The 72,089-nt window shown below is 44.4% G+C and overlaps 3 long non-coding RNA genes across 3 annotated transcripts; 2 read left to right on the top strand and 1 right to left on the bottom strand.

Annotated features, from left to right (window-relative positions):
- The first annotated feature begins 24,073 nt into the window (after positions 1-24,073).
- LOC122462137 lies at positions 24,074-48,507 on the top strand. Its single transcript, XR_006284512.1, has 3 exons — positions 24,074-24,270; positions 38,177-38,279; positions 48,362-48,507. It is a non-coding gene; the product is annotated as an uncharacterized LOC122462137 (long non-coding RNA).
- Positions 47,784-58,006, bottom strand: LOC122462139. The gene is made up of 3 exons (XR_006284514.1): positions 57,775-58,006; positions 56,263-56,267; positions 47,784-47,821 (listed from the first exon to the last, which is right to left on the bottom strand). It is a non-coding gene; the product is annotated as an uncharacterized LOC122462139 (long non-coding RNA).
- A 2,300-nt stretch (positions 58,007-60,306) lies between these two features.
- On the top strand, positions 60,307-62,484 carry LOC122462134. The gene is made up of 3 exons (XR_006284510.1): positions 60,307-60,355; positions 60,621-60,867; positions 61,465-62,484. It is a non-coding gene; the product is annotated as an uncharacterized LOC122462134 (long non-coding RNA).
- Positions 62,485-72,089: the final 9,605 nt, after the last annotated feature.

Genomic DNA, 72,089 nt, shown 5'->3' with positions numbered 1-72,089 from the left:
TGGACAGGAGAGGAGCGAAGAAGAGATGCTGTATGGTATATGCTCCATTGATGGAGTTGAGATAGTGGTCTTTTCAGGCCCATAAACAAGGCCTGGGGGGGAGGTGATAAATGGACTATGTTTGGGGATTTTTGATATGGACTACTATGTCATTGTAATAAACTAGGCCCCCTTGGGGCGGGGGGGGAAGAGATTGTATTAAGGCTCGGAGTCCTTAGGAGCACGAAAAGGGAAGGGGGATGTTAATCCCAGCATTAGAGCACCAAGCTGCAAGGGAGCTTTTGGGAATAAAGAGGACATGTGCACAGTGATTAAGAAAAAACATGTCTATGACTAATGTGATCGTACTTAGGACCCTCCCCTGCTTCACTCATTTGGGCTAAACAAACACTCCCTACCAAACGAGTTACTTTGAAGCCCCCCCCCCAGTGTAAGCGAGATCACAATGTGCCTCTAGGTAGTAAGATTCATCTGAATGTCTCAGTCCACTGGCTCCACTGCCTCACAGTGGCCAAAAAGGGACCTGCTTAATCCGGCTGAGTTCAATAAAAAGGAAGCTGGCTTCCTCTTTGTGCCAAGTGAGGGTGCTGGTCGCACTGGAGGTGCCACTGTTGGTTTTACCAACTTAGGCTTTGATGCTGTAAGGTTCTTTGCCTCCATAAGGTGCATTGCCTAACTTAAGCATGTGAGTCATCCTATTGCACTACCTTGCTGAATTGGAGCCTTAAAGAAAGGTAGACGAGACATGTCACTATTGACTAACATGATATACCTTCTCCTGAGGACTGCTCACCACTTTTGTCAGAATTTGGTCCAAACATTCAGAAGAATTCAAGTGCAAACCCTGGTAAGAGAACCCATTTTTGAAATGTGCTGTCAATCACACCTCACATGCACCAAAAGCAAACCGTGCATAATGTGGTTGGCACCACTTAGATGAACACCTGCTATAAGAGTAATGTTTATAGTAAGAGGTTTAAAGACTTTGCCAGAAGTTTTCAGTGAAATTTTTTTCTGGTTATAAGAACTGAGTCCCAATCTCCTCCCTCCAAAAAAACCCATAGTCCCTTTACCCTTTAAAGAACATCCATTCTGCCCCCCCTGTTTTTTAGCTTTTACAATCAGTTTAATCTCAATCTGTTGAGAAGTGGCCTACCAGATGCACCATGGGTTTCCTCGGTTTTCAGTGCGGTATTTGCATTGAGTATCATGTGCCTTACTGGATACAGGAACAGAGTGCTCTTGGTAATGATGCTCGACTGTACTAACTACTGTGGCAATTTAACAACAACCTTCCAAACTGCCATCCACTAATCTAGCTGGCCTGAGATAGCTCCTGCTCCACCAGTGACTTTTCCAGTCTGCTTCTAGGGAACCAGGCAATAAAATGCAAGCTTGCTCTTAGGACCTTACAGACCAGCTCTAGTCATAAACGCAATAGAAAAATTCATTTTTCTAAGGGTATGTCTCATAACTTTAAACAGCAGCTTCAGTGACTCTTTGTAGGTATAATGAAGGCGGAGTAAACTGCTTCAGATTGGCAAATGCAGCTAAACATTATATTAAACTAGATAATGATGCACGAAACCATGTATAATGCAAAATAGTTTAGCTGTATAGAAACCTATAGAGAAACTTGTTTCAGATCCAGGCAATAATTATTTGACTTTGTACTGGTATAATTATTACAGCATGTTTTAAAAGCTGGTCTTGCTTACTAATTTTCTAAATAGTACATGCTGATATATTATCTGTATTAAGACTGAAAACTTGTCTAGCCATGCAGTTGATGAAAAATGCGCTTCCTGTAAATGCCTTAGAATTGCATAGACAGAAAATAAACAGCACATTAGAAGAAATCTAGCATTCCTTCTAAGTTGTCTATATGAGGAATTTCAAACTCTTTCACAGAGTTGGTGGCATCTTACTAGAAAGATTGCCTCATGGATCCACCTCCTCGTCCACTCATGATTGACCAGTATCCCTGTGATGACTTCAGCAATTGTAAACGTGAACAAGTGATATTAGAAGAGTATTTAATGTATTTTCAGCTGCTTTGAATACAATTTAGCAGCTGGAAACAAGAGGAGGAGCAGACATCATGGGAACAGCCAGTTCTCAGCAGACACCTGTAAGTGCTCCATGGCCCACAGCTTGGGACATGTGCTCAAGAAGGAGAATTAAAGAGACAAAGAAATCAGTAACCTATGTCATTTGTCCTAACAGATCAAAATTAAAATTAAATTCACTATGAAAAAGCCAAGCTGTTACTGAAAATCTACAACAGATAGTTATCGGGCATTCCAGACTGTTCTACTCTGTTGGTCTTATCACCCCCTCCAGGCAGAAGCGAACAAATAGAGCAAAAAGGTATCGCCCAACAATGGGTGAAATCCTGGCGTCACTGAAGTTGATGGGCATTTTATGACTGACTTCAGTGGAGCCAGGATTTCACCCACTGTATCTAATCATCAGCTGTTCCCAATCCCCAATTTTCTTGTCTCCTTATATCTTGAAGTACTGTAACTACTCAGCCCTGTGCTTAACCCCTGTCTCTCCTTTTTCAGAGTGCTAGAATGAAGGAGAAAGGAGAGAGAAGAATGTAAGCACATGGGTGAGAAGATGAAGGAGGAAGGAAAGAAACTGCCAAAGAAGAAAGAAAATAAGAAACACCCCACTGGTGAGCATCCAGCCTTGGTGCAGTATCTGAGGTAGACACTTTGCTTGAGGTCTCTTATTGCCCTGACCCCTTAGCCTGACCCTAATTGGCTGGTCCCTTCCAGATGCAGGCTGGCTTCTTCAGGTGATCTTCTCCTGAATACAAGTCCTTCCTCTCTATCTCTATCCTGGGAAGCAGTGACTCTGAAAAAGATTTGGGAGTCATGGTGAATAAGCAGCTGAACCTGAGCTCCCAGTACGATGCTCTGTATCAAGTTACCTGCCCTCTTCTCTATTTACCACTCCCCTCCTTCCTTTTGCCACAAGTGATTGTTGGAGGATGAAGTTCCCTCATCCTCTCTTTGTACTCCTTCCAGACATGTACGCCTGGATAGAGAAAAGCCTTCTCATTGCGCCAATAGTGCTGTGTAAATAGCCTCTATGAGGCCTGCCAACCCCATATCATCCTGTGCCCGGGTCTTTTTTGCTTGGCAGGAATATGGGGCCCTCATCTCCCAGGATCCTTGGCTTCAGGAGACAGCAGCATGAGAGTATCCTATCAATTTCCTCAAGGGCCCAAACCCCAGTTCCTTTCAGGGACTTGCCTTCCTCTCTCTCATCTTTCCAGAGGCAAACATTGTTTTAGGAAATATGTCCAATCGCATTCCGGGGAGGATGGGAGAAAGGCTGATCTCCCTAATCCCAACTGTGGAGCAGACCAAGGGATATTTTTCTTCCTACTTCCTGGTCTCCAAGAGGCCTGAATGGTTTGGGTCCACCCTGCATCTCCACCTTTTAAACTGCTGCATTTGGAGATTCCATTTCTGCATGATGACCCATTCACTCCATTCTCCCTTTTCTATATCTGGGCAGCCCCCAGGATATGTGGTTCCACATCTCTGTCCAGCAGGAGTGGCAGTGGGTCACAGTCTTCCAGTTCATTGCTTGCCCTTTAGCATTTCCTAGGGCCCTTTGCTTTTTACATAGATCTCTTTAGTCCTGATGGTTCATCTTCAACAAATATATTTCTATCCCTATTGAGACACTCCTTTGATTTGAGCTTCGACACTAGAAAAGCTATGCAGGAAACAGAGATATAGTCCCATGTTGCCTGACTCAACATGGTTTCATCATAAAAGTAAGGAAGGATCATCTTAGATAAATCCCTGTAGAAGGCCGTCATTTCCCAGGACTGTCAAGTCTCTCTGCAGGTTTTGCTGGATGTCACTCTGTCCATCTCCCTTATCCCAGGATATGCTAAGCACTTTTTCAAACTGTGTGGAGACACTGCCCTGGATTTCATGTTAAGAAACTAGTTAGTATTTTATTACCCAGATCCAGCTTTTTCCTCACCAAAACAACGTTCCATTCTTTGGATGCTAAATGTGCTATTGCTTATTTTCAGCCTCAGTCATTCTGCGAATCCAGGTACCCACTTGGCTGTTCTGTAGTTCCAATAAAGGTCAGAGGGCTTCAAAACCTTCCCTCTCCTCTTGGATCAGGAACTGGAAAAGCTGACCAAGCTGCAACTTAGCAAGTTTATTTTTCTTAACATAACAGGACATTCTGGAAAGAGGCCTGGCCAGGAAAGGCTTTCAGCATGCCTAAGTCACTTGGGCATTTTTGAAAATCCCATCTGTTGTCAACCTTAGAAATGCATAGAGCAGTGACCTTGTCATCTCCTCATACCTGCATTATTCACTATTGAGTGGACCTGGTTTCCTCAGCTGATGTGGCCTTGGGCTAGAATGTGCTCCAGAAAGTGTCTTAATTCCTTTAAGTGTGTGAATAAAGGCTTGTCTACACTGGCAATTTACAGCACTGCAACTTTCTGGCTCAGGGGTGTGAAAAAACACCCCCCTGAGTGCAGCAAGTTTCAGCGCTGTAAAGCACCAGGGTAGACAGTGCCCCAGTGGTGGGAGCTACGCCCCTTGTGGAGGTGGGTTTTTTAGCAAGCTGGGACCACACAAGGCACGTTAAAGCGCTGCCACGGCTGAGCTTTAGCATTGCCAGCGCAGACTAGCCTCTAGCCTGGAATCTTTCAGGATGAGAGAAAAACAGGATGTGGGATGTCTGAGAAGGACGAATTCTCCCTAACTCTTCTTCGACGGTCCTTTAACTAAGGGCTAGTGTACACTGGAAACGCTGCAGCGCTTTAACGTGCCTTGTGTGGTCACAGCGCAGAGCTGGGAGAGAGAGTATGTGCAAAGTGCGTGTAAAATGATACCGTTTTGAAACCAGTTTGTATTCCCTTTGTCTGGTACGAATGACCAGACAGGATGCAAGGCAGGGGAGAGTCAGGGCCACAAAGTTCACAATGGCTCATCTCTATCAAAAATACTCCAATAAACACAAGTTCACTCCAGAGGAACAAATTTCACATGGGACATAGCTGAGGTTTGGATAACTGCAGACAAATCCTCATCCCCATCCTGCTCCTTTATGTACCTCTTAGGAGGTTCAAAGGGAGCAGACACTGCCTATAACTTCCTTGCTAGGGACAACCTACCATGCAGAACTGGCATAGCTGGCTCCTACACTTCCTTCCCCACAGCCTCCAACCACTGAGTGAGTCAGGGATGGGGAGTGGTCATGGCCAGAGTTCAATGCCCTCCAGCAATCCCCTGCTGAGATAGGGCTAGAGCCCACCTGTGCAGTGCAGACCAAGGGCTGCTTTAACATATGCCCAGCACAGAGGAATCTCTGAGCAGAGAATCAGGGAGCTCCCTGACAACCTCCTCTCTGCTGCACCTACCAGAAGCTGGGCACAGCAGGAACCTGGCTCTAGCGGTTCAAGTCAACTGGATTCTATGTTAGCTACAAATGCAGAAGAAATCAGCTTTCCAGCAGAATAGGCAGACTACTCTTCCTAGCTCTTCCAAAGCCTCCCTGTATAACTGGAAAACAATCTAAAGACGTTGGGCCAATTCCTCAGCCTGTGTAAATCAACATCTCCAGGTTAATTTGATTAGGCAATTTATGACTAATGGTGGTTTTACTTTTATTCAGAAAATGCTTTCCTCCTCTTTCATGTGTTCCTCAAACACAGCAGCTGAGAACCCCCAAGCTCAACTGACTGACCTTCTCCATTCTGCCTCCTGCTTTATTTTGTCGAATATCTTTCGCACCAACTGTATCCTGTCTTACCGAGTTAAATAATACAGCCAGAGAGCTAAGAAACAATAGCAGAGGGGGAGAGAAATTAAGAGGGTGAGGTGCTGGAGAAAAGATTATGCTTTCAGACACGAGCAGAAAAGAGGCAGAGTTGATGAGGTGGAGAAAGAGGAAGCATTGCAACAGCCTAAACATGTCAGTTTCCTTCTTTTATGGATATTCCTGCTATTGCACATCCAACTCCAGAGTTTGGAGAGGCCCGCTCACGCAGAAACCCCCTCAGCTGCTCTGCAGATTGCTGTGTTGAGTACATTCTTCTCCCAGCACCCACAGGCACTTGCTTGCAATCTTTTCCCAAATAATGTTGAACTTTTTAATCTGTGCGCTTAGATGGCCCCAACATCAGAGCACCTCACAAACAAAAATGAATTTACCCTCATAAGAGCCCTGGGAGGTGGGAGAAGTATTATTGAATGTCATTTTAAGACGAGGAACTGAGATTGTGTGAGCTTGGGGAAATGACCTAAGCAGAGCCAGGGATGGATCCATGATATCCTGAGTGCCAGTCTAGTGCCTTAACCAAAAGCCCATCCTTCCTCATACCGTAACAAAATACCATCCCTGTTAGGTTCACACCACTGAGTACCAAAACCTTGTGTATGTACACAAGTGTGGGTGTGTGTGTGAGAGAGAGAGAGAGATGCTTTTTCAGACTTTGCCAGTGTTCAAATCAGTTAAATGACTTAGATACAGTACTTTAAGAATTTTTTTCTTTTGTGGGGGAAGAGGTAAGGAAGGACAGGGTTCTAGGCCACAAACCTAAGTCTACTCCCATTGCCATCAAACAGACCAAGATCAGGCCTCATCTAATTTGTGTGCTCCAGTAAGTGGGCTGTTCTGTCAACCTGCACTACTGTGGACAGCACTAAAAAATTTACCTCAACAGAGAGACTCAACTCTCAGTTGACTAAATCCAACAACTAGAGGTAAATCAGTTTAAATCAGGTAGAAAAAGCAGCTGTTACACTGCATCCCCCACTCTTCATTTGCACAAGCCTAAGCGTGCGTGTTTAAGAACAACTTTCCCAGATACCTCCGCCTCCACTCCCAAACCCTCCTTTGCCAAGTCATTTCACTTCAAAGCAAGCATGTAGATACATATCGCAGGTGCCATGCTGTGAGCAAGAAGAGCAGTTTACACTAAATAAAAACAGGACTATAACAACTGTGCATGTGGTCCCCGTAAGCTGATAAACAACGCTGTTTGGGAAAGTGATAACGACACCATATATTTAACAGCATGGAGCTGCATATAATGTGGTAAAAATGATCGATAGCCTGTGTTTAAAAGGGGAGTGATTTGAAGAAATCCTGTAGGTACACAGTGAAGTCTAGTCATTACACATGTATTCTGAGTCACTGTTTCTGCATATTAGGAATTCTTTTATAATAAGTCTGAAATCCTTACTGCTTGCAGACCTCATGCTTGCTTTTGTCAGTCACCTTGGTTACCGAGAGGTGTAGGGAACTTCAAGACTTATCTTTATCTTACTCTTAACATACATGTATAATTTATTTAATCTACTGTTCCATGACACCAAGCATATTTTTACCATCTGAAGCCTAAGCAAATGCTCCCCAGATGCTGAACGTTAAAATCCATTGCTGATGGGAATTGCCCTTCCCCCAGTGAAAAATAAATACTGCCCCTTGTGGATACCAAATGAGAAAATGGTGAATACCGTGTTTCCCAACATGAGCATCTCTAGACGAGAGTAGTACCAGCAGTAATATCCTATCTCCAGTAACATCTACTCAAAGGTCCATGAAAAACACACCTGGTGCTAAGGCTGTGACTCGGGTATCAGTAACTCAGCCAGCCTAACTACCTGGTTCTCTGAGTGCCCAAATTCCTCCACACCTGCTCTGTTCATCACTAGTGTTTGCAGATGTACATTCAAGTGCCACACAGCAAAATACAACTTTGTATCTATAGCAGCAGTTCTCAACAAGGAGTCCGGGGCCCCCTAGGGGGCCGTGAGAAGATTTTAGGGCATCTGCCAAGTAGGTCCAGCATTAGACTCATGGGGGCCCAGGGCAGAAAGTGAAAGTTCCACTGTGTAGGGCTGAAGCCCGGGGCCCTGCGCCCTGCCATCTGGGGCTGAAGCCCAAGCCTGAGCAATGTAGCTTGGGAGAGGTTGGGCACTGTGGCAATTGCCCTGCTTGCTACCCCCTAACACCAGCCCTGGCTTTTATATGAAGAAAACCAGTTACTGGGGCACAGGTGGGCCATGGAGTTTTTATAGCATGTTGGAAGGGGGTGGGTGCTGAGAAAGAAAAAGATGAGAACCCTTGATGTATAGCATCTTTCATACAAACAGCATCTCCAGAGATTTGAGAGCTGATAGTGTGGTAAAATCAAAATAAAGATTCATGAAAAGGAAGGAGCACAATTAAGCAGTATGAGCATGTGAGGAAAGAAAGGTGTTTTCAGCATTTGAAAATGGGCAGACAGATGAATGGGAGAAATACGGGAAGGCTGGTTCCAGATACAGGAGGTGCTGGGAAGAAGGCTCACAACCTAAGAGCGGCAAGATACCGGGAAGGCAGAATGGAGTGACTAGTGCTGGACAACGAGAAAGCAGTAGGGAAGGGAAAAAGCATTGTTTATGGAAATGTAAAGCTGGGAGACATAGAAAGAGGTTAATAGGCATATTTTTACACTAAACATGTGATAAGCATAGTGTAAAGTAGACTCTTTTCAGGAATAGTATTAGTATGTCCCACCAGAAGATAAACAGTCAGACCTCTAAAGTACAACAGTTGTTATTGCACTCAGGATATAAAGATGGCCTTGTTCATGATCTATGGTATGTCTAATAAATAATCAAACATCATAAGTGGGTTTTAGTTCTACCATAGGATGAATTTTAGCTGTGCCTCATTCAGCAGACAAATGGTTCTAGTCTCTTGTTGATGTATGGGACATATTTTGTACAGAAGATTAATGGGAGTTACCCACATAACTCCCCAATGCATTCACAGGAGAATAAACTTCAAAGTCTGAATCCTCTATCAACCAGCTGCAAGCAATAAGAAATGAAAAGGTTTTCCCCAAATACAGAAAGAAACTTAGGCAGATTCCTGGTCATGACAAAAATGAAGCAAGTGTTAGAATAAATGCTAGACACACACATGCAAAAAATTAATCATACCACCACCACCTCATACATAGTTACCATTAGTGTTCTGCTCTGCTGAATTCTATTAAGCATTAAGTAAAAGGAAGTAGAAATTTTGATGTCTAGGAAAATGGGGCCTTGGCAATTTATTGGGCTTTGTTCTAAATTATAGTAGACCACCTTTACAACCATCAGTTTCAACAATTTATTCAGCAGTTAAGTTTCTTCAAGAATTTAGACTCCCAAGGAAAAGTACCTCAGGCACAGTGGCCCTGCTATAATGTCTATTTGTTTTTACTTTTTATCACTGAAACAGCTGGCAGGGACTAGCATTGTGAGACATTAGAGAATATTCGAATTCTAAAATTAACAATTTTTTCTTCAAAAGCAAACTATAAATAGCCTTTAGAAAGACTGTGCAGGAAGAAAATACTACGAAATTTTTGAGTGATTTATTATGCACGTGTTTTATTCCACCCGTCTTTCCACCTTTCCAGTCAACTCTTTCACTTTGAGCAAAAAAGAATCATAATGGCCAAAATTTTCAAACATGGTGCAGAAGTTTAGGCACCTTGTAACAGGGCTTGCTGATCCTCTTAAGAGCAGGAACAGCCAGCCCACCCTGTCATCGGGGCTTGGTCCTGTTAGGCCAGGTTGCTGTTGTTCAGGTGGTGGTTGAGGTAGGGGGAATCACATGACCAAGAGGGACCCACGATCACCCTATATGCCAAACCTTACAGGCCTGAGCCCCTGGACCAAGAAGGCTGGTGGTGCTTGTTGGTAAAGGGTCCCATATACTATGCTATGCTGCTAAAGCCATCTTTAGACACCGAGATAAAAGCAACTTGATTTTTGAAAATTCTGAATCCCTGCAGCTTCTAATGCTTTCAATGAGCTTTGTGGATAACCAAAGTCAGGCCTCTGATATTTAGATTGTTAGCTATGGCTCTAGGAGCCTAATTTTAAGCACCCGGGTTAGAAACAATCATTTTTCCTCTTATTTTGATCTCTCATTCCCCCGCCCTACCCCCAAGCATCAAGAGAGTTAGAAATCTTGTGATCTTTGGACAGGCAAACACCACTGTGAGAAGCACAGCTGGATAAATGTCAGCATTAGCAGTATTCCCTTGCTCTGGGAGAATGGCTAACATAGTGGTCGTTGCTATGGGTACCAGAGCAGCAAATGATAATAATAGCAAGACAGACTAGTGGAAAGGGGAACTCCATTTCAGGTTCAAATATGGCTTTAAATTAACTGTGATGAATAATTTAGGAACACAGATGACTTTTAAATGCCTCAACCAGGGAAATCCCTTTAATAGATGGCAATCACTGACAACTTATACCTGGTTTGCAGTCAAACAATGTAAGGTATTTTTGCACAAAAAGACAGACCCAGCATGAAATAGTTCCCATTAGTTATCTCTGAATCTGCTGCTTCACTGCAATTTGCTCTGTTTTTCCATGATGTTAGTTGATTTTTTGTTTTCACAGTTTTTTTCCCCCTTGACAGAAGTTCTCCATTTCCCTGGGTAACAGAACATTTATTTAGCTCAAACATACAGAGGGGAAAGAGTGGAGTTTTTTCCCAACTGGAGTCTTCGGATGACACGGTGTCCACCCTGGCATCTGAAGCTGGGAAAAACCACTTAGTTGAACCAGCCATCCAATGGATATAAAGCATTTGACCTGTTTTGCCTTCAGCTCCTCACAAAAAAGAAAACTGGTGCAAAGAGATAGATAAGTGACTGCCTTGGCTAGGATAAGTATGCCGTGTAGTTGTAACTGTGTCAGTCCCAGGATAATAGAGAGACAAGAGGGGGTGAGGTGATATCTTTAACTGGATCAATTTCTGCTGCTGAAAGAGACAAGCTTTTGAGCCACACAGAGCTCTTCTTAAGGACTAGCAAAGGTCCTCCCAGGCCTGAAGAAGAGCTCTCAGTTCCTCGAAAGCCTGTCTCTCTCACCAAGAGAAGTTGATCCAATAAAATACATTACCTCACCTGCCTTGTCCCTGGAGATAATGCTATTATTTTTTGACTATACTAGACCCCTGCAGTGAGCGTGTGCTGTGGACCTGTGGGATCAGTCGACGCTACACACAGCTCATGTGGCGCCTCATGGTCTCGGACACCATCCAATGGTCCAGGGACATCTACATCGAACACATCACCGGCCACCGACAGTACCAGGAGGTGTGAGCCGGTACGACATCGTGCATCAACTATGAGAAAGGGACCAAGAGACTTTTTCCCTTCGACCATATGAACTGGAACCATAAACTCACTGAACATTAAATCTCACCAAATGCGGGTAAATCCATCCTCATCATCATATCCACTTATTATACTCCACACCTGAACATAGCCATTATATGAACAACATACCCCCATATCTCAATGTCTGTACTTTGACCTGTAAACCTTTTGCCCCCAATCGGGGATATTGCAGATTATGTATTCCTTACACTACCCATTTCTAAACCGAACTTCGCACCCCTTGATAATCTGTACCTTATTCCCTGATAACCAGAAACTTCTATGCTTAAACTCTGTACCGTTTTCTTTTTATTTTATCATTTTAATAAAATTATTAAGATTACATGTTTAAGCATTGCTAAGATCAACAAATGCTAAAGTTAAAGTAGTACTCACCACCTCAGCTCTGCCCCCTTGTGTATATGCATTATAATACTCTTTAATTACATGATCATATCCTATATACTAGATAATACAATTTCATACAGTCGCTTTTCTACAATCCAGTTACAGCTGTGTAGCATCTTCTATTGCTGAATTCCATCTGCACAGAGTGTTCATGGAAGTGAGCAAGGAGCCTGATTCACAGACTCCAAGGCCAGACGAAACCATTATGATCATCTAGTCTGACTTCTTGCATAACACAGGGCCATAGAACTTCACCAAAATAATTCCTAGAACATAGCTTTTAGAAAAAAATCCAGTCTTTATTTAAAAATTGCCAGTGCTGAAGAATCCCAATTATTCCAATGGTTAATTAACCTCCCTGTTAAAAATTTACACCTAGAATTAGTCTAGCCTCAACTTCCAGCCGTTATATCATGTTACACCTTGGTCTGCTAGATTGAAGAGACCATTTTAAAATATTTTTCCCCCATGCAGGAACTTATATATTGTAATCAAGTCACCCCCTTAAACTTTGCTTGCTATGCTAAACAGATTACGCCCTGAGTCTATCACTATACTACATGTTTTTAATCATTTGCACAGCTTTTCTCTGAATGCCCTCACATTTTTCAACATCCTTCTTATATTGTGGGCACCAAAACTAGACACAGTATTCCAGCAGCAGTCACACCAGTGCCAAATATAGAGGTAAAATAGCCTCTCTAATCCTACTCACAATTCCCGTTTATACATCCCATTAGCCCTTTTGGCCATAGCATCACAGTGAAAGCTTATGTTCAGCTGATTATCCACCATGACCCCCAAAGCTTTTTCACTACTATGTTACTCTAGCTATACACTAGCGTAAGTCCATTCAGAAGCAATATTGAATGGAGATGTACTGATGTAAAAAATGGAGTAATACAGGAGCGAATGAGGAAAGTGCTCATGCAGCATCCTGGTCTAATTCACTGTACACCATAAGTATTCACTGGGAACAGAGCTTTTGCTCCAGCTCATTCAGTCACCATGAGCCAAGATGTTCCTTGTAAGAATGTACAAAAAAAAATTACAATATTCAGTTGTTTGGGATATAATTAATTCAAGACTTATTTTAATGCACTCTAAAAATGAAGGGGCAGATTTGGCATTTCCTGATTGTGAGTACTTAAAGTGAACATAAAAATGGCCATAGTGGGTCAGAGCAATGCTCCATTTAGCCCAGTATCCTGTTTTCTGACCGTGGCCAATGCCAAGTGCTTCAGAGGGAATGAACAGAACAGGGGAATTCTCAAGCGATCCATCCTGTTATCCATTTCCAGCTTCTGATGGTCAGAGACGTAGGGACACCCAGAGCATAGGGTTGCATTCATGACCATGTTGGCTAATACCCACTGCTGGACCTATCCTCTATGAACTTAGCTAATTCTTTTTTGAACCTATTTATAGTTTTGGCCTTCACAACATCCGCTGGCAACAAGTGCCACAGGTTGACTAAGTGTTGTGTGAAGAAATACTTCCTTTTGTTTGTTTTAAACCTGCTGCCTATTAATTTCATTGGGTGACCCCTAGTTCTTGTGTTATGTGACAGAGTAAATAACATTCACTTTCTCCACACCATTCATGACTTTATAGACTGCTATCATAGTCCCCGCTTTGTCTCTTTTCCAAGCTGAAAAGTCCCAGTCTTTTAAATCTCAACACATATGGAAGCTGTTCCATACCCTTAATCATTTTTGTTGCCCTTCTCTGCACCACTGCTAATTCTAATATATCTTTTTTGAGATGGGTTGACAAATGTGTGGGTATGCCATGGATTTATAGAGTGGTGTTAAGATATTTATAGTCTTAGCTATCCCTTTCCTAATGGTTCCTAACATTCTGTTAGCTTTTTTGACTGCCATTGAAGACTCAGGAATAACCCCATTCTATAGGAGTGACCTGAAATCCTTGCTCCTAGCAGTATTACTTGCATTTGGCTGTATTAAAATGCAATTTGTTTGAATGGGCCCAATGTATCAAGCCAATCGAAAACTCTGTATGAATACCCTGTCCTCATCAATATTTACTGCTCTGCCAATCTTTGTGTCATCTGCAAATTTTATCAGCAGTGATTTTATATTTACTTCTAGATTATTGATTAAAATGTTGAATAGGGTTAGGTCTAGTATTGATCCCTGCTGAACCCCACGAGAGACACCCCTAGTCTATGATGAGCTCCATTGGCAACTACCTTATGAGATCTGTCAGCTAACCAGTTCTCAATCCAGTTAACATGTGCTTTATTGATTCTGTATAGTGCTAATTTTTTAATCAGAATGTCATGCAGTACTAAGTCAAACACCTTATAAATGTCTAAGTATATTACATCTACGGAATTCTCTTTATTAACCAAACTTCTACTCTCATTAAGGAATGCAATCAGGTTTGTTTGATAAGATCAGTTTTCTATAACACCCTGTTGACTGGCATTAATTATATTCCCATCCTTTAATTCTTTATTAGTTTACTCCCATATCATCTTTTCCATTATTTTCTCTGGGACTGATGTCAAGTTATATGGTCCATGGGTACTTAGATCATCCTGCTTAACTATTTTGAATAGTGACACATCTTTAGCACTCTGCCAGTCTTCTGAAACTTCCCTGGTATCCTTAAATTAAAATTTGCACCTCCACACAGTTTGTACTCAGGCAGTGGTCCACTCATTTCTGGGATGATTGCTCATTTGTCAGAGCGATTTCTGCACTTTCTCCCTGGCTCACCTATTAGGTGCTGATCCTGCCTGGCCCTTGGGTGGCACAGGAGCACCCTTCCTACTGCACACAAAGGCACAGCAGGTGTGCACCAATAACCAATGGCCTGCACCTTTAGAGGAAATATCCCAGTGTCTCCATCACTCTCTTTCTCTTTTTCAGTCTCCTATATATCCCAATCTTGTGCCTTCAACTGCAAGAGGGAAGAGGGGTTGGAATTTGGGAAGACAGTAAGGATCACCAGGGCAGGCTGACTTTCTACCAACTCTGGCACTGCTAATCAGGTACAGAGCAGTCATGGAGCAGGAAATAAGTTTCTTCAGCCCCGCAGCAGGAGTAAGTGAAGCCCCTCACCTGAGGAAGCTGGCAATCCATAAGATAGAGAGGATTGTTGCCAGTTCTTCAGAAGAGTAAGTCTCCCCACCCCCCAGACCTACACACTAGGCTCAAGCGTAAAACTGGAATCTTAATAAATTCATCCTCACAACATGTGGCGTAAGTGGAGGAGTGATCACTATAAATATGGGAAACAATGCAGAGGAGAGAGAACTGGTTAGACTGATGTTATAATGGGTGATAAAGGATAGATTTTGTTTACCCATCAGCCCAAACATTTTGGAGGATATTTTCAAAGTCATTCAGACAGTAGAATGGTTTGTTTAGCAATGTTGTTGTGGTGAAAATCATGAGGCACCTTTAAGGAAAAGAATAGCTTAATTTCTGAAAGAAGTCAGGTGGGGTATATTTCTAGCCGACGTATGAACATGCACCAGATGATGTGTTCCAAGCCAGTAATCCATTATTCTGTGATTTCCTGATCCTTCGCTCAACTCCATACCCCTCTGCCAAGCTTTGATGCACGGAATTTAAAAAAATATATATTTTGGAAGCACAAACTAACATTTTAATATTAATCAGTTGACTGAGCCATGTATTGCGCTTCAGTTATTCAATATACTGACTGCAGAAGTCCAATGTATGCACTGCACAAAGGTGACAACAAGAAACAGCAATACAAGTAGCACAAATATTTGGCAGTTGCAATTTCTGTGCACTTTTTTTTAAAAAAAAGTGTATTAGCTACTAAAATAACCATGTATGTCATGCACACTCAGAAGGTATTTACCATAATGGCCTGTCATGTGAATTAATAACTGTTCATGTTAAACAGAGCCCAGTGTAAAAACTAAAAGGTCAGCCCTACAACGGTGTGATATTCTTTTTTCCCCATTAGTCAGGGATAGGCAAATAATTTACATCCAAACCCCTGCCTCTCATTACAGAGCCACTAAGCTATGCAAAAAACAGGCCCAATTCATATACCACTGCTTGATGTTTCTGATGCAGTCCATTTCAGGGGCGGGGGAGGCGGCTGTTTTCAAAATACAACTTTACATTTAATAATAAATTTCTGTGAACCTCAAGACCAATGGTATAACTGGTCAAACTACTGATTATAAATAATATTAATTACCAATATTGCCTCCTCTTGATTAAGAAATCATTTGCAAACTGATCCTGGTTTTCTTCATGACGTGCAAGGGCTCAACGGCAGCTTTTCAACAAGCCCCAAGCAAGGGGAAGCTGGTTGTGCTGCCCCAGGATTTACAATCTGCCTCTTGGATTCCCCCATGCTCCACAGGGGATGTATCCTGAGATAGCTCAGTACCTGGTGCAGCTTCATTCCCTAGGGCGGCAGGGCAACTACGCTAGCCCGAGCTCTGGACAGCTGCTGTTCTTCCCGGACAGCTGCTGTTCTTCCCACACAGCTATCCTTGGCATGGGAGCACCTTACACCTCCTTATCCCTCAGTGCAGCCACACAAGCTGGGACTCAGTTTAGCCCTGGATAATTGTCCGCATTAGGACCCGGTCCTGCTCCAACGGAGATCAAACGGTAAAGTTTCCATTGGCTTCAGAGTGCCATTAACTTGACTCTTCATGATGAGCCCAATCCTGTGAGGTGCTGAGCAGTGGAAGTGGAGGACACTCAGCACCTTGTGGTCTGGGGCCCTGGTTCCTAGTGTTATAAAATGATTGTTCACCTAAGATGGAGTCTATTGCTTCTGCTCCCTGATGGTGTGAATCAGGGTGCTCTTCTTAACAGTGAAACATTTTTAAACAGGAAAGTCATGAATAACTCCAAACCAGTGTGACTTTTGAGAGTATTACCCACTTATCCCAAAAATTCATAAAACCCTCAGAGTTCCAAAACTTTTCGCAAATAGCTGGTGGTGGTTTGAATGGTGTAATGAATTATGTGATCCCGGGAATCATAGCCAGCTGAACTCAGTGCTTTTAGTCACAAATATATTTGCAAATCAGTTATCTTTTTACTATTCGATCTGTTTTATCTAACGCAGCACTTTGGACTGCTCCCTGCGAGAGCTAGAACTTTCTGTACCTGGTTTATGTATCTATAGAGAGTAAGGTTTTACTGTTAATTTTTCTAATTATTCTCATATTAATTATGGAAAGTTAACAGATAAAGGGTTGCATACTTCATAGCTTATTCACACACCAGCGGTGCCATTCCCGACCTCACAAACTCCCTGTGCCACCATCCCATCCCCCTCTATTTCAGATCTATTTCAGCCCCATCCCCCATGCCAGAAGCTCTACACGTCCCCTGCATTCCGTCCTTCCCCAATTCCAGAAGTTGTGTCTTTTCTCCACCACCCTTCAAAGTACCTTTCTTTCCCCCACCCGCAGACTGGAAGAGATGGTTTGGGAGTTGTCCTCCCTCTTTTTCTTTCTTTCCCTCACCATGATGCAGACTTTGCAGAACTAGCACATCAGGAGGAAGGAAGGACGAAAGCTGCCTTTGCTATCCTCACTTTCTGGCTCCCTTTGCTGTCTGAGCAACCTCTCCCTATCTATTAAGGAAAGCAAGGAGCACTTTGTAAGTGTCACAGATGGTGCAGCAGGGGTTAATCTTTCTCTTTGGGCCAAGGAGGCCATGTCCGTTCCCCCATCCCCCCAACGGCTCTGCTGGGCATGCTCCAGCTGGAACTAGGATAGAAAAGTAAGCATCTCAGCTCAGTCTGGGCTGAAAACTGGAGAGGAAGGAGGTGAGTCCCAGGTTCTTGCAGAAGGACCACTGGCACTTCAGGACCCAGAAACAAGCCAGACAGTGATGACCTATGACCCCCAGGCTATGGACACCACAGAGGGAGGAGAGACCGTGGGAATGCTGAGACTGCAATCCATGGACGAATGGGTAGGAAGTGGCCCAGGGAAACTTTGCAGGGAATCGGCTGTAGAAACAGAGACTAGCTCAGCATGTTTCAGCAGGATCCTGGCCAAGCTGGTGGCAGGACCCAGTGGAGCAGGGAGGGCCCGGGGCCCCCTACTCTGGCCGCTGCCCTCCCTACCGGGGCACCTTTCCAACCTTATTGACCCTGGCTGCTAGGCCACACAGCCCTGCCAGCAAGGGTCGTTATATTGACTCCAGCCATCAGGCTGCATGGCCCCCATTTGAGAGAGCCACTTTATGGATGCTGGTCATTACGCTATATGCCCCGAGGCTGGGGCAGTCATCAAAACCCAGCTGCAGGGCCATAACACCCCTTCACCTCCTGCAAAGAGTGATGGGGTTACCAGCCCCATGACAGTAAGAGAAAATGGTTTTTGATGGTGTGAAATTCACCCAAATCAACAGAGTTCTTCCTACCGATATCTAGATCATTTCTTGAAATTTTGGAACTGATCAAGTAACAAAACAGATAGCTAAACTGGCATTAGAGATTTTCCCGATAACCCAGCTCTCAAGTGAAATAAAAAAAATTCACTCACAACTGACCATGAGATAATAAAAGAAATGATGAACCCTTTAGTCTTGCCTGGAAAGAGGTGTCTGATAATATACAATGACTCACATTTTTAACTCAGGTGTGTTGGCTCAAGCAGGAGCAGAGGGAAATATCTATGCTGAAAAATGTCCTCTTGGACACAACTCCAGGGCTCTACTCATCCTCTCTGCTCTTTTGACACAGTTTATGTTCCCTTCCTTGATAACTTCTCCTCTTCCCCAAGCTTTCACTGTATTGTCCTCTCCGGTTTGCCCTTCTACATCTCTGTCTGTTCCTTCAGCATCTCTTCCGGTAGTTCCCTCCTTCTCTCTCTCATTGCAATAAGGGGCCAAAGGAGCTCTGTCCCCATTGCTCTCCCTATAACTCCTTGACACCCTTTCCTCGCATCATCATATCTATTAAACACAGTCCGGTGCCAATAGTTATAGCTGAAATACAAGTTTGCCTGTCAACTCCTGACACATTAAAGCATTTTTCTCGGGGTACGTTTACACAGCAAAACAGTCTATCCGAGCGAGTTTGACTCCAGCAGGGCTTCAGAGTGGGCTAGAGAGCCGAATACATACCCAGGGTCTATGCCAGGAGTGTCATCTGTACTGAAGCCCACACTGCGCGCTCTTTGCTGCTACTGTTATTTGCACTAGCTGAGTTCAAGCTCGCCCCTGCACAGCTAATGCTGTGTAGACAAACCTTCAGACAAATCATGCTTTCAACCTGATACTAAGCCAGATTCTGTCCTGCTTTACACCTTAGTGGGGGTAATTTGGCCCAGTGACTCTTGCTAACATACGCAGGCTTGAACAAACTGATCACAAAGTCTGGAGTTGAAAAGGAATTTTCCCCAGTGAAATACTGGCAGAAACTTTAGACTTTGCTTTCCTTGGGAACACAGAACAAGACTGTCTGTAAGGATCAGATGGATATATCAAACATGAATGATTTTCTATTACAGCAGGGCAATGGTAGGCACAGGTGACTCCATGTCCAACCCCATCATCTCTGTTTCTCTGTGTTCCTGGAAGAGAGGCTCCAAATAGTTCCACACTATCAGTGCCTATCTGTAGCAGGTGGACATTTTTAAAATATATTAATAGCACATATTCAATAGCGGAATTATGGTCTAGCATATCATCCAATTTTCAAATTTAAATAAGTAAGCCATTTTAATGAAAACGAATACCAATGTGGCATAAACTGATCTCCAAACAGATGTAGCAGTGACCACCGGTCATGACTGAATATAATCAGTCTCTGTGTTTTTCTGGCCACCACCCTGCAACATGAGGGTCAAATTATGGTATAGACTATGGGCTAGAGTGGGGAGCGGGCACCCGCTTACCTCCCCTGTGCTCACATCACCAGCCAGCCTTCATTTGGCTCCCTGTGCTGGCAGCACTTACCAGACCTCAGTGGGAATACCTGGAGAGGGCCCTAGCCTTGTCACCTGCCTGCCCAACAGAGAGCACCAGCACAGGAACGTTAGGGGAAGCACGCCTGTTTAATGTATAACAGGACCTATACTTCATTTCACCCCACCCCAAAAGCAGCCACCTGGGGCATTCTGACTTACACAGCCATTATGAGCTGCAATCCTTACACTAGCTCTCGCAGCGGCTCATTTTGTTTTCCACCTCTGAACTTATAAGCATCTATGACTCAATTTATAAGGCTGTAAATGGCTAATTCATTAAGAACATAAGAATAGCCATACTGGGTCAGACCAATGGTCCATCTAGCCAAGCATCCTGTATCCCGACACTAGCCAATGCCAGATGTTTCAGAGGGAATGAACAGAACAGGGCTATTATCAAGCGATCCATCCCCTGTCATCAAGTCCCAACTTCTGGCAGTCAGAGATTTAGGACACCCAGATCATAAGGTAGCATCCCTGATGGTCTTGGCTACTAGCCATTGATGGACCTATCCTCCACTAAACTATCTAATTCTTTTTTGAACCCACTTATAGTTTTGGCCTTCATGACATCCCCTGGCAATGAGTTCCACAGGTTGATTGTTTGTTTTCTGAAGAAGTACTTCCTTTTGTTTGTTTTAAACCTGCTGCCTATTAATTTTGTTGTGATCCCTGGTTCTTGTGTTATGTGAGGGGGTAAATAACACTTCCTTATTCACTTCACACCAGTCATGATTTTTATCCCCACTTAGTCATCTCTTTTCCAAGCTGAAGAGTCCCAGTCTTTTTAATCTCTCCTCATAGGGAAGACATTCCATACCCCTCATCATTTTTGTTGCCCTTCTCTGTACCTTTTCCAATTCTAACATATCCTTTTTGAGATGGGGTGACCAGAACTGCATGTAGTATTCAACGTGTGGGCATACCAGGGGTTTATATTGTGGTGTTATGATATTTTCTGTCTTATTATCCACCCCTTTCCTAGTGGTTCCTAACATTCTGTTCGCTTTTTTGACTGCCACTGCACATCGAGTGGATGTTTTCAGAGAACTATCCACAATGACTCCATGATCTCTTTCTTGAGTGGTAAAAGCTAAATTAGACCCCATCATTTTGTACGTATACTTGGGATTATGTTTTCCAGTGTGCATTACTTTGCATTTATCAACATTGATTTTCATCCCCCATTTTGTTGCCCAGTTTTGTGAGATCCCTTTGCAGTGTGCTTTGGATTTAACTATCTGGAGTAATTTGTATCATCTGCAAATTTTGCCACCTCCCTGTTCACCCCTTTTTCCGGATCACTTATCACTATGTTGAACAGCACTGGTCCCAGTACAGATCCCTGGGGGATGTCGCTATTTCCCTCTCTCCATTCTGAAAACTATCTAGTCCTACCCTTTGTTTCTTGTCTTTTAATCAGTTACTGATGCATGAGAAGAAGCAACTTCCTTCTTATCCCATGACTGCTTATTTGCTTAAGTGTCTTCGGTGAGGGACCTTGTCAAAGGCTTTCTGAAAAGCTGACTGCGGGCATAGTAAAATACAGCATGAGAAGCTTTTCCCTTCTTGATGGTGATTATCGGGGCAGAGAAATAGCAAGAGGTCTCTGTCCCACTGTGTGTGTACAGTGTGGGGTTGGCCAAATGATGCTTTTAAGTGGAAACCCATTCAGTTGCCCTAGGGTAAGGAAAAACCAAATTGTTCCCTTCCCTGCATTGACTTTATAGGATTGCTAAAGGAAGGTCTATTACAATCTTAACAGCTTATACCAGCTTATAGTAAAAACAAGGAAATGTTTGTGATGTGTTGGCCTATTTCTGAAATTGTATAGGACCAGACTGAGAGCCCCTTACGCATCTCTTATTGAAATCAGTAGAGATAGTTATATAATTGTTTACCCATTGAGTCTGAACCAGAGGAAGTAGATCTGACACTATGAAAATCAGCTAAAAAAATATAGAACACTCCTGAACTCGTATCAACTTCCTGGACACCAAGATCAGCTTCAACAATAGAACCCTACAGACAACTGTATACAAGAAACCAACAGATCACTACACCTACCTGCACAGATCCAGTAACCTCCGCATACACACCAATGAATTTGTTATCTATAGGCAAGCTCTCAGATACCACAGAAAATGATCCAAGGAAAAAAGTCAGGATACACACTTTAACACACTTAAAATCACATTCACCAAACAAGGATACCCCACTAGAGAAGTAGATTGCATTATGGACTGGACTACCCAAAAACCCCAAGAAAGCCTGCTTCGATATGGTTTTAAAAAAACATCTCTCAGACCATACACTCCTAGTTGTCATCTACCACACCACACTGGAATCGAAACAAGGTATTATTAAACAATTACAACCCATATTCAATGGGGACCACATCCTGAAGATTAAGGAAATCTTTTCTTAACCCAGAGGTCGGCAACCTATGGCACGCGTGCCAAAGATGGCACGCGAGCCGATTTTTAATGGCATGCTGCTGCCTGCCGGGTCCCAGCCGCCGGCCCCGCTTAGCACCCGCTGCTAAACCCAGGCCAAGACTCTGGCAGGGAGCAGTGTGCCATTAAAAATCCTGCCCGCTCCGGCCCACTCTTCTCCACCCCCGGCGGGGGCAGGGTGAAGAAGCTTGGTCCTACCAGCTGCTGCTGCAGGGCAGATAAGCTCCCCCCCCCCCCCCCCGCCTCTTCCCCCAGCGTGCTGGGTTCCTGCCCCTCCTCCTTTCCCTCCCTGCCGCCGATCCGCTGATGGCCCTTGAGAGGGAGGGGGAGAAGCGGAGCCACAGAGCGCTCGCTGCTCCAGGGAGGAGGCGGAGAAGAGGTGGGGACGGGGCCTTGGGGAAGAGGGGTGGAACTGGCATATCCCCTCCAGCCCCCTGCCATGAGCCGCTCTGGGCAGGGGGCTGGGAGCACCCCCAGGACCCTAGCCCACACCCCAGTCCTCTGCCCTGACCCCTGCACCCCTCCACACACCCCCACCCCCCTGCCCTGACCCCTGCACCCTCCCATGACCCCAGCCCTCTGCCCTGACTCCTGCACCCCCCACACATACCCAGCCCCCCCAACACCCCATGCCCTGACTCCTGCACCCCCCTCACACACCCCCAGCCCTCTGCCCTGATCCTGGCACCCCTCACACACCCCCAGCCCTCTGCCCTGACCCCTGCACCCCCCCATGACCCCAGACTTAACTCCTGCACCCCCCACACATACCCAGCCCCCCCACACCCCATGCCCTGACTCTTGCACCCCCCACATTCTCACCCCCACCCTGAGCACCAAACGGGAGCTCCTGCACCCCCCCCCCCACATTCCTATCTGCACCCCTCGCACCAAATGGGAGCTGCCCAGGCAGGCACTCCACACCCAAACCTCCTGCCCCAACCCTGAGCCCCCTCCCTCATTCTAGCTCCTGGCCAGACCCTGCACACAAACCTCCAGCCTGCTCCTTCACCCCCAGCCCTGTGCTCAGTGCAGAGAGAGAGGAAGAGGATGAGCTAGAACCAGGGAGAAGGTAGGTACCCACTCTATGTGGGCAGGGCCAGGATCCCAGACTGGCAGCGGGCTGAACAGAGCCAGCAGCTGGGACCCTGGCTGGCAGGAGCTGGCGGACGGAACCCCAGACCGGTAGCGGGCTGAGCCGCTGAGCCCACTGCCGGTCTGGGGTTCCGGCCGCCTTGCCCTGCTCAGCCCGCAGCCAGTCTGGGGTTCTGGCTGCCAGCCCCTTGCCAGCCGGGGTCCCGGCCGCAGGCCCCGCTCAGCCTGCTGCCGGCCTAGGTGAATGGAACCCCAGGCTGGCAGGGGGCTGAGGGGGCCGGCGGCGTAAGATCAGCATTTTAATTTAATTTTAAATGAAGCTCCTTAAACATTTTGAAAACCTTGTTTACTTTACATACGACAATAGTTTAGTTATAAAATATATAGACATCTAGAGAGAGACCTTCTAAAAAACGTTAAAATGCATTACTGGCACGCGAAACCTTAAATTAAAGTGAATAAATGAAGACTCGGCACACCACTTCTGAAAGGTTGCTGACCACGTCTTAACCCCTTCTTCTGGCCTTCAAAAAAACCCCACCCCCACCTCTCCAAGCTCATTATCAGAAGCAAGCTCCCCACAGACCAAGACTCACCAATTCTAAGTGGCACCAGACCTGCCAGAACAACAGCTGCAAAACCTGCTGACATATCTCCACTGCTATGATGAAATATACACCACACAACACACTTTTCAAGAGCCATGGGCCTTACACATACTTATCGCAACATGTGGTGTAACTCATCCCAGGCACTAAATGCCCAACTAATGACTCTGTAGGTGAAACCAGACACCCACTAAGCTCCCTGTGACAAGGTAAACTGACCACGCACAGGACAGGAAAGGGTTAACTCCTCCTTGTGAGCTAAGTCCCACCCCCATGTCCCTACTGGGCATTCCCCAAGTGCAGTACCATCATAAGAGTGAGCAGCTCATTCTGGGCTGACTGCTGGAGAGGAAGGATGTCCATTGCAGGCTCCAGCCTAGGAGCCATGGCAGCCCCTGACCGTGGAAGCCGAAGGTGCCGAGATCCCAGCAGGTGCCCCGGTACCTGCGGACACCACAGGGACTTTGTAGCCACTGTGAACAGCCCTGGCAGAGGAACCCTGAAGCTGCCCAGACTATGGACGCAGGAGTCATGGTAGGAAGTAGCGCAGGGGAGGGACTACCCATAGTCCTGAATGTAGTTGGCGTGTTGTGGCTGGATCCCCACTGACTCAGTGGCAAATGCACTTGCTGCTGTCAGGGCCCTGGGCTGGGACCCAGTGGAGAAGGGAGAGCCCCAGGTCCCCCTACTGGAGCTGCCACCCACCTCCAGGTAGTGGCCCACCACCCTATTGACTCTGGCCATTAGGCCTTACTGCCCTGTGAATCAGGGGGATCCCATTGACTCCACTCAATAGGCCTCACTGCTCTGCGAATCAGGGTAACTCTATTGACCCCGGCCATGAGGCCGTACTGCCCTACAGACCAGGGTAACCTATTGACTTTAGTCCTTGGCTTTCACTGCCTTGAGGTAAAGGACAGCTTGAGGGATGGGGTGAACTCACCCACACTGGATGGGGACCCCACCCCGTCACACTCCCGAATGAACTCACACAGCAAAATGATAAAAGACAAAAACACCATAAACCTGTGGGCAAACACTTTTCACAAAATGATCACTCCATATTTGACATCTCAGTCCCCAATCTCAAAGGAAACCTACACAACACCTTCAAAAGATGAGCATGGGAGCTTAAATTCATAATTTTGCTAGACACTAAAAATCATGGATGCAATAGAGACTCTGGATTTATGGCTTATTACAACAATCTATAACCCATTAACTGCCCTTTTTTTGTCCTAGGACTGCAGAAATGTTAACAGCCCACTTCGCCTTGAATGGTCTCTAGCATTAGTAGTTGACACATTGTTAAACTATCTGCTCCAGGTCTTTGTATTGTCTGTAACACTCAGAGTACCTTTCCCAGACCTGAAGAAGAGCTCTGTGTAGCTTGAAATTTTGTCTCTCACTAACAGAGTTGGTCTAGTAAAAGATATTACCTCACCCACCTTGTCTCCGTGACAAAATCAGACTGCCTGAAGGAAAAAGGCAAAAGAGCCAGCTTGTCAGCTGGTGTAAATGGGCCCAGTTCTGTGGATGACAATGGTGATCTGCCAGTCCACACTAGCTGATGAACCAGGCTTCCCAATCACATTCTTGCACAGTGCTTTGCAGAGATGAAGTGTTATGTAAGTGCTGAATACTATTCTGCCTCATGAAGAGGTTCAAAAGGTCACATTTTAACCCTGCCCCCCAACAGAAAACTATTCTCCTCCCACTCCTGTCCCCCTCCCCATACTTCACATTGAAAACAAAACCATTTTTAATGGAAAACAGAATCCTGGAGATGAGCCAGTTTGGTGGTGGAGGCATCGCACTGCATGTAAAAAAGAGACTGCTTTATGAGTAACCTGAAGGGTTTTTAACTTTTGGCTAGCAGTAGCCACACAGGGGATGTCTTCCCCACACTCAGAGGTGTGCTGATTGCAGCATGTACTGGCATACCCATGCTAGCTTTAATCTAGCTAGCGCATCTCAAAATAGCAGTGCAGGTGTGGTGGCACACCCGCAGAGGAAGCTTAGCTCGCAACCTGTGTGCACAGCTAGGGTCCCCGGCGTGGTTGTACAGCCCATGCCGCAGCCCACCCACCACTTCTTCACTGCTGTTTTTAGCTGTGCTAACTAGACAAACACTAGTGTGGGCATGCCAGTCTCTGTTGCAATCAGACCTCCTCTTGCAGCATAGACATCCCCATAGTGGTAAAATTCTGAAGACCTTGGGAAAGCTGTCAGTTTGCATTTTACCAAGGGCTACCTCTCAGTAGCCTGTACAGTTCACAACCTTCATGGGGGAAGTGTGCAGAGTTCACTGAGAGTGTGTGAGGATGCTTCATAAAATGCCTCCGGGGATAAAGTGAGAGCGCAGACTGAAGTGATGAATGGCCAAAAGATTTCTCATATATTATCTGTGCCGATGAAAAGGAGAAGCCGCTTTGCTTAAACTGGACCTGATTTTGATCTCTCTATCAGGAGTAGCTCTGCTGAAGTCAGTGCAGTTACACTAGTATAAAATTGATGTGAGCTCCGAATCGGGCTTATTGTATCTGGAATATTTTGAAATGTAGGAAAGTCCGTCAGAGGCTAGGGGGTTGGCTTGGGCTCCTTCACAAAATAGATTTTCTTGGGGGGCTGGGGGGAAGGGAAACAACAAAGAAAGAGACCAGTGCACAAAACTGCTCAACATCTGTAATTTTTCAGATAATATTACCCATCTAGATCAGCGGGTGTTTGGCCCTGCATTGCTGACATGAGTCAGAGTATTAGATGTTGTGGTCCAGCCAAGATTAGCTGTTTTGTTTCACATTACACTGCCTCACAACTACTGTTTTCACTGCAGTAGAAATGATAGATTGTTTTTATAGAAAAAAAAGATAACCCAGTGGTATTTAAAACAGGAGATGAGCTCCACCTACTGGCTAGTAACAACAAAAGAAGAAAGTTAACCTTTTTATTTATTTAATCATTATAATGACCAAAAAGTAGTGTGTGAAATGGGCTGCTGCCTCCTTCTGCACTTTTGGAACAGAAAAGGACATAGAAAGAGATGCACAGGGGGAGAGGATGAGAACAGAATAAAATGGGAGAAAAAGGCAGCATGAGATGAGGGGTTAAAGGCGGAGACAGAACCATTGTAAATGCATGAATTTGTTCTGATTTTTAATACAGAAGCTTCAGACTGATGGAGACTTGCAAAGCTTTGGCAATGTGTTGTGCCATATGGACTTATTTCAGAAATCATGGAGGACCAGGCTGTGAGCCCCTGGCCTCTTATTGAAGTCAATGTGTTACATTTAACACAGCTGGTCACATTCTCCTGACTGGCTTATTGTTCTCCCTTATTGTTCATGGCATTTCTTCTGGTGGGTCCTCCTCACTGTCACTTAGACCCACAATCCAGGAATCATTTTTGACTCCCCCCTCTTTTCCCCACTCATCCAGGCAGTGTTCACATTTTACTGCTTCTTTCTCCATAACATTGCTTAGGTTCAACCTTTCCTGCCTGCCCAGACAGCTAAAACTCTTATCACTCATCACAATTATTGTAACCTCCTCTCTGATGTTCATGTTTCTCTCTCTCATCTATATATTTAGCCACTAAAATCATGTTCTTCACCCATTGTGCTGACTATGTCACACAGGCACACACCCCGATGGGTGCCTATGGAGGGATTCACACTCTCCTACTGTATTCAAGCTTCTCTTCACCTTCAAGGCAATTCACAACTGTCTTTCGCTACTTATCTGCTCTGGTCTCTTATCTCACTGGCCTATCCTCACTGCCAGTAACACTAGCCTTGCCTTCTCTTCCCACCATCATTTTCTTGCACAGTGTCCCTTAGGCATGAAATCCGTAAGTCTACTAAGCTGTCCCTTTTCAAATCCTTCCTCTAGACCCACTTCTACTCCAATGCCTACAACAAACAGTCCAGCTGAGAATGGATAGCTTGATAGACAGTTATGTATAGGTATATCTATATAATTTCATTGGATTTGTGCACCTACACCATTTAGGCACCTTTGAAAAATCCCTCCCACCCATGAGTATATACCTAATGCATATATGTATTATAAATATGGTACACATGTGATGGCATCTCTTTAGGGCCTCATCCCATCAGGTGTTGAGCATCTCTGTTTCCAATAAAATCAATGGAAATTGAGAACATTATCTATGGTACCCATATGGCCTTTATCACCATAGTATCTGAGGCCCTCACAGTAATGTAATGTAGTTATCCTCAAAACATCCCTGTGAAGTAGTAAAGTGCTAATACCCCTATTTGACAGATGGGGAACTGTTGCACAGAGATCAAGGGTAATCTTTTCCAAAGTGCCTAAATGCCTTAGTGGCCTAAGTCCCATGTAGGTGTGTAGCGAGGGGGTGTGGCCTCCCTGTGAGATTGACAGGGCTTTAGGGATTATTGCTTAGAGGGCCAGAGCCATAAAGACTGTTAATCCTGCCCAGAGGGGACCCAAGAGCTGGGGAGTGACCTCCCTCTGAGATTGACAGGACAGCCACACACTCCTACAAGGTGTTTAGGGGCTTATAGTCTCATTGAAATTCAAGCTCCTGAGTGTCTACTGCTGAAAATAGGACTGAAACTCCTTTAGAAAATCTCATCCTCATTGACTTCCCCAAAATCAACACTGGATGTCTATGGCAGAGCAGGAATTAAACCTAGGTCTCCCACTGCCCTGGCTATCTCTCTAATCAGTGGGACATCCTCTCTCTCACTCAGTACCTCTCAGGACTTATTAATACACAGTACTGCAACTATAACTTCATCTAGTTTATTCCCAAAGGGCTTTTCATTTGTGTATCTCTCTGCCCACAGCCATTACTTTCTACTATTCTAAGCACGTACTATCAAAGTCCACTTGTCCTAGGGAACTGCTGAAGGCTCAGTAAATGCTACACCCTCAAGTTTTCTTATTTGTTTCTATTTAGTAGGGAAAAAATATTTTTTCATCCCCATACTAGTCTACATACTACAGAGAGGATTATTTCTCTTTGACTGTATGAAAATGTGTGATGGCGACATATTAAAAGCATTTTATCTGTTGCTCCCTGTGGAGGTTTACAAATTATGGGCCAGAGCCTCAGCTGCTGACTTCAGTGGCCTATGCTGTTTTGCACCAGCTGAGGATCTGGCCATACATATATACAAACACACACACAATATGTAGAGAGAGAATAACAAAATGGCTGTTCCTAGATCTTACTTTCATCTTCATGCACTAGCGCACACAGGACACAAGGGAAGATTGTTGCTTCAGGAGACACTATTTCCAGTCAAGCCACTTTGGTGCTGTATGTCAGTGTGTTAGGACACCAGGACAGGTAGAAAGAAGAAAGCGATGACAAGGGGAGGCAGGGGAATGAGAGAAGAGCTAGCCAGGACTGGGGAATATAGATGACATAAGAGTAACAAAGAAGATTGGGGGATGGTAGACAATGACAGGAGGAGAGGAGGTGAAAAACAATGGGGGAAAAGGGTGAGACCAGAAATATGAAGAGACAGAAGAAAGCAGAAAAGGAGACTCATTAGAGAGGAAAAGAGTGTCAGGGAAAATCCATCCTGACAGAAAGTAACAGCATCTTAATCAATAACAGACAGGACATGCTGTCCACAGGAAGCAGCAGGAATAAAGAGCACCAAATCCAATGGAAATGGGGAAGAAAAAGAGAGGGAAAGGCCACCCAATTACTTAGGGCATTTAAATAGTTCTGTCATGTAGCTATGTTTTTAAATTATTCCCAGTAGAACGATGACCCATTTATCTTGCTCTCTTGCCCTTGGTAGGAAGGTTTGGAATTCCAAACCTACAGCAAATTCAGAATCTCCGTTTAGGACAGCCTTGCAGACTACTCCACCCCACCCTAACTAGGAGCTAGGGAGGGATTTTTTAAAATGAATAAAAAGCATTAATTTTTTTCCTCATCATCCACCCAGGAATGGTGGGCAAGCAGACTGCAGTAGTACATTGCATGCCAGCTTACTGTGGCTGCCTTAGCTTGTTTTTTCTCCCTCTGATTTCCCTCTATTGGCAATACCGGCCAACAGCTCTGTGGGTGTGAAAGGCCTGTTTACACATGCGTTAGCATGTTGAACACCAAGTAATTTTATACTAAAATTATAATCTGGCAAAACCACGATCAGGTAAAATAAGTTATTTTTTCTCATGATGTTAGTTCAGGGATGTGACCTTACTATTTGTAATATAAAGGTTATTACCCTGGCCTAGGGGCTGCCAAGACTTAAATGAGAAAAAGAACTCAGTTATTAATTATGAATAAATGTATTACTTTATTTGTAGAATGAAGTATGCAACACCCAGCAATAGGTGTGTTCATTCAGTTACCAATTCTTCCATTTTTGTCTCTCTCTTGTCTAGCGTTGCCAATTTTCTACTCTCACAAAACCGAACATCCTTGCCCCGCCCCTTCTCTGAGGCCCCACCCCTGGCTCACTCCATCTCCCCTCCCTCTGTCACTCTCTCTCCCCACCCTCACTCATTCATTTTCACCAGGCTGGCTGAGGAGGTTGGGGTCCAGGAAGGGATGAGAGCTCTGGCTGGGGGTGCAAGCTCCGGGGGAGGGGAGGGGGGCAGGGCAGGGCAGAAATGAAGAGTTCAGCATATGGCGGGGGGCTCCAGGCTGAGGCAGGGAGTTGGGGTGTAGGAGGGGGTACAGGCTCTGGGCTGGGGGTGCAGGAGGGGGCTCCAGGCTGGGGCAGGGGGTCAGGGTGCGAGGCGGTGAGGACTCCAGCTGCAGGTACAGGCTCTGGGATGGGGATGAGGGATTTGGGGTGCAGGAGGGGACTCTGGGCTGGGGCAGGGGATTGGGGTGTAAGAATTCCGACTGGGGGTGCAGACTCTGCGGTTTGGGGTGTTGGAGGGTGCTCCGGGCTCAGACTGAGGAGTTTGGGGGCCGGGAGGGGGGCCGGGAGGGGGATCAGGGCTGGGGTAGGATGGTGGGTTACAGGAGGGTGTCAGGGGTGCAGGCTCCAGAGAGTGCTTACCTCAAGCAGCTCTCAGAAGCAGCATGTCCCCCCCTCTGGCTGCTATGCGGAGGTGCAGCCAGGCAGCTCTGTGCACTGCCCCGTCTGCAGGTGCTGCCCCCGCAGTTCCCATTGGCCACAGTTCCCGGCCCATGCGAACTGCAGAGCCGGCACTTGGGGAGGGGGCAGCGTGCTGAACCTCCTGGCTGTCCCTACTCATAGGAGCCAGAGGACATGCCGCTGCTTCCAGGAGTGGTGCAGAGCCATGGCAGGCAGGGAACCTGCCTTAACCCCACTGCACCGCTGACTAAACTTTTAATGGCCAGGTCAGCGGTGCTGACTGGAGCCATCAGGGTTCCCTCTAAGCTGTGCGCGTGTGCGTGCGCACACAGATCCTAAACCCAGCACACATAGCGAAACACCGCACGCACAAAAATTTGCACAGAAGCACAACAATTTGCACAGAAGAAATTTTTTGCACACATGGCCTGTCAAAAATTAGAGGGAACATTGGCAGGGTCCCTTTTCGACTGGGCATTTCAGTCAAAAACCAGACACCTGGCAACTCTAGTCAAGAGCTTTCAACAGGAGATGATAGTTTCTGTAAGAGTGAGGCCCAGTTCCCTGTATGGGACACTGTTCTCCAGGTGAGATAAAACAGGATTTCTCTGAAATTTGATTGTCTACAACAAAGTATTTTACTTTTCAGATATAACAGGTTGGATTTCCCAAAGTATTTAGCACTGGCCTAACGCTGCTCCTGTTGAATCAAGGGGACTTTTACCATGGACTTCCAGGAGCACAGAATTAGGCTGGTGCCAAGCACTTTTGAAACACCCACCCAGTACATTTGAAGTTTATGTTAAATTTGGAAAAGTTATAAGCAACTGAAAATAGGCTCTTACAATTGGAAGTGTTGTGCAGCCTTTACTATAGGCATTACCTGCATCACCTATAATGGACTCGCTCTCTCGCACTCTCTCTCTCTATATAATAAATATATGTAGAATCAGATATGCACATGCATGCAAACGAACACACAGGAAGGAAAGCAGATTTCCATTTAAAAAAAGAGAGGATGAGAGACTTGGAGCAGGCAAGAATATGAGTGGAAGATGTATCAAAATAGAATAGGGAAGTAAGATATAGAGTGGCCCCTATATCTTCCTCTTGATGATCGAGAGAGAGAATAGAAGAAGAGGCACAGGGAGAGTTGAGAAAGAATAAAGGAATCAAAACAAGTATGCATGAAGCAGATATACAGAGAAGTCTATAGGCTGAAACAAATATATGAAAATGGAAACAGCGAGGGAGAAAAAGGAAAAGACGTAAGGATCTAAAGAAAACAAATCACATGAGAAAATACAATAGACTGGAGATGAGAACTATTGAGCACACCACAATAAGTTTTTAAAAAATACAGAGGAAAATATATAGACAATTAAAAGAAGAGATTATTAGTGAAAAGTGTGGTATTATTTTTATTTATCTGGTTTGTGAAATAAGGAGAAGCCATTTTACACACACTGGGGAAACAAATGGAGCCATGTATATTTCGGAGATTTTCCCCCAGGCAGAAGACAGGTCTATACTACTGCCAGGAATGTGAATGGCAGCTCATGTAGGCTTTCCTGTGTTAGCTGTACTGAAGCCAGTTTGCTAAAAATAGCAGGCTTCAGCACCTGCTGCACAAGTGAGTATGTACCTGGGGTAGTCAGGAAGGCTTGCACAACCAGTGCTGAAACCTGCACCTCAGTGTCCTTGGATAGTCAGTGCATTAAAGGCTTTCTCTGTACCAGACTGGGCAGTCAGAGGTAGATTATCTCCTTTATCTAGATTTTGTTTCATGATTCCTTAATAGGCATGTCCCTTTTTGGACTGGGGTTCATTGCTTCAGTTTGAGGCTGGAGGATTTCTTTGGTGCCTCACAGCAGCTGGGAAGTTTCCCAGTGTTTGATACTTGCTCACTCGTGCTGGCTTTGGCATAAGGACAGTTTGTTCTCTCTTTGCACTGGAGGATCTCATTAGTTCTTCTGTAGCAAAATTATTGGAAAAAAGTCTTCAGAGCCACACCACTTCACTGCTCTTTTGCAGATTTCTTTGGGAGTTTTTTTATAAGTTCTTAGGCGCACATACTCATTTTGTATCAAGGAGTCCTCTGAAGTAGGTCTATAGCTTTTAAAAATTAGTTTCAAGGTCAGAGATATTATGGTCAAATACAAGTGGAGGCCACTAACCACACAGTAGAGACTAAAGAGGTGTTAGGATATCAGGAGGGATACAGTAGCTCAGGAAAGTTGTAGAAGAGTAAGGTTTGGAATTAAAGTGGCGAAACTGGATAAGTATTTGGAGGAAAAATTATACAGGAGGAAAAGACAGAGCTTACTGGAGAAGATTTCTGAGAAGAAGTTATAGCAGGAGGGTAAATAGGATAGACTGAAGGGTAAAATAATGAAACTAAATTGTGTAGAAAAGCTATTTCAGTGATTGAAAGAGTTAGAGGATTGCCCTTGCATTGACAAGTCAGCCTAATAAATGAGGTAACACCTGAGTATGGCTCTGTGGTACTAGGATCTTAGACATGATTTGATGGTGGTTGCCTGATGGTTTCTAAAACATTCTGGTGATTGCTTGAACCACCATAGAAATTATAGTGATTAAAAAATAACCCACAAACTCCTTTTAACGTACTCTATAAACAGACCAACTGATAAGTGCTTCAGATCACATGGGGCCTGATTCTGTCACTTTTGTTTGCACTCGGTGGCACCAGTACAAGCAATTATAGATGGCAACGAATTGTTGCCAGACAAAAAGTCTCAAACAGTCCAGACTAGCTGTCTGTACAGATTACTCAAACCAGCAACATGAGTAAGCTGACAGAGGGGAGGTTTGTTCAGGAGGGAATGGATCTGAGAAGCATGCACCAACTACCTTGAGCTCTAAGCTTCTGACCCTGGAAACTCAGGAGTCATGAGGAGGACATATCAACTCTTGACTTTTTTTGAGAAAGTACTGTGTTCCTAGCAATTTCCTGACATTCCTAGGAAAAAAATGAGTAAAATTCACACCTGCTTATACCTTACGGGCGTACATGTACATAAGAGAAGCTGCTACCATGAAGGAAACTAATGTGCTCAATTGTTATGCCCAGGGGTCTCCCCCTCCCAAAACTCCTGGCATTCCCCATTGCTGGGAAAATTAGATGGAGGGGGGCCAGACACATAGAATGAGTAGATGCACCTTAGTCCATATTAGAAAAAGGAAATAAACATTTAGAGAAAAATGTCTGGGGGAAAGTAAACTAAAGCCAGTGTTAAATAAAAATACTTTTAACTTGTTTATCCTCAGAGTAGATTTTCATCTGATGTAGCTATGAAAAGGATACGTGAGGGTTAGAGCCTGTATATCACCCTAGAGCTCTGACAAACCTCCAGCTAATTATATTAGAAACTGTGGAGTTTGAGGAAAATACACTTCATTTTTGTTATATATATTTTAAAATTTGGTTTGAATGTAATTATTTTCATCTTATTTACCTTCTCCCTCCCCGCCCCCCACAGATTTGGGTCATGTTTTTTTATCTCACAAATAAATAGTACAATGCATAGCTTAACACTAGCAGTACCCAAAAAGCACTAGCCCTGCCTGAATAGGATTGTTGATTGCCATCTTTTTATACTGGGACCTGGGCATCACATAGACAAGTCAATGAAAACCTCTGCTCATAGTGCAGCTGCTAGTTAACGAGACTTTCAGATGCATAAGGAATGGAATGGTGAATATTGACCAACATTCATGGGTGGTGCAACACCTTTGAGTATTTGGCTCATTACTTTTCCTGGCTCATTTGGAGCCTCTCTTCTACAGGCTCCTCTTTTAAAACCTTTTTTTTTAGGTTGGGCCAAATACTAGTTGGCACCTCCTCCAAAATTAGTGTTCTCCTTTAGTTGTGTGCCTCTCGATGTGTTACATTTGCTAATGCCTCATCTCAACATTTTATATTGCCCTTGTTAGACTCCTGAAATGATGATTTAATAAAGGAAGGTGATATGACTCATCAAGGGACAATTTGAATTATTATCTGTAGATAATTCATTAGGCACACATTTCTGTGAGATCCTTAAATCAGCACGGCTTCTTAATCAGATACTTAAAAATGTTGCCTATAATAACCAGAGATTTGACCCATAAATCAACAGACAGGCCAGCAGGGCCAAGTCATGTTTCACATTTTGCATTATGAGAATGACACACTTAATTATCACCAAGGTCACACAAAAGGGGGAAAAAACCCTCTAATGCAAAGTTGTTTTCTGAGGTGGCAGCACTATCAGCACGCTTCAGAAAATACAGAATCACGCACAACAGAAGATGAAAATACTGGTCAGTGGCACCAGTTCAATATTACTTCGTTGATGGGTCAGGTTATACAAGTGTAACAATACCTCAGGTCTCTGTCAGAGGGAGGTAATCTGCCCAGGATGGGGCTTTACACTTTTTTTTGAGGCTTTTATTATTATGGGGGTTTAACTTTACAACCTCTAACAGACAAGAAAATAAGAATGGATTGTTTGGGTATACAGTTTAACTAGAGAAATACAAGCATATACTCACTTTCCCAAAGAAGCCCATGTACCTCAGTCCTAAGATGACCAGATAGCAACTGTGGAAAAAACAGGATGGGGGTGGGGGGTAATAGGCACCTGTATAAGAAAGTCCCAAAAAACAGGACATCTGGTCACCCTACTCAGTCCTGACCTAATCACACTGTGCTAGTCCAGTCCTGGACCTGTTTTTAAACTCCACTGTCCATCAGGTGGAATTTTGTCAGGCTGGTCTTGTAATGAGGACCAACAGGTGACTAAGATCAGGGCAACAAAACTCATTTTCACTTCTAACCACAAGCAAAATTTGAAGAGCACAGAGATGAAATCTTAGTGCATTAGACCACTGTATTACCATCACCACTTATTTTCAATATGTGGTATAGATTGAGGAAGTATATGGATTTAAGAATCCCAGGGTCCAAATCTTCAAATATGGATGTCTAAAGCTAGGTTCCTAGATCCCTATTTAGGGATCTAAATAAGTGGCCTGATTTTTGGGAGTGCTGAGCCCCCAGCAACATCCATTGATCTCAAGACGAGCCCCTGAGTGTTCAGAACTTTTGAAAAATCAGGCCAGTTCCTTAGGCGCCTACATATGGATTTTGGAACCTAGATTCAGACACCCATAGTTGAAGATTTGGGCCCTGGGATTCTTAAATCCATACACTTCCTAATCCTACATCATACAGAGAAAATACGAGGTGGAAGGTAGCACAGTGGGCCTAGGTTCTGATGGGTAGCAACAGCCCCTTAATAGTTCAGTTCATTAGCAATGCTACCCAGCTCAGAATTTATTTTCTAAAAGGGGCCCTGGTCTGAACCTGGAACAAAAATATTGATTAATCTGCCAAATGTATTGGAGTAAGTCAACTGCGCAGAAATTACAATTCAGGATTGTTAGCACCCATCAGTGGTTTGGCCTCTCCTCCTCCTGTGTGGGCGAGATTCTTAGCTGCAGGCCCCTGGAGTCTGTCCACACTGCTGTTCCAATCTCCTTTCCTGGCAATCTGCCGATGAGTGAAATCCCATTGTGGGAGAGAGGGTGGCTTATGTGCAGCTGTGGAGGTGGAGTGAGCTACTGCTTATAGGCGTGGATATCTGCTGCCTAGGGACGGGAGGAATCTCTGGATAGTGACCCTTCTGCTTCCAGCCCAGCCTAAATCCCACAGACACCCTGTGGAGAGTACACCGGACTGGCATTCTCCTCCTCCCCCGGCCCCAGGGGGATCTGCAGATTTATGTTCCGTCATATGCAGACGTTTAGAGGAGCATTTCAGGTACCTGAGGCAGGGAGAGTCTGTTCCTTTATGTTTCATGCAACACAGAGCATGCTTTTGTCTCTCCACAAGTCATTAATAACACAGATGATTATTAGTAATGCATTGAACTTGGCCTAAACATGTTGCTTGCTTTCAGGCAGTGAACAAAGCTAGAGCTTCTGTTATGTTTTTATCTGTGGAAAAAACAGCTCAAAAAGTTAGAATGGATAAAGCCCATCTCTGCTCATTATCACCCTAACTCCAGACACACCCCAACTGTTGGGGTCTAGTGGAAGTAGTAGTTTAAAGGCACTTCTGAAAGCTAGTCCAAGGCATGCAGCAAGAAACTACAAACAGTCTGTGAGAGAAAGGAAAAAAGAGAGACTATACATTAATTTTCATCCATCTCTGGTGCAAAGCAGGACCTGGCTGCTGTTTGGATTTGAGCCTGGTGTGGTAATTTGACTTAATGATACTGATTCAGCATTGACTTCTTTGCCTCCTTTTTCAAAACTCTCTGCCACAAAGGGTTTGAAGATAGGAAAGATTTATTCCAGCAGGGTCCAGCAGAAATCATGTCTGTCTTGATATCATTGAACATGATGTATTTGTTTAGTGAGCATATTCTTAGTCAGAATGTAACAATCTCCGTAGTAGATAGAATTCAGATTGTGGTGTTAGATGTTGGAGTGAAGATGCTTTATACTTTTCTAGATATGGGCTTGAGCCTTTGGAGAGAAATAAAAGGTGTAAAGTGTCTCACTTATCTCTGTGGCAGGAGTGTCCACTTCAGAGACAGGCATCTCCCAGCGAAGGCCTAAGATTAGGCACAATGCTATAAGGTGGAAGTGCCAAAAGATTAATTTCTTAAGACTGAAGCTAAAGTAGCTACTTTTTTACTTGGCAAAGGTGGACAGCACTCAAAAAGACACTATCATTTATATTTGTTATGATAACAGCATTTGCCTCAGTTTCCTGACAATGCACCTGCATCAGGTGAACTTGAAACAGGAAAAATCTCTTTCCTGGAAGAGTTCTGACCTGGTTAAAATAGCTATTTCTACATGTGTTTGCATGATAGAGAGAGGTTTTAAGAACACTTGGGTTTCTGTTGTTGTTGCAACTTATACTTTTTTTTTCTTCTTAGTCTCATCATGTGACACAATGGAGCATAGCACTTTACATCTTCAAGGTGAGTTGTTCAAACATTAGCTAACTAAGCTTTCCAAAACCTCAAGTATTGTTAACACGGCTTTACAGTGCAATTGAAAGCACCAGTTAAAGGTACTTGTAGAACTAATTACGTGGGGAGATATGGAGATGTGCTACCCCAAGAGCAGGGAGAGGTGGGCAAGGAATTAGGCATCAGAAAGCCGCAGTTCTTTGCTACTTCACACTTGCTCCAGAGTGGTAGCAATCAGCTACTGATCTTCCTTGCCAGTAGTGCTAGCAAGCTGGATCAGGTCCTAGAAGGCACATTATTGCCTGTTCTCCCACCAGTCTCTGCTCTGGTCATGGAGAGAAACGTGCCCAGACCCAAGGTTTTGCATCATCTTGTGTCCCTGTACAGGAATTCAGCCCAGTTGAGCTGGCCCTAATTGACCACAGAGGGACAGAGTGCCAGAACTCGAGTCTCCCCAGCTCCTTCTGCTGCACACAAACCTTTGAGAAACGTGAGTTATTTCTGAGAACTGTCTTTTGCTATGTAATTATTATGTATTATCACTAATAATACAATATTCTGACATTCCTTTTCTTTTTATTGGTGTCATTCGTGTATGTATAAAAGGGACTATCAGAGATAGCGGCCAGGTGAGGTTATAGCATGTCAGGGCTGTTTTTACTTTATAAAGATATTTCTCTTTTTTTTTTTTTTTTTTTTTAAAGTATCATGTTCAGATCTGCCTTATTCTCAGTGAAACACTACATCTGGTTACTAATCAAACTCCAGCAGTATTGCCAACTTCAAATATTCAAAGATCATAAAGTCAAGCCCCAAGAAATCATGAGATTGTCTTAAAAATCATGAATTTAAAAAAAAATTGGGGGGGAGGGGGAAGGTCATTTGTCTTCTGGTTGCAGAGTCTTTAGGGAACAGTACGGTCACGTAACTCTGCTTTTTACTTTGCAAGCATGAGGGCTAGGAATTTATTTATTTTAATGAAAACTGAGGTTCTCACATACTCACTCGTCTCCAGTATTCATTCTCTCTCATTGCATCTCTTACCTTCTCCCCAATGTCATGTCTTTTAGAACATGACCATACCACCTGTGCCCGACTGTCTGGTGCCCTTGCAGCATTCATTAGTTCTCTTAATCTTAAGAAGTGTCCTCTTTTGTGAGTCTAATAGCCTATATAGAGGGTCTGAGCTTGCAATATGTAGAGGTTCTCCTGAGAGTTGCTCAGCACCCTCAAGTTCTAGTGAAGTAATTGGGAGTTGAGGGTTCTCAGCCCCTGGCAGTAGGCACTCAGGCCCAGATCTTCAAAGGCACCTAATGCTCTTTATTTAGGCACCTCAATACCTTTTGAAGACCTGAGGCTCAGCCTCTTGAAGACCAAGTCCCGAAGTATGTTAGTTTCAAACTTCAGTGCTTTATAGTTCTTATCTGACACATGGTATTATGTTTCTTCTTGTCATTTCCCCATCTGTTTTATGTCTAGGTGTAAGATTTTTAAGTTCCTCACTGAATGTTGGGGCTGCTAAGTGTGATTTAGATTTTATTAATTTCTTTATTTTACCACCATTGGATTCCCGTGGATATGAGAGAATTATACTAGCACTGAATTGTCATAATTTTCTATGGTGTGCTTTGTCTTTTGATTTCAGATTCTGACTTGGTTTGGTTCTGTAGAGTAAGAAATTATTTTATCCTCTTAAAAAAAAAAAAAAAAAAAAAAAAAAAAAAACCAACCCCACGCCCACACCCCCAAGCTCTTCCAGTCTAATTTTTCATGCAATTTTTTAACTGGGAATTTTTTTATATCCAAATTTTTGTTTCATGTATAAGTTTTTGTTTTTTTTTTTTTATTTTTAATTTGGGCCTCTCTCGATTTGTTGAGTGTCTGATCACTAGATTATTTTGCTTTTAAGTATCAAGATGTTAGCAGATGATTTAAAAAATGGGTATACAGTTAAGTCAAGTTATTTAAGTTTAAGATGGACAGCAATCACACTGTCGTAATCAGACTTAATGACAGTATGGTACTAGGTTTGAGACATATTTTAAGAAGAGTGATTGTATAGCAAAATATTATATGTTGCAATAATGTTTTTGGCTGGTGAGTGGATGTATATTCTGACTATGATCCACTTTCTTTAATTCCTATCTCTGTATCTTTCCTGGCACACAGTAAAGTTCTTCCTGCCACCATGTATTAGCATGAGTTAAGTGCTAGTTGAGTGCCAGTTAGAAGAGCATTATTTTTGGAAATAAAACACTTCCAGAAATCTACATGCACATCTAATACATAAGGATCTCATGTTTGTCTTTTTGTTGTTTGTATATGAATTTTGAAGTTGCTTTGTCTTGGAATAAAACTATGATGGTGCAATAAGAATTAACAATAGCTGCAATAGACTGTGGAGCAGAATTTGACCTTTGTTTCTACTTCATTATAAATGGGTTTTGAGAGGAACTTTAAAGTCTGGATCTAAATCCATATTCATATGTTATGGCTTGAACCCACCTTTACTATAAAATAAAGTTTTATTCTACATAGGTTAAGCTTAAGCATGGTCCACAGTGAATTATGGGCAAAATTTTCAAGAGTCCCTAAAAATGATTTAGGCACCTAGGTCCCATTATCTTTCAATGGGACATAGGTGACTCAGTCAAAGGAGCTTTTGAAACTGGTTACTCTATACTTTTGCAGTTAGATTTTCAAAAGGATTGGCCTATTTCTGTCCCCACTGAAATACACAGGCGTTTGCATCCGCAACAGAATTGTTAATCTACTTCCAGTTTCATGTCCACATTTTTCCCTGTGCAACCCTACATATAACAAAGGATGAAATGTGATTGGTTTCAGATCTTTCTTTCTGTTGGTGATGCTTATGAATTAGAAAGAATCCAGCTTGATTCAGATCCCAGGTGGAGCTTGAGAAGACATACAGCAAGGGACAGGCATGGGGGGGGGGGGGGTCAAGTGTCCCCCTCTATTGGCCTGCCGGGAGGAGGGAGAGGGGCTCTATCCTCCCTCTGTGTCTCCCCCCCAACCCCCCCGGCACACTTGGCCCATCCCTGGCAAAGAGCAGAGGGAGCAGTACCAGCTTCTCACTTTGGCCACTGTGGGTCACTGCTCTATGCAACGCAACAGGTGCCTGCGAGAGCCCAACTCAAGCAGCCGCAGTAGTGATCCCCCCCGACCTAGCTGCCAGGGACAGGGGCCGAGCAAGCCAGAGCCCCCTCTCCCCTCCGCCCAGCCAGGCTCTCTTGGACAGTTGAGCTGCCTGAGAAGCCGCTCCCTCCCACTCCTCACCCCCTCCACCCCCTGGCTTGGTTGCCAGAACATGCCAGGGGGCAGGCACAGTGTGAGAAAGACAGGGTCCCCTCATCCCCCTCTCCTTCCCCCTCCCCCCCCCGCCATCCTGCATGTAATGTGGGGCGGGGAGAGTACGGGGGCGCCGGGCCGGGCACAGGACCGGGAGGGGAAACACTGGGCAGAGGAGACACATGGGGCAGTCCCGTGTCCTTCCCTTTAGATTGTGTCCCCCCAGTATGGGAAGGCACGTCTGTCTGCCATGCTGTACATTAAGACAAGCCCTGAGATACCTATTAAGAGCTCCCATCATGAATGTGTCTAAGCAACAATCATTTAGGCCTAGTTTCAACAAGATACTTAAACATATGCCTAAATTTTTAAGCCTGTCAAGGTGAGTGAGGTAATATCTTTTATTGGACCAACTTCTGTTGGTGAGAGAGACAAGCTTTTGAGCTGCACAGAGCTCTTCTTCACTCACTTTGTCTCTCTTAATAGTCTGGGACTGACATGGCTACAAAAACACTGCATATAACTTTAAGCCTGTGAGTCATCCCACTGAGGTCATAATCAGTCAGTTCCCCATCAACCACTTGAAAGTTTTCCTTGTTTACATTGTCTTTCATTTCTTCTCAGAAGCAAGAGTGCTATAAATCCATGAGAGAAGCTATTCTCTGGTCCAACTAGGGAAGCCAATCCATTGATTGACTGAAAGACTCCCACTGGCTTCAGTGAGAGGTGGATCAGACCTTACAGAAAGAAAGTACTGGGGAATTAGAAAGAGAGAGAGACTTCTTGTGAGACTGCCAGCCCAGTTTCGTGTGCAATGAAGTTCAAATATAAGCTTCAGACTGTTTTGGTGCTTATCTGCACTGACCCATTTGTTCTTCACACCTCCCTATCAAATCAGGTCCATTTAGGGGAAAGCTGTCAGTAACTCTTCCAGCTCTTGTTCTGTGCTGTCTCCTTTCTGTACCAATGAACCTCCTGGGCTCATTTGTGTGGTGAGACAACCCATAGAAATCTAGGGCCAAATCAGTATAAATGGGCATAGCTGCACTGAGGTCATCAGAGGCATGCTAGTTTACACCAGCTGCAGATATGGCCCATTGTTTTCAGCATGGTACCTCCCCCAAAGAGACTGTATGCACAAGTGCATGAACATCTGACAATATGCACCTTCCCCCACATGTATCTGGAACTTTCACCCCCATCCCCCAGAGCGCCACACACATACACTGATAAGTTAGCGATGCAACCTCCCACCCTGTCCTCTTCCACACACATGGGCTGGCTCTTCTCTACTCAGTCCCCATCTCCAGAGAGGCTGAGTCCTTCCTTTCCTCTCCACACAAAAACAGACTTTATTTTCCAGGTGGTGGTGGGGAGATATCAAGGGCATTAGACTCCACTCCTCACTTTAAAGGTAATTCAGGGAGCATTGTTGGTAAGGGACACTCTTGGGTGAGAGCAGCCAATTGTCACAGTATTCTCCTACTGCCTCCCCACATCCAAACCCCAACTTTTGGCTCCCCTGTGTGTTTGACTCTAGCCTGAACACCTGGCCATGGAGAGAGGTTCACTCAAATCTGAATCCCCACCTTCTTGCAAGATTTCATGGGAGACTGAGCTTCAAATTTAAAACCGTTCTCCCATATAAAATAAACTAAATCTACAAATGTAAACCTGTGGATTAAGTCAAACCATATCAAACAGCATATTTTAATGCCTTCAGCACTGTTTTAATCTGACTGGGATTATACTCTGAGGTTTCCTTCAAGGGACCAAATTTTACCTAATATACACTTCCATCCATAGATGGACACACCCACAGAAAAAAATTTCAAGGTGCTCACCCATAGATTGTGGCCCCACCCACACTGCACCCCATGGTGCTCCCCATGCTGCGCCTCTTCCCCCACAGCCCCTGCCACTCACTCCTCTCTGCCCCCTCCCCTGTCACTTGTCTTTAAGGCAGGAAGGGACAGAGAGGAGCGAGCAGCAGGCAGGTCGCACTCGGGGGAGGGGGCAGAGAAGAGTGAGCAGCAGGCAGGTGGGGGGAGGCTTCAGGGGAAGAGGCAGAGAGGGGGTGGGAAGAGACGGAGACGGGGCCTCTGGGCAGAACAGTGGTGAGCACCCAGCGTCAAAAACAAAAGACAGCACCTGTGTTTCCACCCCACCCCATTGGAAATCCATGGAAGTGGATCTGGGTTTAAATCAGCATTTGATCCAGAATAGGAAGACTCCAGCTAGTGCATGCTTTATCCCTAAACTGTGTTATTTAAATAAACTAAAAATAATACTTACAGCCAAAACTGGTCTACTCCAACTGGTTAACGCCACTAGGCCATTTTTCTGAATTCTCCATACAGTTAGGGTCACTCCCTTTCAAGGGTTTTAGCATTTTATCTAACTCCCTAAGGTAAGTCTTCTCAAACGTCAAGATTTTTCCAGGCAGTCTAATGGTTCTTCTCCCCTCACAGAACCTGCTCTGGCACCCTTTATGTCCTCTCAGGTATTTCACCCCTTCTAGGGTGGAAAAAGCTGAATAGTCTCTGGATGGCAATAGCCCAGACTTCAGGAAAGCCAGCATTCATGGCTCTGAACACAGTAATAGTGCCCTCCCCAGTCCTGTCTGACTTATGGAAATAAGAATATAGAAAGCAGCTCTGAGAATATCTTTCTTCAACCACATGGAACGGGGCAGGAGGTCAGAAGACATGTAAGTTGTAGTTTGGTTAAGGGCACACTTCCGGGCATTCCTAGGCAGCAAGAGTGCAACCCCTGCCTGCTTTCTCCTTTTCCAGCTCTCACGACTCATGCTCTGCTGCAGGACAATTTCTTTTGCCTTCTGGATACGCTGGATACTGGGCAGGAGGAAATTCCTCTACTCCAGGTGCTTTCACTTCACTGCTAATAAGGATTTCTTCTGATCTTCCTGCTGACCTTTTATTAACCCTTCAGAGGTGGTTTCTTCATTAGCACAGGATTGGGACCCAGAAACTGTGGAGTTCTAATGCTTGCTGTGCTACTGGAGCCCTCTCTGTCACTGGGTGAGTCACTTAACCTCTGTGTCCATCAATTTCCCATGGAAACTGGAGTAACTATTTACCAACCTCCTGGGAGTGTTGTGAGGATTGACACTGGAAAGAATTCAGCCTCTTTAATGGGGAACTCTTTAATAACAGCTACATTTAATTATTTTTTAATTGTAAGGGTTTTTCTGCTTTCCTGTTGATGGGAATTTCAATGGGCTTTTAAGCAGCAGAGGAATAGTAGGTCTGAGAGGGGAAAAAAAAGCAAGCATATTCAGGCCTACCAATCCTTCTCCTCTCCTCTCCCCCCTTTCTTCTCTCTCTGTAAATGCCTGCTTGCTTCTTCGGTTTCACTGCAGCTGTTACTGGACCCGAGGAATAACATGCAGAGAGTGATATCATCATACTAAGTGCCTGGGTCTGGGAATCACCTGTAACCCACTGGTCAGTGTGGGTTATGCATCCCTAGTTTTATTTTTCTAAATCTAGAGGGATGGGAGTCTATTATTGCCACCGCTTAAGTGATGGCTGACAGAAGGGACTGCACCAGGGGCATCCAGAGCTGAAACTGTAACCCACACACCTCCTGGGCGTGGTGTTCTGCCCGAGAGCGAGAGTGAGAGAGAGAGAGAGGAGTCTGCTCTACAGCCTTAACTAACAGGGTATGGCTTGGCTTTTAGCTCATGCAGTGGAGGCTCTAGAGGTCCCAGATTCGATCCTGCCCAACAACCAGGGTCTGTCGGTGTTACAAAAGCACTGAATCTCTACAGATAAAGAGCCAAGCTTTGTAGCTGGGTCTGTAACAGACTCCTATTCTCTGTGGATCAGGCACATGTAACACACAGACCAGGGGGTTACACACTGATGTTCAACAAAACAATGGAACTAGACACAGGGTCCTGCCAAATGCACAAAGCCTAGAAATTGAAAATTAGAATTGTTTTTCTTCGGTCTCTTTCAGTTACAAGGTGCACTAACAACAGTGTGCACAAAGTCTTCAGGTGGAAACAGGGATGTGTACAAGGGCGAGCTAGCAGGGGCATGCCCAACCCCCAAATCTCCGTACCTCCTGACAGCCCGGGGAGGGAAACTTCGCCCCCCCACACGCTTATAGCTGCTGCTTCTCTTTCCTTGCTGCTGGAGTTCCACCTGTTGGCCTCTGCCTGCGCCCCCTGACCAGTGAGCGCTCTGCAAAGCAGGCAGCAGCCACTAGGACTCCAGTAGCAGGGAAGGAGAAGCAGCAGTGGTAGGGGTGGTGGAGAAGCTCGGCCAGCCTCCCTGCTGCTTCCTCCCCCCCTGGACTGCAGGGACACCGAGATTGCCACTGTCTCCTCGCTGCTGGGTGTTCCTGCCAGAGGCATTCGGAGAAATCGGGGGGAGAGGGGTCTCACTCACCTTTCATTTCTGTGTGTTGAATGTGCCCTTCCAAAAGGGCTCAAGTTTAAATTCCTGCACATGCCACTGGGTGGAGATGAAATAAGTTGGGGGTGTCCCTTTAATACTTACAAACTTTGCCTTTAAAGTGTTTTATAAGAACTAGGAAATCCTAAGTAGTCGTATTTATTTACACAGAGCCCAAGTGTGCTAGCTACTTCAGAGACAGATTAAAAATGGTACCCTGCCCCAGAGTTTACAATGCAACACCTCAACCCTGCAATTGGATTCATGTGACTGGACCTTTACATTTGTGCAGAAACCCACTGAGGTTATTCATGTGTGTAAATTTACTCAAACACATAATTCTTTGCAGGGCTGGGGCCATAGAATATTTAAGGATGAAACAGGCTGAGAGTTGGGGGAAGGGGGGGATAAAGGATATACAGTAACAAATCATGCTTGCCATGTCTGACTGTATGTTTCCTAAAGGTTTTGGATTTTTTTTTTCCTGTGGGCCAGATTGCATTATCCTTATTTATGCTGCGTAGTACCTTCTTCCTCAATTATGGATTTCAGCAGGACTACTTGTGGAGGAAGGTATTGTACTATGCAACATAAGGGTCCTACATCCTTTACTAGGTTTCAGAGTAGCAGCCGTGTTAGTCTGTATCCGTAAAAAGAAAAGGAGTACTTGTGGCACCTTAGAGACTAACCAATTTATTTGAGCATAAGCGTTCGTGAGCTACAGCTCGCTTCATTGGATGCATACAGTGGAAAATATAGTGGGGAGATTTTATATACACAGAGAACATGAAACAATGGGTGTTACCATACAAACTGTAACAAGAGTGATCAGGAAAGGTGAGCTATTACCAGCAGGAGAGCGGGGGAGGGGGGAACCTTTTGTAGTGATAATCAAGGTGGGCCATTTCCAGCAGTTGACAAGAATGTCTGAAGAACAGTGGGGGGCGGAGAGGGGGAATAAACATGGGGAAATAGTTTTACTTTGTGTAATGACCCATCCACTCCCAGTCTTTATTCAAGCCTAAGTTAATTGTATCCAGTTTGCAAATTAATTCCAATTCAGCAGTCTCTCGTTGGAGTCTGTTTTTGAAGTTTCTTTGTTGAAGAATTGCCACTTTTAGGTCTGTAATCGAGTGACCAAAGAGATTGAAGTGTTCTCCGACTGGTTTTTGAATGGTATAATTCTTGACTTCTGATTTGTGTCCACTTATTCTTTTATGAGAGACTGTCCAGTTTGGCCAGTGTACATGGCAGAGGGGCATTGCTGGGACAGGATGGCATATATCACATTGGTAGATGCGCAGGTGAACGAGCCTCTAATAGTGTGGCTGATGTGATTAGGCCTTATGATGGTGTCCCCTGAATAGATAGGTGGACACAGTTGGCAACGGGCTTTGTTGCAAGGATAGGTTCCTGGGTTAGTGGTTCTGTTGTGTGGTGTGTGGTTGCTGGTGAGTATTTGCTTCAGGTTGAGGGGCTGTCTGTAAGCAAGGACTCGCCTGTCTCCCAAGATCTTTGGGAGTGATGGGTCATCCTTCAGGATAGGTTGTAGATTCTTGATGATGCGTTGGAGAGGTTTTAGTTGGGGGCTGAAGGTGATGGCTAGTGGCGTTCTGTTATTTTCTTTATTGGGCCTGTCCTGTAGTAGGTAACTTCTGGGTTCTGGCTCGTTCACCTGTGCATCTACCAATGTGATATATGCCATCCTGTGCCAGCAATGCCCCTCTGCCATGTACATTGGCCAAACTGGACAGTCTCTACATAAAAGAATAAATGGACACAAATCAGAAGTCAAGAATTATACCATTCAAAAACAGTTGGAGAACACTTCAATCTCTTTGGTCACTTGATTACCGACCTAAAAGTGGCAATTCTTCAACAAAAAAAACTTCAGAAACAGACTCCAACAAGAGACTGCTGAATTGGAATTAATTTGCAAACTGGATACAATTAACTTAGGCTTGAATAAAGACTGGGAGTGGATGTGTCAATACACAAAGTAAAACTATTTCCCCTTGTTTATTTCCCCTCCTACTGTTCTTGTAAACTGCTGGAAATGGCCCACCTTGATTATCACTACAAAAAGTCGTCCGTCCGTCCCCCGCCACTGGTAATACCTCACCTTTCCTGATCACTCTTGTTAGTTTGTATGGTAACACCCATTGTTTCATGTTCTCTGTGTATATAAAATCTCCCCACTATATTTTCCACTGTATGCATCCAATGAAGTGAGCTGTAGCTCGTGAAAGCTTATGCGCTAATAAATTTTAGTCTCTAAGGTGCCACAAGTCCTCCTTTTCTTTCATTACTAGTTAACTACTGTATTTTTTTGTATTAGCTGATGATTCTGGATCCCTCTGCTAAAATCAGGAGGCTCCATTCGGGTAAAATATCATCTACAGTAAATATCAGAGAACAATAGAAACAAGAAGGCTTCCCTGAGAAGTAACTTAATGGACCACGGGCAGACTTCATTTTGAAAAGCACTTCAGTCCTCTGGTGGTAATTTTCAAGAGATGACTGGGACCAGCATTTGACCCTTTTCTATTATGCATGGTCTTCTAATTCACTGCAGCATCTCTGGGACTTACAGCACAAAGGCTTTTCTTTAGGTCTTGAAACAGAGCCCTGTTTCTCCTCTCTCTATATGAATTCATTGTCCGTGCTGTCGCCGATGAGATGTTGATTTCCAGACATGAGGCAGAAGTGGGCCATCCAGAGCAATGTCAGAACTGGAGTCTATATTTTTTTGTGGATTGTAAAAAGGCTGTAAACTTGCCAAATTCTGAAAAACAATTCCCAGGACAACAAAAGACCTCTTTCATTTCTTTTCCTGTAGAACTGAAGGAGACAGCTCTACCAGACCAAGGCTAGCTACACAAATTCTAGCCAACTGCTCTGGAGAATATTATTGAGTCAAGAAAGAACAAGGAGCACTAGTTACATACAAATACTAACCTCAACTTGTCAAGAGCTGCTGTTGACATAAGGTTGCCAACTTTCTAATCACACAAAACTGAACACCCGTGCCCTGCTCCCTGCCCCGCCCCTTCTCCAAGGCCCTGCCCCCACTTGCTCCACTCCCCCTCCCCCCATCACTCACTCTTTCCCACCCTCACTCATTTTCACCAGGCTGGGGCAGCGGATTGGGGCGGGAGGGGGTATAGGCTCTGGGGATGAGGGGGTTGGGGTGTGGGAGGGAATCTGGGCTGGGGGTGAGGGGATTGGGGTGCAGGATGGGGATCGAGGCTGGGCTAGAGGGTTGGGGTGCAGGGGAATATGAGGGGTCCAGCTGGGGGTATGACTGGGGATGAGCAGTTTGGGGTGCAGGATGAGACTCTGGGCTGGGCCAGGGGTGAGGGCTCCAACTGGGGATGAGGAGTTTGGGGTGTAGGAGGGGGCTCTGGACTGGACCAGGGAGTTGGGGTGTGGGGGGGGGAGTTTGGGGTCCTGGCAGCATGGCTCTGAGGAAGTGGCTGCCAAGTCCCTGAGGCCTCTAAGTGCATGGGTGGCCAGGCAGCTCTGCATGGTGCGTGCTGCCTTCATGCCTGCAAGCACCGCCCCCCACCCAGCTCCCATTGGTCATGGTTGGTGGCCAATGGGAGCTGCAGAGCCAGTACTCAGGGCGAGGGTAGTGCAAGGAGCTTCCCTAGCCACCCCAGCGCCTAGGGGCTGCAGGGACCTGGCGGCTGCTTCCGGGAGCCATGCAGAGCTAGGGCAGGCAGGGAGCCTGCCTTTGCCTTAGCCTGGGGCCCCCAGTGTGCCGCCGACCGAACTTTTAACGGCCCTCTCAGCAGTGCCGACTGGAACCACCAGGGTCCCTTTTTGACTGGGCATTACAGTAAAAAAGCAGATGCCTGGCAACCTTATCTTCACATTCAGCACAGCGGGAGACTTCTTTTGCCTGTTGTGTCCAGAGGAACTCTTGGAGCCTGATCCTAAAGGGTACTGAGTCCCACCTTAGAGGTACCTAAGTGCTCTTGACTCCCATGATCCTTTCCACAGGAGTTGAGGGACTTCAGAATTTATCAGGAATTGCTTGAAAGTTGCAGGGTCCGGCCTTTAGTTTATAGTCCAGCGTGGCTGAAGTAGAACTGCCAGGCCAAACAACACAAAGAGGACTAATAATTTTAATATTTTGAGATCAACTGTTGGATAATGCTTCTGACACCCAGCAGGGGCCTATAATGAGAGTTTTAAAATGGTTCCTTTACACAACATTGCCCAGCATTTACTGTACATTCTTGTACCAATGAAGAAAATCTAGTGTTTAGCTGTACTTGTATGACAACGAGCCGATAGCACTAAGCAGCAGAGAGAGCCTCAAGTGAAAGTGGAAAAGTACCTTCAAATATTATAAAATAACTGTTGATTTGCTTTAAATAACTCCAGGGGGAAAATCTTGGCCCCATTGAAGTCCATGGCAAAACTCTACTGATGGGGGAAATCCTAGGCCCCTCCCAACAGTTTGTAGAATACCCAGGAGCGAGATCCACCCTTGAGGCCCACATCTGCTACTTATGAGCTACACTGAGGCTTTTGGTTTATGAGATTGCTTCAGGTGAAAATGGTGTGGGGATGTTAAAAATAAAACACAAACAAGCCCTAACATTTCTGATTTCTGTGTTGTTGCACAACACTCAACTCCTTCCCAATATCTAATTGGAAAGCCCCCTCATTCTCTCCTCCAGCAGTGGGTACAACCTCCGGAAAGGCCAGGATTTGTTTTAAAAGCAAAACACACAAAAAGGTGCCCTTTTCTTGTAAAAGCATGTGGCCTTGTGTTGAAAATTCCTTGTGTAGGTCAAGGCCAATTAAAATCTCCCTCTCTTTCTTAGGGACAGTTTTCCTGATTTCTGAGAGGCTGAGCAATGTGTGGGCCCTGACATGGAGGTGGTTATTGCTGTGGTCCTTGTATACCCAGCTAACAAGAGAATAAAGAACATTCCAGCAGAACAGTTGTATCCACAACAAGACTTTTGGAAGGACAGTACAAAACTGCTGTACAATATGTACTCCCTTCTTTCTAGTTTAAATTTTTGGTACATTCAGACAGTTGTTGTAGTGACAGTTAAAAAATATTATTCTCCACTGCAGCTGTGCAGAAATGTTGCAGTAAATTGTGGGCATTGGTATTAAAATCCATTGTTTCCAGTAGTGCAGAAATAACTAAAAACAAGGGCAATGTTCAACTTTCAGCCCGGGAGAAGCAGAGGGCTATTGTAGCTTTGCCACTGATGTTGTTCTCCCTGATTCTGGGTTGCTCTAGGGTCTAGAGAGGCCCCCCAGCATAACTTAAACAGCTCTAGGGGCCTCTCAAAGTTACAGCAGCCTTCCTGGGACTGCCCTATGGGCTGCAGCATTGCATAGGATTTCTGCAGTGGTGTGGCCTTGCCCCTGACATGCCTCTACTTCCCCTAGCCCCACTCCCACCCAAAAATGCCCCAGGACTTGTGAGGAGGTCCTTAGAAAGCAGTCCATCTGGCTGTCATTTGTAGTGCCTGCCTCCAGGGAATTCTCCCTCAGCCAGAACTGAGGCTTTTATAGCCTCTTTACACTGCTCTAGCTCTTTCACCTAGCATGAAGAGGCTGTGGTAGGGGGTGGGGAGTTCATCCCAAAATTATGCTGCTTGCATCATCCTCATTAAGAGTATTAAAGTGAATGCCCATAAACTCACACTCACCCACAAATTCTGACCAACGGGATAAGTCTAACAATGAAAACCAGTGCACGAATAAATACATAAAATGTGTTTGTAATAGTTACTTTGCTTTTCTTCTTACCCTTATACTCAGCATCAAAAGTCCCCCCTAAAGACTATGTTTTGTAGAGGTCCATTTGTGGGTGCAGTTACACATAGTCCTGCACCCAGTTGGTGTGATTGCTCACACAAATTATGGTATTTGTCCCTGCAAATTACCATTTTGGCACTTAACTGGTTGTTTGCTTCTGTAAATACCTGATTTACATGTACAGTCATGGTAATTACATATACAAATGGAGACATGATTGTGCATAAAACTGAGCCTCCGTTTTTGGGCCTTAAAGAGCCATTGGGATCGCACATGGTGTCAAGGCTAATTCCCCACTCTCGCACTTTGCGAGCAGAAGGTGGGGGCCCGCCAGGATTCTAAAAATTAATACTGGCCACTCCAGGCTTGTATTAAACTCCCAAGGCTACAGCTTTTCTCTGACCTTGAACTGGTAGATACTACCACCACCCAAGTGCAGAACCTCTTTGAGAGCCCAGGAAGATGTACTTGGGAATTCCTTCCTGTGGGGTACCCTCAAGCCCTTTCACCCCCACTCTGGGGACGAGCTGAGAAAGGAAAAAAAGGAAATCAGCTGTTGCCACCAGCTAATTAAACAACAAAGGCACAAACCTCTTAAGACACAAAAATCCAATTCTGTTCTTTAAAAAGGTAAATTTTATTAAAAAAGAAAGAAAATACATCTGGGAACTCAGGCTGTTGCTAGATTTTAAAAGAGCAACTACAAGGATTAAGCATCAAGAATAGCTTTCTTGAGGTCCAGCTTAAAGGTTACAAGTAAAACAAAAGCACCTGGAGTTAGCACAGGGGAATCCACAAGCCATAACTAAATAAAAGGGATAAACATAATCACGTCTTCCTGGACATTTCCTGATTTGCTTACATATCTGGGGTTTTAAATGAGTAGTTTCTAGGTATGATACTGATGATTTTTTCATATCTGGCCCAAGCTTCTTACAGCATAGCTCTGTCCTGACCACCTCTTCCCAGGAGAAAACAACAGATAGACAAAAGGTCAGTCTTGTTTCAATATTAAAAAGTTCTAGTCTTCCCATTGGCTCTTTTGGCCAGGTGCCCACTCACTTCCTTTTACCTATGCATAGCAGCGCGACTTTTTACAAGTAGAGCAATTGGAGAACAGCTACGAAGAGGGATTTTATAACTACTTCTGGCTGGGTGTCCAGTGTCCATAAAAGGGAGCTACCTCCCTCCCTCTTCATTTATCACACATGGTATATTGAATGTAAAGCAATACAGATTACAGTCAATATTATTTGAAGTTCCTTCCTCCACATTCATAGATTCATAAAGGCCACAAGGAACCATTGTGACCTTCTAGTCTGAACTGCTGTACAACACAGGCTCTAGAACTTCCCCAAAATCATTCCTAGATCATGTCTTTTGGAAAAACATCCAATCTGGATTTAAAAAATGTGAGTTATGGACAACCCGCCATGACCCTTTGTAAATTGTACCATTACCTGGCAGTAGTTCAGATAAGTGAATAGTTGGTAGCATTGTACTATTTTCCTGTGAATTTGCTTTCTTAGTACTTTTGTGTTAGACTATAAAGAAATTGCTTTAGGACTTTCACTGCCACCCAGACAGTTTCATTTGTGTTAAGTACACCATGCTAGAGTCATTAATTCCCCAGGAAGGCCCTGATGTCACAAGGTGCTCAGGACCCCTCTCCTCCCATAGAAGTCCAGAGGTGCCCAGGACCTCACAGAATCAGGCCATATATATACACAAAGGTAACACGTTTCCTTATCTAACTCATCTTAATGTTGTAGCAGCACTCAAATGCCCAGGGAGTATGTTTTCTAAGAGGCTGTTTGGACCTTGTGATAGGAGTAAGCAAACTGGCTTGGCTAAAATTATAAGAACCACCTCATCCCTCAGGATTTTTTGATTGTTGAAAATGTCTATTAATTTTATTTTAATTTTTTTTCACACCTTTCACCAGCCTTGTCATGAGTTTTGCTCGACTTTAGCTAAAAAGGAGAAAACTTCATTGCAACAGCTCCTTCAAGGAGATGGAATTCTGCATGCTACATTGTGAAAATGCAACTGATACAGGGATGCTTTTCATTCTGCCCAGAGACTCATGTTGGAATACCTCCTTCATTAACATTAGTTAAGATTGGGGACAAAAAAGCCAGTGGTGCAATTTAAGCATCATTACAATAACGTGAGTTAAACCACTCCCCTCTTAATCAGGCCCCATCTCAGACCAGAAATACACTTTACCCCTCTTCTACACTACCCTGGTAGTTTTTTAATGTTAACTATTGCATTTCAGTTGGTTTACTTTGACACCTAGCCCATTTGTAGGCCTCAGAATTTGAGATGTGCTCTGGACAAGCATCCATAATTTAGGGAAAGTTCAGCTTCTCCAAACCTAGACAAATCTAACAGATTTCTGAGATTGGCCCAATGCTGTTTGGATGGTTGAATCCACTCAGCCTTTGGGTTTGTTCCTCAGAGTGGGTAAAATTCATCCATGAGCAAAGGACCAGCCGAAGGCCTGGTCATTGCATGAGTCCAGCTTCAGTCCTCGGAATAGGTTGCTCAAAACAGGACTTAAGCAGGATCAGGAATGCAGAGGATTTTGCTGGCCTCCTCAGTGAGCGGGAATTTCACTCCGTGTTCTCAGGATGTTCATTGCTCTCCCTGAAACACATGTTGTTTAGCACATCTTATTGCTTACAGCTATCACATTTGTTATTCCCACAGCCATTAACAGCATGGATATAGTCCACACAATAGAGATAATTTTCAGCATTAAAAAGCAGCTGTATAATTACTCTCAACTCTGTCTGTTCACTGAATGGGTTCCTTAACTGTGTACCTTACAAAGAGAATGACCAGAGGCAGGAATCAATAACTCATTACACAGCCTGGTTGGGATAAATGCACGCTGAATCCTGAAGCAAACAAATTCACAGGTAAGGAATTCACTTTTTCTTAATAGACACACACACTGGTACTGATACCTCTGCAATACAAACAGTGGGAATCAAGCTGAAAGAAGCAAATGTATGTAAAAGTAAGCACAGCTGTCACATCAGGTAGTGGCTAAGGAATAAAATTGTGTTTGAACTTATGCAGGGGTGCAAAGAGGCTTCCCACACCTTACAACACTGTAGCAGCTAGACACAATCCCACTTCTTGTACTCAGAGAGCACAAAGACTTTCCAGGCTAATACAGGCATTTCCTCCCCCAAACAACCCCGTCATGGTCCCACACATACTGACATTCATCAGAAGAGCTGGTAGCCAGGGTTTCTACTTCTGCACCTTGTAAAAGGATGTAGCAGGGACCACACTGGCCATGCTTCTCTAGGATCCTGAAAGCCACTATGCCTTGTTTAGATACAATACCCCTAAAAATGCCTGCTAGCTACAGTGCTCCTCCACGCAGCATACTGTAACCCAGGCTCTGCTTTAGAGGCAGGTTCTTGTCCCTGTTGCTATTATGCAGTAATGGAATCCTTCAGGTGCTCATCAGCTGCTTGAGCACTTCTCGATTAAGAGATCACTCTCTCCTTAGAGAGCCTGTCACCAGCTCGCTCAGCCGTTACATACCACAAATTCATTCTCCAGGACAGTGTTTTATAACTCTTAACTGATTCTTTCTCTCTGGGGGTTCTTGACTTAAAAGAAAGCTACCTGAAGTGGTTAATATCTCCTTGCCCTGCTTTCAGGAATTAAATAACATTTCTTACAAACCAAAACTGTTGTTTACAAAAGCATTTGGAAAAACTCCTCCTCCTGTTTACTGAGAGCAACTGAGGTTATGTTGACCCTGCTCAATCAAGAAGTCAGTACTGCCCTGGTCTGATCCACAGTCCTCTGAACAGACCATATGTACCCGCACACGGCACCCAGTACTCCTGCCACACAGTATAAATGAAATCCACTAGTACTGGAGGTAATACAAAGTTAATAAAGGCTGCAGGTATTTCCCGCAGCACCAGCAGCAACCTAAGGGAGCCTTGAGAAGAAGAGGCTCAGCAGCAGACATCACGAGAGGGCTGTATCTAAACTGTGTGAGTTACCTGTTGCTCACAACAGATGCCAGCAATGAGTGCTGGACTTGGTTTAGCTGCAAGTGAAACCGATATCCCTAGGCCTGAGATGAAACTTGGGAAAGTTGGAGACAAAGCTTTCTTGGGGGATATGGAATAAACTTCCAGAGGAGATTAACATAACCCAGAGTCTCACTGTCTTTAGGAAATGCTGCACAGCCTTCCTCTTTGACAAAGCCTCTCCATCATAGCAACAACGACAATCGCAACACTAACCCTCTAAATCAGAAAGCAAACAGAAAAACAGAACCCTTGACAAGCAGAGCTTTTATACCCCCAAAAAGGGAGACGAGCCAGATACTCCATATACCCCAGGAAGAACATCTCAATTGCTAATTGATTTTATGTAGAAGGGGCTCAGACATCATAGCAGTGGGGCAGCAGTATAAAAACCCTTAGAAGAGCAAACAGCAGTCAGCACTGTTTCAGAAACCTATCCAAAGTGGGCTGCTGGGAGCCATGAATAAGAGGCAAGAACAAGAAGGGTGGCCTAGGACACAGCAGAAGTCTGCTGGAGCACCACCATCAGATGGCAACAAGCAGGAAGAGAAATCACCTGTAGAGGAGTAGGGCTAGGATGGAACTCCAGGGGAGAGCAGCCACATGAAGGAGCCCTAAAGAATCATGTGTGGAGGACTCGCTACACAGGAGAAGGGAAAACAAAGTGAGCTGTGTCTATGCACGTTGTGGGAACTATGTGTGTGTTTGGGAAACTGCCATCCTGTCCATAGCTGAGGACAAAATGTCAGAGTCCTTTGAGGCCAGCATTGACAGAATCATAGAACTGGAAGGGATCTCGAGAGGTCATCTCGTCCAGTCCCCTGCACTTGTGGCAGGACTAATTATCTAGACCATTCCTGACAGGTGTTTCTCTAACCTACTCTTCAAAATCTCCCGTGATGGAGATTCCATGACCTCCCTAGGCAATTTATTCCAGTGCTTAACCACCCTGACAGGAAGTATTTCCTAATGTCCAACCTAAACCTCCCTTGCTGCAATTTAAGCCCATTGCTTCTTGTCCTATCCTCAGAATGGTCTATGTACCTCCATTACCTGCTAAGACCCTGATTCAGCAAAGCATTTAAGCAGATGGCTAAATCCATCCCTATTCAGCAACATACTTAAACACATACTTCATTTAAGCACATGGTTAGTGAAGTCCCACTGAAGTTAAAACGTGTCCCTCATTGCAACAGAGAGGGGCCTCCAGCTCAAAGTGCAGAAGATGATGACCGAGTATAGTATTTGATCACACAGCAAAAAGGAGCATTCTAAGGAAAAAGGTGAAGGAGCTAACAAAAGCAATTAAGTGGGCAACATGACAGGAGCTGAGTGACTGCTCGATAATATTCTCTGGAAAAAAACAATGTAAAGAGAACATTGGTAGCTTATTTTTAAATGAAACAAGCAACACTGAACCATTTGTTTTAGAAACATACATAAGTAGAATTTGGAACCAGCCAAAAGAAAAAATATAGACCACATTTGATGCCTCCTTCTCCTGGCAACATCCTTTAAAGTAATCACATTAATGATGTTTAAAGCTAATGAATCATATGCTTTCAGGAAAATCGGCAGCAGTAGCAGCAGCAACAGCATGGTAAGAAATGTCCTCCCCCCCATGATGACTGACATCAGTGGGGGGGGGGGGGCGGGTTAATTTAGAACGGCGAGGTTTGGTGTAGATTAAAAAAGAAACCATTTTAATCTGAAAAACAATCATGTGTCAAACACTTCCCATTTTCAAACAAGTCTGATTGCTCATTTCTTCAAGATTTATCATTTTCAAGGTTTTAGTACAGTCTGATTTATTCTGCATCAGAGTCAGTGATCCCTTCATCAGGGGGCGCTGGCAGAAAGCAGCCAAAGGGCTGCTTGATTTAAAATGCCGGTGGTTTCGATAACTTTTAACACAATTTCATTTGATGCCAACTTTATGACAGGGAGCACCTACGTGACCAAAGTAAATAGAAGAACTAGTGTCTCACTGATAGAGCTGCAAGGTATTTAAATGTCATCACCTGGCTGAAGTTCACACCTATCAGTCTGAATATTAAGCCTACTGATTACCTCTTTGCAGTGGAACAAATAGCATGCAGTTGAACTGGTACAGAGTACAGGGCCATCTCCTCCTTTAAGGGCCAGGGATGAGCCAGCCCTATTCCACGAAGAAGCAAAGCAGGCAAGTACTGGAAATCAGAGGATTGGTGTGACACCCTGAGAGACCACTATATTCACCACGGTCATGCAATTAGAATATGTCTTGCACAAAGTATGCCTTGTGAGGTATCATTTTAAAAGTCGTGATCTGCTAGACATTAATAGCTCATTGGATTGCATGTGCTATCGTCGTATGTGAAGTTATGAAGTTTGGCTAGGTAAGCGTTACTGAAACATTTTGTGAGGCTGGAAACACCCACAAGCCGCATTGCAGGTACAACAGTAAAAAGGCCAAACAATGTTGATGGCTTATTGAGGAAATGCACACAAGCACAAGGATTACCCCAGGAACTTGTACAATAGAAACCTCTCAGAGATAGCACTGCACAACGGGAACTGTTTGACCCAGGTCACAGCAAAAGAGCTTTCCAGCAAGTGGGAAGACGATATAAAAGGGGGACAGTGACTCATAAGGATACCTCACTTTCCCTGCAACAACATACCTGGAAACACCTGAGGGGCAAGGACTGAACTGTGGGAAGTGATGGGAACTGTGGGAAGGATCTTTAACCTGTGTATGAAAACCTGGGAAAGCCAAGGCAACTTATACCTTCAGAATCTGCTAGCCTGTTTATCACTCAGGGTGAGAATTTGCTAATTTATATCCTACCTATCTAGTGTGTTAAGCTCAGTTTGCATTTTTTGTTTATTTACTAAAATAATCTGCTTTGATCGGTTTGCTATCACTTGTAGTCACTTAAAATCTATCCTTTCTAGTTCATAAACTTGTTTTGTTCTCTCTAAACCAGTTTGTGAAATTCATAACTGGGGGCAAAAAGCTATTCGTAGATTCCTCCACATTGAAGGAAGGAGCCTACCTTTTCTGACACCACACTGTGCCCTGGAAGCGGCCAGCAGCAGGTCTGGCTTCTAGGCAGGAGCCACAGTGCTCTTTGCACTGCCCACACCCTGTGCACTGGCTCCACACTCCCATTGCCCGGTTCCCGGCCAATGGGAGCAGGGGGTATGGTGCCTGCAGGCAAGAGTTGCCTGGAGCCACTTGTGCATCTCCATCTAGGAGCCAGACCTGCTACTGGCCACTTCCGAGGCGCAGCGCAGTCCACGGTGCACCCCTGCTGCGCTGCTGACTGGGCGCCACTGGAGGTAAGTCTGCGCCCCAATCCCCTGCCCCAGCCCTGAGCCACCCCAAACCCAGAACCCCTTCCTTCACCCCAAACCACTCATCCCCAGAGCCTGAACCCCCAGCCCAGAGCCCTGACCCCTACCTGCACCCCAACCCTCTCAGCACCAGCCCAGAGCCTGACCCCCCTCCAACACCCCAACCCACTGACCCAGCCCTGAGCCCCCCTGCACCCCAAACCTCTCAGCCCAGAGCCCTGACCCCCTCCTGCACCCCAACTCCCTGCCCCAGCCCTGAGCCCCCCCCAAGCCTGGAACCCTTTCCTACACCCCAAATCCCTCATCTCTGGCCCCACCTCAGAGCCTCCTGCCCCAGCCCTGAGCCCCTCCCACACCCCAAACCCCTCATCCCCAGCTCTGTTGTGTCGTGGGGATCAACAATTTTCTTCAATTGGGTCCCCAGAAAAAAAGTTAGAAAACCACTGCCCTAGCTGATTTTTTCCACACATAGCTGATTTCAGTATCTGTGTCTTTCTGCAGCTGAGCATGTCCCTACCTGTGTGGGTGCTAGAGGAGGCTTGAGGGCCTGGTACAGCAGGACAGGGTGAGGCAGTCCAGGCTGGTGAAATGGGCCGGCTCAGTGGGACTCCAGTACCTCAGGTGGCACCCTGGACGGGGGGCAACCTGTCACAATTGGGTCTGATAATTACCAGCTGGGGAGATAGACGAGGCCCTCCGTTCAATGAGGGAGCTAGGAAAGGTGCTAACAGAACACTCTCTTGTACCAGCTGAGTAGCAGAGGACTTCAGGGGGGCAGAGGACCCTGTGAATGTCCTTCAGCTGAGTGGAGGCCCTGACCCTAACCAGAGAGCCCACAACCTACATAGGCAACAAGATCACTGCTTTATGTCTTCACTCCATGTTTTCTTTTCTGTGTTGGACAAGAAACAGAGCCCTGAGGCAAGGGCTATGAACTAATTTGTGTGTGGCTAATTATTTTCTCCCAGACTGGTGGTTGAGCCCACCAGCCGACAATATTACTGACATATTAGTAGGGGAAGGGTCCGAAATTGTTAAAGCTGGGTGCCTGGTTTTCAGAATTGCTTAGCACCCAACAAATCAAAGAAGTGTAGGTGTGGAATGGACCTTGAGAGGTCATTTAGTCCATTCACTGCACTGAGGCAGGACCAAGGAAACCTAAACCATCTCTGACAGGAGTTTGTCTAACCTGTTCTTAGAACCTCCAATGATGGGGATTCTGTGACCTCCCTTGGAACCTTATTCCACTGTTTAACTATCTTTATAATTAGAAAGTTTTTCTAATATCTAACCTAAATCTCCCTAGCTGCTGATGAAACCCCTTACTTCCTGTCCTGTCTTTAGTGGACATAGAGAACATTTGATCACCATCTTCTTTATAACAGCCTGTGATGGGGTGTCTTCCCCACACTGGCCCACAAGTGGTTAATAGAACCCTAGGGAAGCTGTGCAGCAGGCAGCCAATTACAGAGGGCCCTAAGAAGGCTATTCAGGACAGAGCCAATTACACAGGGTCTGTGAGGAGCAGCCAATCAGGACCTTGCAGGTCCATATAAGAGCTGCAGGGCAGAGCATGATCAGTAGCTTGCTGGAGCTTGAAAAGGGAAGATCATGCTCCTAGCAGGAGGAAGGTATGCCAGCACCCTGGACAGAACAGTACTGCTAACAGCAACTGGGGGAGCTAAAGATGGGTCCTGGTTAGCTACAGGGATTTTCAAGCTGAGGCCCTGAGGTGAGGGTGTTGGGGGCTGTGGGGAAGAGGCCAAGGGAAATGAACTGAGGAGTCAGAGGGAATGTAGTAAGTGTTGGCTATCTATAGGGTCCCTGGGCTGGGACCTGGAGTAGTAGGTGGGCCCTGGTTCTTACTCTCTTCCCCCTCCCCACCCCGCCACTGAGGAAGTGGCTAGATGATTGGCTGCAGTTGCCAGTGAGGGAAGCGGCTAGACGGTGGACTGCAGTTCCCCTGGAACAGCGAAGATCAGAGCATGATACAGCTAAGGGCTGTGTCCGGAAGAGGATGCCATGGTCCTTGCTCCAACATACTTCTAGGAGCAGAAGTGACTGCATGTGAGACACCATCAGAAGAGGATGCACTGGTTAACAGAGCTAATCCCTGGGACAGCCAGCAGGAGGCACTGCATTGGTGAGTGAACCATATCACACAGCACTTAACGTATTTGAAGACAGTTATCAGGTCCCCTCTCTCATTCTTCTTTTCTTAATAAGAGCTCAGGTACTGCAGTGATGGATGGTAGTATTAAAAACTGTAAGGTAGAAAGGTCTGGAATTGTTTACATTAGTAAGTGTTGATTTGAGCTCAAGGTATATGATAGCAGATTATGACTTAAGGAGAGATAACAAGCACAATGTTATTTCTTGTCCCATTTTTATAGCAAAATCCCTTCAGAGCACCACAGGATCCTTGGTTCTTAGCTGCCAGCAAAACTTTGCAACTTGTCATCTGTCTCATTCAGAGATGTGAAGTTAATCACCTTTGCATTTATTCATGCTGCAAAATATCCTGGAACCATGGCCTTTATGAGATTAAACTTTGTACTTTCCCAGCATTTCCATGAAAAACCTGCCCATTGCCTAACAAGTCTTTGGGCAAAATATAGCAGAAAATTCCCATAAGCTTTTGAGTAGCTGGTTGGGGGTTTTTTTAAAACCAACCAAACAAAAAACTTATTACAAGAAACTTTCCCTCTCAATTAATCTGAATTATCTTAATATTTTTCAGACTCGTTTTCTAGCCTCTTGTATTTCTCATTGCTCGAGGTGAAGCTAAGGAAGATTGAACCATTTGTCTGACATAAAGCTCTACCACCTACTGCCTTGAACTCTTGTCATTTACTTGATATGGTTTGATCCACACTGTTGAAATTTCTCTATTCCCCCGAGAATAAATGCACAAAACAACCTAATTTTCAGCTCTGAGTCGAGTAACACATTGATCACACGTATCTACTGAAAATACATGAAAATATTTCAATATCTTCAGAGATAAGTGAAACAGACAAGAAAGCATGAAAATAGGAGATTCCACATTAGCCTACATAACAGCATATACTCAGGCTAAAGAGGAAGTTGGATCTCCTACAGTTTTTGTACTGTAATCATTCCTATTTAAATTGATCACTGTTTAACATGACCTTGTATTTAATTATGATTCAAATTATTTTTTGTACAAAAAATAACTATTTTAATTAATGTAAGTCACTGTAGACAAGTATTATTTGAATCCCTAGTTACAGAAGTTACCATTAATGAGAAGGTTTAACATACTAAATAAAATCAAGGAGGACCCATGGTAATGAAAGAGGGCTTAACTTGAAATTAGGTGTTTTGCCGCTGCTGCTTTTTATTCATAAACAAAAGCTCTACTGTGTTATGCAAGTTGTGATGTGCCCCCTGGTGGTTATACGAATAATAGCCACTAATTTTGGTTTAAGTGTCCATAAGGGACTTTAAATCAAAAGTCCCAATGTGTGTAAAGCATTGGATTCTCTCCCCCCTTTCCCCCCGCCCCAGAAACAGCAAAAATGGAAGGGAAATCCTTTTTATATCAGTTTATCTGAGAGAGATTATAGAAGTAAACAATTTTGCTTTTTGGTGTGTCCAAGAAAAAGTAAAAACATGTATTTTGCTTTGACTTTTGGTCTGTTTCACCAAGAGCGAAAATGAAACTGACATAACTTGCTATGGAGTGGAGGAGCTGAAGGTCAAAAGGGGTGAAGTCCTTTTGCGCTGACTTTATGCAATGCGAAGTTTAGCCACAAGATAAGCATGGTCCAGGTTCAACACAGAGAATCTGGGCAGAGACAAAAAGGCACATTGAGCTTTTCTTACAATTCTTAAGATGCCAGAGAAGAAGAAAATGTAAGACGTCAGGTTGCAAATCTTGACAAGCTCTGTTCTGGTGCTGACACAAATGTCATCCAAGGCTGTAATTTAACATATATCTAAAACTGCAGAAGGGGAAAGTGTAATATAAAGATTTTATTGATGTTAATTTGGGATGGTACATTAGTAACAAGTAAGTTACAGTGTGCAGGTCATTTAAAGAAGGGCCGATGCAACATTTACACACTCTATCTAGGTACTTATGTGATGCTCTTCTCATTGTACTACCTGAGTCAATCTGTGGCATCAAAGTGCCTAGCCACGTTGTGTCATCATGCATTCTGTATAGGGCTTGGAAATATTCAGATACTGCAGTGATGGGGTGGGGGGGCATAGAAGTAGCTAGAGTGTATAAATGTTTTGTCTCCATGGTTTGAAAAAAGTTTTTTAAAAAGTTAGTGGGACTATTTTTTTCCCCCCTTACACCTCTGCTCATAAAGCCCCGGTGCTTTAATGATCATGGGCCAGATTGCCCCCTCCCAGGGGCAATCCCAGAGGAGGGAGTTTCAGGGAAGGAAATCTCTGAGGATCCCTCCACTGAACTTCTTCTTTCATATTGGGACTGATCCTAAGCCCTTGGAAGTCTTTCCATGGAATTAAGTGGGCTTTGGATCATACCCATTGTGTTGCAGGAGGGCAGAATTTGCCAGTGGAAATGCAGGTGAGTCCCCTTTCCACACACGGAGGATCCCCTCCACATGTATATCTGGGGCAAGATCCCTTTGCTTTGTTAGTCCAGCCTTAAAGGGCTAACAGAGACCTAAAGAAACCTCTACAAATGATATAACTCTTCCAGGCCTAAAAGTATGTGGACTTTAAACTTTTCAACGTTCGAAACAAGTGGTTTGTTATGCTGAAAAGTTAGGACTATCCCCTTTCCCGTGGCATAGGATTTCTGTTTCCAAATCAGTCCTGCACCAGTAATTGGCTCAATGTCTTACAGCTTTCTGAATATTGTTTGTCCTGTATAATTTGGAGGCAGGTGAGGGGCAACAGGAATTCCATATTTGCCAGAGAAAAATTCCCTTTTCTTTCTCTCAATCTTTTAAAAAACAAAATGGAGGTTGTTTGAAAGGCCTCACCACCTTGGAATTTCAGAAGCAGTCGCACAGAAATGAATTGGTGGATAGAACGCAGGTGCAAAAGTCCTAGGGGCATGAATATGTGTCTGGGTCTACAGGATTGCATACTGTGGTCAACCGTTTTTAAAATGCACTAATGATTTTGGGTGCCCCAATGGGGAGAAGTGTCCAACTCTGAGACACCTTCAAGAGGCTGAATTGTCTGAAACTGTTGAGCACCTGCCCTCTAAAAGCCTCTCAAGCTAAGCACCAAAAATTATCTGCCAGAATCACTCATTAACTTTGAAACTTTTGGCAAATATATTCCACGCAAAACACTACATTAAAAGGAACGTGAAGGTGGCCAAGGCAAGCACTTAAGCTAGGAAATGCCGGAACTAAGTTGCCTGTGCGACCTTCATTCAGTCCCCTTGTGCATAGCTACTAACTACCGCCATGTGCAGAGATCTCTCAACAAACTCATCTGTCTGGCTCCGCTTGTACATTGAGACAAGCTTGCTTTGAGCCAGGGCAGCCACCCCCATTTTCCAAATGAGTTTTCTCCAGTTACATGTGTGTGTGTATATAATGGGGTTTGAATAGCCTATTGGGGATCTCAAGATCCTTAATGATGATTAGTAATTGCCTTTCAAGGGCTTTTCCTCCTCCTGGATATTGTTCCTCACATCTATCTATATTTCTCTGCCCCAGCTACTTTCTGGTGTGTTCCATGAAATAGGTAGATCGTAATTTTTCCCCATACAACCTCCCTCAACCCATTTTATGTTATGAACTATAAAGGACAAGGTCCAGATATTAAAGGTCATGTAGCCTGCGGTTAGATGCCCACCACGTTCCATTCTAAGACCCTATTTTCAGTTGCTTATAACTTTTTGCCAAACTTTAACAGTTCAGAATGAAATCTTCCATGCTGGGTGTCAGCTTCAGGCTTTTTTAATTTTCAGCCAGAATGGTTCAGTAATTTCTGAGAATGAGGTTAGAGGAAAAATACATATTTGCCCATGTTAAAATGGTGTTACAGCTGTTTCATTGAGAAGATCTAGTGCTTCCATGCTTCGTAGCTAGGGTGACCATACAGCAAGGGTGAAAAATCGGGGGGGTGGGGGGGAGGCAATAGGCACCTATACAAGTCAAAGCCCCAAATATCAGGACTGTCCCTTTTTTAAAAAAATCAGGATATGTGGTCAACCTATTCATAGCAAGGACCTGAAATTTGGCTGTGGCAGGGGCTTAGGAACTGACCCTGTTGTTAGGGTTATGTCTTCTGCTGTCTCCATGAAAAGCCCACCCAAATTTTGCCAAAGTTATGCATCCCTAGGAGTGAGAGTGGAGGAACATGCTCTATCAGAGGGCTGCAGCAGCTGAGGGCTTTTCCTGCAATTGTTCCACCTGACAACCAGGGGCTGCTGTGGAACCAGGCACAGGAACTGAGAGCAAGGAGACTGCCTATGCTGGCTTCTCAGTGCTTCCCCAGCTGGTGCCCAGGCAGAAGGGAGGCCGTCCATGTGGAATGCAGAGGGAGAGAAGCTGAGCCTAGCGGTGACAAGGCGAAACTAGTTATAGCCAGATTTAACTACAGGCATTCCTACCTGCTCCTCCTTGTAACATTGTGCCAAACTCTGCTATAACAACATTTATCTTCCAAGTTTGACAAGGGTCTTATTAAAGTCACCACCGCTGAGTTCTCCCTCCTCTTCTCAGTCATGCAGGAAAATGTCCTCACAAAGCTGTGCCACCATGTATTCACAGCAAGAAGCTATGATTGGGGGATGGGGTCAGAGAACAACTTATGCCGTTCCAGGGTTGGTGTTTTCAGTGTTCTTTAAGTTTTGGGCACTTGGAATTGCCTTCTTGATTCCAACTCTACAGTAATGTAGTGGTACTAGGAGACTGTATTAAGCATTGTGGCAGCTATGATGAAGCAGAAGAAACTACAGTTATTTTAACACAGTGATTACCTCAGAAAAATGTTTAAACATTTTCATTTCCCCCCTCTAAGGTCATCCATTTATAAGCATGATTCTTCTTTTACATAGTATGACTTTAAAAAAAAATGAACTTCACTTACTGAGAATTAGGTCCTCATGTATTTGAACCAACAAGCTGTCTCAGCAAAGCCCACAAGCTGCCTTGTAATTAACTGTGAGCTCCAAAGATTGTGGATCAATCATTTAGATTGCCAGTCCAGCAAAGTTGCAAACTAGGGAATAATGCGGTTTAAGTTCTTGATATGCCAAGGTAAAATAGTTCTTGCTTGAATTGGGGAAGGGAAGAGTAGAGAAACTATTGATCATTCATACTGAGAAACACCATTTAAACCTGACAGGAGCATTTTTATTTATTTATTTTTTTTAAAGAATTAGGGCAGCTGGGGAGGAGATGGAGTGGTTAGCAGACCTTGAAGTGAGCCTGCTTTGAGCTAACTAACAGTTGGGAGATTCTGTTACATATGCTTGCAGATCTAGCCTCAGGGTATCAGGGAAGCTAGAATGAGTTATCTGAAGCATTTATCTGATTCCAGATAAAAGTGTAGGGACTTGTTTTACCCCCAGACATCAGGATGCTTCTGCACCAGGTCATGCTGGACAATACTGCCTTGTGTGTATCTGTAATGGATTTTCAAATACCCATTTTCTGACTCCAGCAAGAGATATGGAGCTATCCAGTGTGAAGCAAGTCAAAAGCATCTCATTTTCTTTGTAGCACAAAAAAAGATCTCCACTGGTACCTTCTTACAAGAAATGGGCATATTTTTATTAGGGCCAGATGCTGATTTTTTTACTTGACTGGGGCTCATGAGATCTGGGTTCTATTCCTAGGTCTGCCTCTGGCCTGCTAGGTTTCTGTTTCTGTTTTCCTATTGATAAGAAAGTGGTGGTGATTTACTGATGAAAAGTGCTTTATAAGAGATTGTTTTTGTTGTTAATCTGACTACCACCTTACTCCAGAAGTACTCCCCTTTATTGAAATGGGAGTTACTCTGCACTTTTAATTTAATTTGCAGAATAGGTGATTTTATAAAACCAGCAAGGAGGTTCAGAAGTTAGCCTTTAGATGTTGAAATGCTCCTCAAAGCTCAGATTTTGGTATGTGCCAATAATGGGGGGGCGGCCCTTTAAGGCCTAGAGCGAGCCAGCACCAGCCAATTAGTACTTCCTGCCACACCTAGAATGGAGTTGTGGGGTGTAATTAGTAGAGCCTGCTGGGTATGGAGGACCTGATTCAGGAAGCAGCAGAAGCGTCGTGAGTGCTTTTAGCAGAAGCTTGCTAAGACAGACAATGCCCACTGGCATTAGTGGGCTCGAGTAAGGAGCCTTGAGTCATCAGGGAGAAAGCTCCAGGAAGGGAAGACTGAGAGCTCCCCCTGCCCCGCTGGGAAAGGCTGATGGAGATTTCTGAACTTTATTTTGGGAATGATTTTGCTATTTTAATAAATCCAGCCCCAAGGAAGGGTGTTTTGGTGGGTAAATTGAGAGAGCCCTGGAAAGGGGGAAACTGAAGCGGGGGGGCGTTTGGCAGCGCACTGCTCCTCCCCCCCCCCCCCCCGCCCCCGGAAGCCATGAGGGAGGCGGTGTTTGGGAGGTGGCCACTGTCTGACTGTGCTAAATAACAGTTGTGTGCTCACCTTTAAACTGCCAGTGCAAACAATAAGGAAGCCACAGGAAAAAAAATTCTGCCTTTGTTTAATCTTTGTCTCTTTCCTGGGGAAGAAGATGCCTACACAATCTTACACCCTCTAGAGAAAGGATCTGAAGCACTTGGTCTTGGTAGAATCTGTGCTGCCAACTGAGTAAAATCACAGGTTCTTGAGGCAAAGGCACCTCCAAACCACTGAAGGCAGAAGAATTGACACCTGGCTGCTGAGCTGGTGCATTATCAGCATCCACGTTCTGCAAAATGAGTAGCACCGGGAAAGTGCTGCAGTGAGGGAGAGCAAAAGCAAAACTACCTTGGCTCTCCAAAGGGATGCTTGCATGAGGAAACCCAATGAAGAGAAATAGAGAACCAAGCCAGGGAGATGGTGCAACAAGTTGTAAGCAGCACATGGGTCAAACTCATTCTTTGTTTAAATCCTTTAATGTTTTGGGCTCTACAAATTTAAAACCAGATAAATAATTTGCCTTTTCCATTCCCCCAGAGAAGATGATGGCCCATATTTTGCTCTCAATTACAGTTCTGTAAATCCAAAACAACTCAAGTGAAGTCAATTAAATTACTCCAGACTTACACCATAACTGAGAGCAGAATTTGGTCAATAAGGACTTAATTCATTGCACCCTGGATCTTTCCATTGACTTCAGTGTACCTGGTTCAAGCCTTAAGTCTTTGCCTGCAACAATCTTGCCACTAGTTAAAGACAAGGGATTTCTTAGCATGACCTAACTTTTGCTTTTCTCCAGTAGGCTGGCATAACTTGTCAGCTGCTCAACAGGGCTCTCCTTTATACAGGAGTGGGTTCCCCTGCCCTGTCTTGTTCGTTACTCATTTCTAAACTGCAGGATGAAGTCCTGATTAGAAGTAAATCTCAAACTCTCTGCATACCACCTCCCTTCCTTGCAAGTTGATAGATTTTTAAAAAGGGGGTGGAGAATGGGACTGAATAAATAGAGATGATCTTAAGCATAATCCTCCTCATGCTAACGAGTTGCATGGTTGTGTTCCCCTCTTTAGTCTTGACTATTCCTACTGTACAGGAGTAACTTGGCAGCCACTCAGCAGCATTCTCGTTTAATGCAGGACCAGGTGCTCTGGTGCTATTCCACTTTATGCTTGTGCAAATCCCTTGGTTTCAGTGAGTTACAACTATGTAATCTGGACTAATGCAATGGCACAGCAGGGCCCCTGTTTTTAATCATTATGCTTTTAAGGGCAGCACTGAACACTTGTTATCTCATGATCAAGCCCCAAAAGGGTCTGAATAGAATAACTTCTACCAATTTGGCATTCAGTGAGCGTGCAGATGAAAGCTACTTACATGCCAAGTGCAGAAGGTGAAGGTGAAACGCAACTATCAGAGTGTAAAATAAAACCGAGACTTTAATTTATGACTCTACCGTGTTTAACCTTCCTGGGCATATATTTAGCTGTGGTGTAATGAGTGTAACTCCATTGTCTGGAGGAGATCTTACACCAGGGCTTTGGTCCCCACAGAATACTAAAGCAGGGATCTACTTTGCTGCTTATTCCAGTTTTATGACCATAGAAAAGACCTCGGGAGGTCATCTAGTCCACCCACTGCTCAAACCAGGACCTACACCAACTAAATCACCAGTTGGCACGTGACATTTAGTTTACAGAAAATGACCAGATTTTCCACAATCGAAACCAGGGACACATTTGTGGTGGTATTTTTCAGGGTTGCAAAAGACTCCTCTCCACACAAAACAGCACTTAAAAGTGTGCTGTGATGGCTTCTGAAGCTGGCAGTCTTCCGGGCATATTTCTCAGAGTGGAGGGTGTCCCAGTAACTTAATGTTGTAAATGACTTTATCCTCAAACATTAAACGAGTGTCATTAACGTTCACTTAGATTAAAAGAAGAGCTTTGCTCGTGTCTACATTCACTTGACTTTTCTTCTCCCTCTAGTCACTCTTAATCACACCAAGGCTTATTCCATGGGACTGTTTGTTTCTGCTCAAAACAGAGCAAACTCTGCTTGGTGCAGCAATGTTTCTTGAACAAACCCTTTTTTAAAATTTATATAAAACTCTTCAACCTTGTGATTGATGAAATGAAAAAGTAGGACACTTCAGGCAGCCCAAAAGAAGTTCTAAGGATACTGGGACATTATATGAAGAACTAGGACTGCCCTGGTTTTTTTATATATAAAGTCAAGTGAACGTAGACATTATATATAATTTTAAAGTGCATAGTCTCTTTAAATTTACATTTATGCTGAATTCAGCCTAAAGAATGCAATTCTGATATCCACTTCCGTCCACATGCGTCTACTCCCAATTCTCATTTACACTAAGGCCCCTTTGTACTTCCCTGGTTGGCAGTGAAAAGTGGCCTTATAAGTGTAAACATAATTGTAATTTCAAGCCCCTTTAAACTGCCAGAGTAATGCAAGGAGACCTTAATATAAATAAGAATCAGAATTTCCATGTACCAATGGGCTGAAGTTGTCAAGATGCAGGATTCCTCTATTCTTGCCAATATTCCAGCAACATTTCTGGAGAATGGGTATATTCTAATGCATGTATAGCTATAAGAGTTAGTGTGCCAAATATTGTAAAAAGAGACCCTTCCAAGACAAAAGTCTTTCCTTTCTTGTCTTACTGACAACACCTTTAGAGTGCAACCTTCTTTCACTGTGAACAAACCTAACTTACTTTTCATCCAATGGGAACTGAGGGCCCCAAGTACTTTGCACAATCAGATTCCATATTACAGGTGAGGCTTGGGCCTTTAGATGCTGAGGAATCATTTCAGTACTTCAGTCTAATCCTCCCTGTTGAGTAAAAGGGAGCTCCAAAGGGACCATGGGGGAGAGGCTGGAGAAAGAATCTGGCTTTTCTCTAAAGTTTCCACACAACCTGTTTTTTAATGATTTTGAACTTGGCACTGCAGCTTAGTGAACCTGAACACCATGGCATTGTGCTAGTATATAAAATGCTGGAGACTGAAACTGACTGGAGGCTACATGGGCTAAAATTACTATTGTAAACTGAAGTCAGGAGGAGTGGAGGGTGTTCAGGATTATGCCCGTAAACTTTACTGAAGTTCTCATGCTACATGTAATATCTTTGTATAATGTCGTAAGCCTGTGTTCACCACAAACATACTTGTCCTGGCATTCAAAGATGCCCTGTGTTCATTTTATGTCTGCTGAACAAAATTAAGTAGATGTAAAATAACTCTGACACCTACCTTTCCTAAGCAGCTCAGCCAATATCAAAATACACTGCTGTATTTATTTTCTATTGAAGCAGATTTGCCACTAGCCATAGCATGTAAGTGTAAATTTGTAAAAAGGCTGCAGTTTAAACCAGATGTATTATCACAGATTTATGGATTGTTTCTGATGCATTTGTATAGTGCCTAGCATATTGAGGCCCCTTCTGAACTAAGGCCTTAGGGCACCTCCAGAATATAAATTAAGAATAATAGAAAACTTGTCTTGACCATCTTCTGTAGAAGCTGAGAGACAGGCAAAGAAATAAAACGCTTGCTAGCAGGAGACACTAATTCTATATGGACAGCAGATCTAGAAAACTTGTCTAGAGAATGAATCATAAATTGCCTAATATTTGCCTTTCATCTCAAGTGCTAAATCATCTGTATTGTATTTCCAAGTTATCTCATGCTGACCAAGTTAAATCGGTGGGAGTATTCACCTGAGTATGGAGTGGAGAATAGGGCGCATAATAAAAGAGAAGAAATTTCTCTCTTTTGTGACCAATGTTCACTTTAGAACTGGTATTGTCTGAAAGCCTCAGACAAGATGCTGTCATAGTGCTTATATCTGCATGTCCCTCATGTGGATGGAAGTCTGTCCACCTGAAGGACCACTGAGTCTTCATCTTTCACACTTTAAGTTCCTCAGTGATCTAAATTAAGTACCATAAAATTACTATTGTGTTTATCTTCATTGTAAGGAAGTCAAAGAGCAGATTTTTCTTTCTGGAGCTTCGTAATGTGGTGTGTGCAGTTCTGGACAACTTGTCATTTAATTATTGCAAGTGTCTGACAAATGCACAAAGAATGCTAGAAAATAAGGTCAAGACACATTTAAAAGTGTAATGACTGAGAAATATGTATAGGCTGGTGCTAGGAGTGCAGTGAGTATTGATGAGATGTGGAATAACTTTCAATTTCCAGCTAAAATTTTCAATTTTCATGGGCTCAGTGGCAAAGTTAATGATGCATAAGCTTTTCACAGAAGACGTATAGGTCAAGTGTGACATAGGTGGCTTTGTCTTTCAATAAAAATGCATTACTTACCTTAGTTCAGGTACAGTCATTGATTGAAAAATATTTAGGTTTCTGGTGGGACTGTTAGTTATGCCTAAGTATCTGGCTGATCGGGATAGTGTGATTAGAAAATGTGGGAATTTTTGGGGGGATAAATGTGTTTATCTTTAGTACTTTGACTAGAACCACTGTTAGGAAGGTTGCATGTGGCACCCCTTACAAAGGATGCCCGCTTCCTTCTCCAAAGTGGTCAAAACAGTGTGGGTAGAAGTGTTGGTAGTAAACTTTCTTTTATAGAACAGGAAGAATAGGTGAAAGAGACAGGAGCCTTCTGTAAAGGGGATAATCGTGGGAGCTTCCTGGTAGAGGGAAGGAAGGGGACTGATGCTGCTACCACATGGTCATCCTTGTACTTTTTCTACGGTCTTGCCTAAACGCACAAGTTGTACCACTTTAACTATAC

The sequence above is a fragment of the Chelonia mydas genome, chromosome 1 (assembly GCF_015237465.2).
Source record: "Chelonia mydas isolate rCheMyd1 chromosome 1, rCheMyd1.pri.v2, whole genome shotgun sequence".
NCBI lineage: Eukaryota > Metazoa > Chordata > Testudines > Cheloniidae > Chelonia > Chelonia mydas.
This window is presented reverse-complemented; position numbering and strand designations above follow the sequence as displayed.